The sequence below is a fragment of the Somniosus microcephalus genome, chromosome 4 (assembly GCF_052327205.1).
Source record: "Somniosus microcephalus isolate GS21.2 chromosome 4, FLI_Smic_1.0, whole genome shotgun sequence".
Taxonomy (NCBI): domain Eukaryota; kingdom Metazoa; phylum Chordata; class Chondrichthyes; order Squaliformes; family Somniosidae; genus Somniosus; species Somniosus microcephalus.
In genome coordinates this window covers 148,896,009-148,968,097 of record NC_140990.1, presented here as the reverse complement: position 1 = coordinate 148,968,097, position 72,089 = coordinate 148,896,009, and the positions used below count along the sequence as shown (strand labels likewise).

Genomic DNA, 72,089 nt, shown 5'->3' with positions numbered 1-72,089 from the left:
ATTCAGTGGGCCTTGCGCCCACTTAGCACCTAAAGAGGTCTTCTGCGCCGGCGGGGTTGGTAGCGTGGAAATTGAGTGCAGCGTAAATGGCAGCGGTAGCCGTTAGCGCTGCGCCGGCACCGATGACGTCATCGGTGTGTGCGGTGCCCCGGTAACGCCCCGAAACCACGCCGATCCCCATATTTAGTTGCGGCCGCCTCCTCCGAAGCTGCCGCAAACAGCGACCAGAAAACGGGGCCATCCTGCAGCCTTATTGGGGCGCATTAAAGCGGAAGGTGCGGCCGGCCGCTTTTGCGGCGGCCGCCTGCCGGCACCTCCTTCCCTGGCCTCCTCCACCCACCCCCCGCGGCATTGCCAGCTGCTTTCCGCGAGCCCGGCACTTCTCCGTTGTGCCGGGCTCTTTTGCTGGCACTCGCGATCGGGGCTCCAGCTGTTGCAGGCACCTCCCCCTTAAGAGAGGGAGGAAGGCCTGCAGTACCGCAGCCTGCCGCTCCACTGCGGGTGGCGCTGCGGCAACTAGCGCGCCGATATTCATTAGCAGCGCCCCAAGCGGAGGCGGGCACAGCCTGGTATAGCGCCCGCTTCTGAATTGGGGCGCAGAAGACGAATATCTGGCGAGCGCTAATACCTCCCCGCCCAGCGCTAACTTTTGGGTGCGAGCGAGCTGGCCGCCCCAAAGTGAATTTCTAGGCCATTGACTATAATCCGAATGGGACACCAGCCCAGCGCTGTCACTCTGGCACCTATGTACCAAAAAAACAATCGGAGACCAGCCCAGTGCGCTCCACACTGGCACCTATGGACGATAATCCCAATGTGGAACCAGCCCAGCGCTATTACAACGTCACCTATGCACTATAAACTCAATGGGACACCAGCCCAGCGCTGTTAGACATGGCAACTATGGACGATTAAACCAATGGGACACCAGGACAGCGATGTTACACCCGGCTCCTATGGACCATAAACACAATGGGACACCATCCCAGTGCTGTCCACACCCGGCACCTATGGACAAGTAAACCAAAGGGACACCAGGACAGCGATGTTACACCGGGCACCTATGGACCATAAACCCAATGGAACATCAGCCCAGCGCTGTTATACCCGGCAGCTATGGAGTATGAATCCAATGAGACACCAGCCCAGCGCTGTCCACACCCAGCACCTATGGACCATAGACCAAATGGGACAACAGCCCAGTGCTTTCCACAGCCGGCATATATGAATCATAATCCCAATGTGACACCAGCCAACAGCTGTTACACCCGTCACCTACGGACCATAAACCCAATGGGACACCAGGCAAGTGCTGATACACCCGGCACCTATGAAACATAAAACCAATGGGACACCAGCCTAGGGCTGTCCACACTGGGTACCGATGGAGCATAAACCTAATGGGAAGTCATCTAAGCTCTGGTACACCCGGCACCTATGGACCATAAACTCAATGATACACCAGCCTAACGCTGTCCACATCCAGCAAATATGGATCATAAACCCAATGCGACCACAGCCCAGTTGTTTCCTCCCCCCCACAACTATGGACCAAAAACCCAATGGGACACCAGCTGTTACACCCGGCACCTACGGACCATAAACCCAATGGGCAACCAGCCCAGCACTTTTATACTCGGCACCTATGGATGATAAATCCAATGGGACACCAGCCCAGCGCTCTCCACACCCGGCACCTATGGACTATAAAACAAATGGGACACCAGCCCAGCGCTGTCCAGGCCTGGCAAATATGGCTCATAAGTCCAATGCAACACCAGCCCAGCGGTTTGGACTACCTGCACCTATGGACCATAAACCCAATGGGGCACCAGCCCAGCACTCCCCACACCTGGCACATATGGACTATAAAACCAATGGGACACCAGCCCAGCGCTGTCCACATCCAGAATCTATGGAACATAACCCAATGGGACACCAGCCCAGCACTGCCCACAACCAGCAGCTATGGATCATAAATGATTGGGACACCAGCCCAACGCAGTTACACCCGGCACCTATGGACCATAAATCCAATCGGACATCAGCCCAGCGCACTTACACCCAGCACCAATGGACCATAAACCAAATGGGACACCAGCCCAGCACTGCCCACACCCGGTACCTATGGACCGTATACCCAGTGGGATACCAGCCCAGCGCCATCCACACCGGCATCTATGGACCATAAAACTAATTGGGGCACCAGCCCAGCGCTGTCCAAACAGGGAAGCTATGCACTATAAGGCGAATGGGGCACCAGCCCAGCGCTGTCACTCCGGCACCTCTGTACCATAAATCCAATCGTAGACCAGCCCAGTGCGCTCCACACTGGCACCTATGGACGATAATCCCAATGTGGAAGCAGCCCAGCGCTATTACACCAGCATCTATGCACTTTAAGTCCAAATAGACACAAGCCCAGCACTGTTAGACCTGGCACCTATGGTCAATTAAACCAATGGAACACCAGGATAGCGATGTTACATCCGGCACCTATGGACCATAAACCCAATGGGACATTTCCCACTGCTTTCTACACCCGGCACCTATGGACAGTTAAACAAATGGGACACCAGGACAGCGATGTTACACCCGGCACCTGTGCAACATAAAACCAATGGAACACCAGCCCAGCGCTGTTATACCCGGCAGCAATGGAGTATAAATCCAATGAGACACCAGCCCAGCGCTGTCCACACCCAGCACCTTTGCATCATAAACCCAATGGGACAGCTGCCCAGCGCTGTCCACACCCAGCACCTATGGAGCATAAAACCAATGGCACACCAGCCCAGGGCTCTCCACACCAGGCACGTATTCAGCATAAACTCAATGGGACATCAGCCTAGCGCTTTTACACCTGGCACCCATGGACCATAAACCCAATGGGACACCAGCCCAGCGCTGTCCACACGGGGCACCTAAGGACCATAAACCCAATGGGACATGAGCCCAGCGCTGTTACTTACGGCACCCATGGACCATAAACCCAGTCAGACACCAGCCCAGTGCTGTCCACACTGGCACCTAAGCACAATAAACCCAATGTTGAACCAGCCCAGCGCTGTTAGACCCGGCACCTATGGACAATAAAACCGATGGGACACCAGGATAGTGCTGTTATGCCCGGCACCTCTGGACCATAAACCCAAAGGGACACCAACCCAGCGCTGTCCACATGGGGCACCTATGGACCATAAACCCAATAGGACACCAGCCTAGCGCTGTTAGACCCGGCATCTATGGACTTTATACCCAATGGGACACCAGCTCAGCGCTGTTACATATGGCATCTATGGACTAAGATCCCAATGGGACACCAGCCCAGCAATGGCACTCCCGGCACCTAAGCACAATAAATACAATGTGCAACCAGCCCAGCACTGTTACGCCAGGCATCTATGCACCATAAAACCAATGGGAAAGCAGCCCAGCACGTTTAGACCCGGCAACTATGGACCATGAACCCAATGGGACACCAGCCCAGCGCTGTTGTACGCAGCAGCTATGGACTATAAATCCAATTGAACAACAGCCCAGCGCACTCCACACTAAGTACCTACAGACCATATATCCAATGGGACACTAGCCCAGCGCTGCCCACACCCGGCACCTATGGAGCATAAACCAATTGGGACATCAGCACAGCGCTGTTACACACAGCACCTATGAAGCATAAACCCAATGGGACATCAGCCCAGCGCTGTTACATGCGGCAACTATGGACCAGAAAACCAATGGGACACCAGCCCAGTGCAATTACACCCGGCAACTACGGACCATAAACCAAATGGGACACCAGCCCAGCGCTGCCCACACCCAGCACCTATAGAACATAAACCCAATGGGACACCAGCCCAGCGCACTTACACCCAACACCTATGGACCATAAACCAATGGGACACCAGCCCAGCACTGCCCGCACCCTGCACCTATAGACCTCAAAGCCACTGGGACACCAGCCCAGCACCGTCCACATTCGGCACCTATGGACCGTAAATCCAATGGACACCGGCCAGTGCTGTCCAAACATGGCACCAATGAACTATATACGCAATGGTACATCAGCCCAGCGCTGTTACATCCGGCAAATAAGCACCATAAAACCAATGGGAAACCAGCCCAGCGCTTTTACCCTCAGCGCATATTGACCATGAACCCAATGGGACACCAGCCCGGCTCTGTGCACACCCAGCAACTTTGGATAATAAACACAATGGGACACCAGCCCAGTGCTATTATACCCGGCACCAATGGACCATAAACCCAATGGTACACCAGCCCAGCGCTGTAAAACATGGCACCTATACATTTTTTACCCATTGAGACACCAGCTCAGCGCTGTTACACATGGCACCTATGGACTATAATTCCAATGGGCACCAGCCCAGCGCTGTCACTCCCAGCACCTACGTACCATAAACCCAATGGGACAACAGCCCAGTGCTGTCCACACTGGCACCTATGGACCATAAACCCAATGTGAAACCAGCTCTCCGCTGTTACACTGGCATCTATGGACCACAAACCCATTGGGACACAAGTCCTGTGCCATCCACATCCGGCACTTATGGAACATAAACCCAACGAGACATCAGCCCAGCGTAGTTACACCCGGCACCTATGGACGTCAAAACTACTGGGACACCAACCCAGCACCGTCCACATCCATCACCTATGGAACATAAAGCCAATGGGACACCGGCCCAGTGGTGTCCACACCTGGCACCTCTGGACAATACACCCAATGGGACACCAGCCCAGCGCTGTTACACCAATCACCTATGGATTATAATTCCGATGGAACACCAGCCCAGCGCCCTCCGCACCAAGCACCTACAGACAATAACCCAAATGAGACAACAGCCCAGCGTTGTTATACCCAGCATCTATGGACCATAAACCCAATGGGACACCAGCCCAGCACAGTTAAACCCGGCACCTATGGACCATAAACCCAATGGGACACCGGCCCAGCACTTTTACACCCGGCACCCATGGACCATAAACTCAATGTGACACCAGCCCAGCGCAGTTACACCCGGCACCTATGGACCATAAACTCAATGGCACACCAGCCGAGTGCTGTTCACATGGAACCTATGGACCATAAACTTAATGGGACAGCAGCCCAGCCCTGCTACACCCGGCACCTATGGACTATAAACCCAATGGGACTCCAGCCTAGCACTGTTACACCCGGCAACTATGGACCAAAAACTCAATGGGACTCCAGCCCAGTGCTGTTACACTTTGAACCTATGGACCATAAACCCAATGGGACACCAGTCCAGCGCTGCTCCACCAGGCATATATGCAACATAAGACCAATGGGAAACCAGACAAGCGCTGTTACTCCCGGCACATATGGACCACAAACCCAATGGGACACCAGCCCAGCGCTATAACACCAGGCACCTATGGATTATAATTCCGATGGAACACCAGCCCAGAGCCCTCCACAACAAGCACCTACAGACAATAACCCCAATGGGACACCAGCCCAGCGTTGTTATACCCGGCACCTATGGACCATAAACCCAATGGGACACCAGCCCAGCACTGCTACACCCGGCAGCTATGGACCATAAACTCAATGGGACATCAACTCAGTGCTGTTACACCCGGCACCTATGCACCATAAAACCAATTGGACACCAGCCCAGCTCTGTTACACCCGGCACCTAGGCACTGTAAACCCAATGTGACACCAGTCCAGCGCTGTTACACCAGGCACCTATGCACTGTAATCCCAATGGGACACCAGTCCAGCGCTGTTACACCAGGCACCTATTCACCATAAAACCAACGGGAAACCAGCCCAGCGCTGTTACACCAGGCACCTATTCACCATAAAACCAATGGGAAACCAGCCCAGTGCATTTACCCCTGGCTCCTCTGGATCATAAACCCAATGGGACACCAGCCCAGCGCTGAGCAAGCCCAACACTTTTGGACTATAAACCCAAAGGGACACCAGCCCAGCGCCATCCACACCTGGCACCTATGGATGATAAAGACAGTGGGATGCCAGCCCAGTGCTGTCCAGCGCCAACATCTTTGAAACATAAACCAATGGGACACCAGCCCACCGCTGTTCTACCTGGCACATACGCACTAAAAATCCAAAGGAAGCCCAGCCCAGCGCACTCCGCACCAAGCATCTACAGACCATAAACCCAATGGGACAACAGCCCAGCGCTGTCCACTCACGGCACGTATGGACCATAAGCCCAATGGGACACCAGCCCAGCGCTGCCCACACCCGGCACATATGGACCATAAACACAATGGGACACCAGCCCAGCGCAGTTACACCCAGCACCTATGGACCATAAACCCAAAGGGACACCAGCCCAGCATTGTTACACCCGGCAACTATGCACCATAAATCCAATGGGACAGCAGCCCAGCGCTGACCACACCCGGCACCTATGCAGCATAAACCCATTGGGACACCAGCACAGCGCTGACCACATCCGGCACCCATGGACCATAAGCCCAATGGGACACCAGTCCAGTGCTGTTAGCCCCACCACATATGGACCATAATCCAAATGGGACACCAGCCCAGACCTGTTCTACCCAGCACCTATGGAGCATAAACCCAATTGGACAACAGCCCAGCGCTTTCCAAACCCGGCACCTATAGACCATAAACAAAATGGGACACCAGCCCAGCATTGCCCAAACTGGCAACTGTGGACCATAAACCCCATGGGACACCAGCCCAGCGCAGTTACACCCGGCACCTATGGACCATAAATCCAATCGGACATCAGCCCAGCGCACTTACACCCAGCACCAATGGACCATAAATCAAATGGGACACCAGCCCAGCACTGCCCACACCCGGCAGCTATGGACCATAAACCCAATGGGACACCAGCCCAGTGCCGTCCACACCGGCACCTATGGACCATAAACGCAATGGGACACCAGCCCAGCGCTGTCCAAACTGGGAACCTATTGACTGTAATCCGAATGGGACACCAGCCCAGCGCTGTCACTCTGGCACTTATGTACCAAAAAAACAATCGGAGACCAGCCCAGTGCTGTCCACACTGGGACCTATGGACGATAATCCCAATGTGGAACCAGCCCAGCGCTATTACAACGTCACCTATGCACTATAAACCCAATGGGACACCAGCCCAGCGCTGTTAGACCTGGCAACTATGGACGATTAAACCAATGGGACACAAGGACAGCGATGTTACACCCGGCTCCTATGGACCATAAACCCAATGGGACACCATCCTAGTGCTGTCCACACCCAGCACCTATGGACAATTAAACCAAAGGGACAACAGGACAGCGATGTTACACCCGGCACCTATGGACCATAAACCCAATGGAACATCAGCCCAGCGCTGTTATACCCGGCAGCTATGGAGTATGAATCCAATGAGGCACCAGCCCTGCGCTGTCCACACCCGGCACCTATGGACCATAAACCAAATGGGACACCAGCCCAGTGCTTTCCACAGCTGGCATATATGAATCATAATCCCAATGTGACACCAGCCAACAGCTGTTACACCCGTCACCTACGGACCATATAGCCAATGGGACACCAGGCAAGCGCAGATACACCTGGCACCTATGAAACATAAACCCAATGGGACACCAGCCCAGCGCTGTCCACATCCAGCATCTTTGGATCATAAATCCTATGGGACACCAGCCCAGTGCTTTCCAGAGCTGGCATATATAAATCATAATCCCAATGTGACACCTGCCAAGCACTGTTACACCCATCACCTACGGACCATAAACCCAATGTGACACATGCCCAACGCTGTTAAACCTGGCAGCTGTGGACCATAAACCAAATGGGACACCAGCCCAGCGCTGTTACACCCGGCACCTATGGACCATAAAACCAATGGGCCACCATCCAGCGCTGTCACACCAGTCACCAATGCACCATAAAACCAAAGGGAATCCTGCCCAGTGCTGTTAAACATGGCACAAATGGACCATGAACCCAATGGGACACCAGCACCTTTGGATCATAAACCCAATGGGACACCAGCCCACCACTGTCAACACCCAGCACCTATGGACCATAAACCCAATGGAACACTTTCCCAGCGCTTTCCACACCCACCACCGATGCATCATAAACCCAATGGGACACCAGACCAGTGCTGTACACACCCAGCATCTATGCATCATAAACCAATCGGGACATGTAGGGGGGGCATCCTTTACCTGGTTTACGGTAATTTACCTGGTCAGGCAGCCTTTTGCCACTGCACTGTGACCAATTCCAATCAGCAGTTTCAAATCGCTAAATCCCTCCTTCCAGTTCTGACTGGAGGAACTTATAATTAATGATATATTAAAAACGGACAAATGGTCTGGATGCGAGAAGGTCAAACCTTATTGGCCCAGAACTTGCTGTCGGGGGCTCGCCGCACGTGCAAGCCCCCGATGTGCACTTACCCGGTGCATCGACATCTGAAACCTGGCCCACAAGATTTCCTGTCAGTGGCCCGGTTCTGATGTCGGCACGCTCTGCTAACTTGACACAGCGACGTAGTTAGTGCGATGAGCCGGCTGGGATCAGGTGAGCACTGTTCAGCCAATCATGGGAGGGGGAACTTCATTCATAAGTTTGAGAGTAAGAACTGTCAAACTCATGAAAAGTACTGCACCCCAAAACACTACTTAAACTTTTAATAAAATTTAAAAAAAATCCCAATCATTAAATAAGTTAAAAAAAATAATTTAAACAATAATTTTTTTTTTTGAAAAAAATAATTTTTTAATAAAAAGGGTCTAAAACTAAACTTACCTTATTGTAGATTCTTTAAAATAATAAACCTGTGGAAAAAGAAATTCTAAATTGCACTAAAACACAGCTTATCTGTAAAAATAAATATTACGCGTGCTTTTTACAAGCATAAAGACCGGAGGCATTTACACATGCGCAAATCCCCCAAAACTGAGGAAATCCAAGATGCACGCACTGCCCCCTACAGCGCACGTGCTAGCCTCTTCACCTCTTGGGTTACAGGAGAATTACTGCCCCATTAATACTAAAGAAACTACACCACACGATCAAAGTAATCACGGTAAAATTGCTTCAATAGGGGAAGAAAAACGGACACAATGAGGGAAAACGACTAAAATCACAATTTCTAACGAAATTCCCACTTTACTCCCACGCTTATGCCTATCCTAAGTTGCCTTGTGGAAGGCCAGAAAAATATATGCTCACCACTGCATTGCCAGCTCCGTGCCCTGCGAAACTTAGATCTTCACTGCCCCGAAGTAATGAAACACCCCAGTGTTTTAAACGTAAACTGCTGGTGTTCTTACTTCATCAGACAGACTGCCACGCTGTAGAGGCACATGGAGGCAGGCCAGAGAGAGAGAGATGCTTCTGAGAAGCTATCTCTTATACCCAATTTTGGGGCCGAAATATTCCCGCCCATATCCAGAGGTTTCTGGGCTAAAACAAAAGGGATCCAACTGCCCCATTGAACAGTAATGGGTGATTCAAACCCAGTCATTTTAAACTGTTCCTTTTCTCACTTTAAGTGTCTCTTTTCAAATGTCTGTGCTGAGCTTTGAATGTAAAACTGCAGTTTAAACAGCTTGGGAGGCGTGTAAACAGAAACCCATTGTTCTGTGGTCACTGAAACCGCAGTCTGAAGTGGATAATCCTTTGTGTACACAAAGTAGCAGTTTCTGTAAACAAACATCGATTTCCTCTGCAGAGAGGGAACTCCTGAGCTGCCTTTGATTGGCAGTTCAGTCAGCAATCTTTGATCCTTCCCTTTTCACAGACACACACGAGCTGCTTCCAAGTCCTTTGTCCTTGGCCATGCGGTAGGACGGCCATTTTTATTCCTGGGCAATTTAAACCATTCAAAACACAAGAGTACATCCTTTAATAAAATGTACAATCTTAAAGTGTGCGATTTTCACAAAGTTCTTTGATTCCAGTGTCCAAGCGTTGCCCAGCCCATGAGCTTTTTTTTCTAACTCAGCCTTTTTTTCCGGTTCTGTGTATGTTTTAAAACATTGTCCAACCCAGATACAATGGGCCAGAAATTCGCGGCCAAAGGCGTGAGTGCGCTCGGGGTACTCACGCATCTGGCCATTGGAAATGCCAGCGTTCAGCATGAACAGCGCATGTGGGGAACGCCGGCATTTCCAGACCTCGAGCGCGTGCGACTGTGCAGGCAGCACTTGCGCAGTGAACTTCGTAGATTTCATTCATGAAATCTGTGAGGGTATGTCCTCAGAATTTACACTTGAAAAAAGCAAGTGTAAAGTGGTTCATTGGCTGCGGAGGAAGAAACATTTTATCGTGGAGCTTCTGAAATGCAATATTTTTGTTTGGGAAAGGGAGGGAAGTTATTTTAAGAAATTTTAAGTAAGTTATAAAGTTAAAAAAAAAATTTTTTAAAGGGTTTTCAGAACGGTAGGTAGAAGGAGCAATTGTGGCTGTGTGAATGGAATGTGAGAATGAGTTATGTATGTATGTCCACATATATTCCTTTACATATATGTATGTATGTTTTATATTCCTTTACTAATGTGTATGAATGTATATCTTTAATTATGATTTTCCAATAAGTTTCTTTCACTGAAAGTCATAATTAAATAATACATTCATACACATAAGTTAAGTAATATATACATAACACGCAAAGGAATATATACAGACATACATACTTTCAGAAGCTCCACGATAATAAATATCTTCCTCCGCAGCCTCTGGAGCAACTGTACCCATGCTTTTTTCATGCGTAAGTTGTAATGACTTGACCTCACTGAAAGCATTAATGAAAGCGGCGAATTATACTGCGCACGCGCTGCCTGTGCAGTCGCACGCGTTCTGCCTCTGAACCCCTTCGTTCAGAGGACAGGAAATGCCGGTTTTCCCCACATGCACTGTGCATGCTGAAAACCGGCATTTCATCCAGCCAGATGCGTAAGTACTCCAACCGTACTCGCGCATTTGGAAAGGAATTACTGGGCCAACATTTTACATGTCAATAAAATGAAAAATTTAACAATTGCACGACTTGCCCCCTCGCATCTACGACTGAGGGTCCAAGGAGGTGCATTGCACAAGAGGTCATCATCGTACGTATCCTCACACTGTTCCCTTTGGGGAACTGTATGAAGTGGTGGAAGGATTTATGGCCGTGATTAACGCTCATTCCGTGACCGTAAACATCTTTGAACCAGCCATTAGGGTGGTTAGTCCTATGGCGGGAGGGTTTTACGGGCTCCCACAACCCATCTGAGGGGGGGGGCCACCAACACCCACGGACGCAAGTATCCCGCTGGATGTCCACCCAGAATTTAAAGTTGGAGCTCCGACTCCACTTACCGGGACTGTCTGGAGTGGGGTTCAAAACCCCACTCCTTCTGGCCCAGCGGCGGGGATGCTTACTGCTACGCAAAAGGCCCACACCGCACAAAAGGTGACACCCATACGTTTCCTGCGCCTTTTCCCTCCCCGTGACTGGAGCCCTATGCTGCCATTTCACGTTGCTAATCGGATTGGGCCTTTGTCATAGCGGTAGGATCCCCGCTGCTGGGCCAGATCAGGGTAGGGTTTCGAACCCTGCTCCAGACAGTCCCGGCAAGTGGAGTCGGAGCTCCAGCTCTAAATTCTGGGTTGACATCCAGTGGGATATTTGCGTCCGTGGGTGTGGGTGGCCCCCCCTCCTTGTATAGCTTGTGGGAGCCCTTAAAACCCTCCTGCCATAGGACTAACCGCCCTAATGGCTGGTTCAAAGATGGTTACGGTCACGGAATGAGCGTTAATCACGGCCATAAATCCTTCCACCACTTCATACAGTTCCCCAAAGGGAACAGTGTGAAGACATGTATGACGACGACATTGCTAAATAAATAAATGGAATTTCAAAAATTCTTTTAGGGCTTTTAAAAGTCTTTAAATTGCTTTAATTCTCTTTAAAACTACTTCAGATTACTCAAAATAATGTAAACATTTTAAAAAGTTTATAAAAGTTACCAAAATCTTCAAAAAACTTCCAAAAACCTATTTAAACTGCTGCTTTGCATGTAAACATTGGGGGCGTGTCCAGTGAAACTGAGACCTCAAGGGGCGTGTCTCACTTGCACTGCACGCTCCTGGCTTCACGCTGGCTGCACTCCTGGGCGGCGTGACGTCATACGCTGCCCAAGATTCTTCTTCTGGAAACACCAATTCCAGGCGTCCCTGGAGCTGGTAGGCAGTAGCGCGGGGTAAGTGTAAATACGGGGCTTGCACGCGCTGCAAGCCCCGTTCTGGAATTTCTGGGACAAAATCAATCCCACAAGTCTTCGTCCACGATGTTGATTGATATTTCCCGATCTTCGGGGGCTGAGGGGATTTTGCGACCCCTACATTCCCCCCTTGGATACTTCCAACTTGATTGTAGTATCCTCTTGAAGAAGTGAGCAAAGTTTTCTGACTCCCGACAAACAACCATCCCCTGTATTTACCTATAGCTACCTCTCACTGATTCTCTGACCAATCTATTCCCCTCAAATCCGAGAAAAACCGTGGTACAGTAGGCATCTACAGATACATCAATTACATAATGTTACAATAAGGGACTCATACCCTTGCACCACTTGTTACATTATAACATATTACAAAATGTTGCAATCTTGGTTATACAATGTAATCAAAATGATCCCAAGCATGTAGAGGGTCCTACACCTCTGCACTGCTTGGAACTGTAAAACAAAATACAAAAATCTTCATTAAACATTTGAAACAAAATGCTGAAACATTTGAAACAGAATGCTGAGATAAACCCCGACCATCACGTGCCAATGATGGGTCGCGAAATTCGAGTGCGTATTGTTCCTCCCACCTGGGCAGTAAATGTTCCTTCCAGCCCCCCTATAGTGGTCTTAAACTTTTAAAACATACAGAATGGATTTTACACAACAATCTGATCCACCAGCCCTGAGCCGTTCCCTTGTCCCATTGTGGATGCGGGGTACCTCTCATGTTTCACAGATCCAGACCGGGGAGTGTGGGATTGCGACTTCCAGTCCCTCCCCCTCCCGTCTTCCCTCGACTGGTTGCAGAAAATGATGGGTGCCTGTGTGGCGGACCTCACTGGCCCCACACTCAAACTTGGATCCCAGATCCGGCCACCCACTCATCCGTCCCAGCCACACTTAAACTCTAAATTTGCCCGTGGGCCCTGGGTGAGTTCCTCCCTTCCCTGAATGCACCCACATGACTCTTGGGTCTCCCCCTCCCCTTTATAAACTTTCCCGGGCCAACACCACCCACTCCCGGGGAACGCGTCCCTATCTGACAAGGTGCCCACGCTTCCCCACCATGACTCCTCAATAGCGAGGTCTCCCGCAAGTGAAATTCAGTAAGGATAGTGCTGGGTTGGGGCCATGCCCCACCCAGCTGGGGCCATCTCTTCTGCGTAGGATGTGTAGGCAGGTTCCTCTGGTCCCTGTCTGGTTTCTCCCAAAGGTCGCTGCGACGTCTCCTCCTGGATTTGTCCAGTGGCGAGATGATCCCCAACATTCTGTTTCCATATCTTCATGCGATTCCCATCTCAGGCTGGGTGAACAGGGCTGCTCCTTTGTCCACTCTCCTGCAAAAGAACTTAAAAGGACATGCAGCCAGGTCTCTCACTGACCTGCTGCCTTAGGTGGAGACATGGTCAGGTCGCTCGACCTCGGACCAAAATACAAGCATTTGGCACACTTATAAACTTAAACTTTGAACTTAAACTCAAAACTATTAGTTACATCCTAAACTTCAAATTTAAACACCTTAAAAGCAAACTACATACAATGTAACTTAGCACAAAACTATAATACAAATGTCGCCCATCTCTGGACGGCCAGGCTAATCTCTGGTGTCACTGTCACAGATTACTGCTGCCTGCAGCGAAGCTGGACTTCCTCCTGCTTCAATCCCTGGCAGCTTACGGCTGCTAGTTGGGGACATCTGTGACCAGTTTCCTCCCGGGCTCGGGAGATAGCTCTTTGTGGCAGATACCCCGGTGATCATCTTATCTTGGGCTTGCGGACCCGCTGAGACCTTCTGAGGGGCATCTCTGTGGGGGAAGTTTTGGCTGACGGACCCTGAGCCTAGGTCACAGCCCTAGCTGGCTGGGAACCTTCTCCCCCTAATGCCAACAGCCCGCACTGTTTAATATATCTGGCAGCCTGCCAATAATCTGGGTTTGTCTCCTTTTCCCTACTCACTCCTGTACTGGGGGCAGGCATCCCCTCACCACCCGCTGCTGGTGGCTGAAAATCTTCCTCTCCAGGTCCAAAACCTGGCACCGGCTCCTTCCATATGTCCCCTGCAAGAGGAATTGCTATCCCTTCCTCCCCAGAGTCCCACTATATAGGGGGAACCACTCTAGAAGCGGGCTGGGTAGCTTGTCCCTTTAAGCAGGCGACTGCGCCTGCGTGATCCTCCTCCCTGGAGTCCCAAGGCAGAGGCTGTGAAACCTCAGTAATCAAACAGACGACAGTGCCTGTGCGGGAAAACTGAAGAGGAGCTACTGGGGTCATGGGCTGAGGAAGTGCGCCTGCGTGAACCCAGTGTTGGTAAACCTCTCCCCTCAGGCGCGCGACTGCGCCTGCGCAGGCAGTCTCTTCAAAAGGCGTCTCCTCCCTGGAGTCCCCCAAGCAATTTTCTGTGAATGAACTCGCAGCAGCCTGCAGATTTCTACTCTCAGGCTGCTGCCTCTCTGTTTCTGAACTAAATAACTGGTTCAAATTTAAACTTTGGCCAAAGCTTAGGTCCCACTGGGGCGTGGAAGTGTCCCAATTGGTGGGCCGGACAACTTTTCCCTTGAAACAAGCCACAGTGCCTGTCTTTACAGCCTGTGAACTTCAACTTGTATGGTCGGATTTATACAATTTACATTGGTTGGCGTGGAACCACTTTGTGCACCGGGGTAGTGTTACCGCATAGGCCATGGGGCTGGCCCTATCAACTATACTATAGGGTCCCATGTAGATTGGCTCTAAACTTCCCACCCGGGCATAGTTTCTTACCATCACTAGGTCTCCTATCTCCCACTGGTGGCCCTTGCTAGGTTCGAGCAGTAGCCGGTTATTCCGATGCTGCTTCCCCATGCTGTCTGCTGCCTGCCCATAAAGAGGTCTGGAGTATACCCCCGCCTGCTCCTGAACGGTGAATCCTGATAGTATGTATGGAACCCCGTTAGACAGAGGTGAGGTGGTGGGATTATCTGTATGGATCATGGTGCATGATGCCCCCGTATCCAAGAGATAAGTCCCTGTAACCTTCTCTACCTCCATCTGTACGAGTGGTCTCTTCCATTCATCATACCGGAGATTACACAGACGGACAGGCTGCATGGGCTCCAGTCATAGTGGGGCGGCAGAGGTGGGCGAGGGGGCTGCAGCACCACTGATGGCTGCTACCTTTCCCTGATTGGCCCTGAGGAAAGATTTTATCGACTCCATGACAGACTCGACTGTATCGGGAGGAGTATCTGTCTCTGCCTTCTGAGTTGGGGCTGCGGGTGTCCAGGCTTTATCATCTCTCCCAGGTTTTTTACAATCCCTGCACCAGTGGCCATCCTCCCCGCACCTGTACCAAGTGACCTTTTTCTGGGATGGACGGCTCCCCTCCTGGCGCCACTATTTCTTGTATTGAGCCCCATCTTTAACCTCGTGGACCTTACTCTTTTGCTGGGGGGTCGCACTATTCCTACCGTTCCTATATGTTACGATGAGCTGCCGGATTACAGTCTCTTCGGTTGCTGGGGGGTCTCGGTGGTCAAACCAAGTATCAGCCTTTGCTTTTATCTGGGGCATGCAATTGGACGCCAGGCAACGAAGCCATTTTGTCCGCTGCCGCTGGTTCAGGTGTGCCCTATCTTGTCCCCCTGCACATGCGCTGTTGTAGACTGGCCACAGCCTGTCTGCAAATGCCTGTGGGGTCTCCCCTTCCATCTGCAGTGTTTTCCCAATGCGATCGAATGGACTGCTGTCGTTCGCACCCATGGCTTCCATTATTTCCTCCTTTCGGTCCTCCAAACCCTTCTGCCCTCTCTGAGCCTCATCTGAAAGGGTATGATAGAGCTTACTATCTACAGAGCAAAGCTACATTTTGACTTTCTCTTCACCTTCACAGCCGTTAACACAGGCTGCCTGTTCTATCCCTTGGAAGTGCATTGAGGGTTCTCCCTTTTCGGAGTGCAGGGGAACATGTTTCACCAGGCCTCTGAGCTGTTGGGTATCATAGGGTACCAGATAGGTATGCTGAACAGCCCCTGGGTCATTATCGTTCACGGGCGGACTGTACCTCCGTTGTCGGAGGGGGTACACTGGTCCTGGTCCCCGCCTGCCTAGCGGGACCTGCTGGGGTTCACCTACCACCGCATTGTCCACCCCTTCTTGCTGCCAGAGCTCCTCAAAACTCTTAGCTGTGGGCTGCGGTCTTGGGATCTCTAATTCGCTAGCCAGCTCTGTTCTGGGTGCTGCCTGTGGGGTGGTGTGATTTGGGCTGCTGGTGCTGTCCGACGGACTTCCCTTCGGACTTATGAGACATACCTTCCCTTTAGTCCTTTCTAACTCCATACCCAGACTCTATCTTTCTGTTACATGGGATATGATCTGCTCCACGAAACCTTTGGTCGCAGGCCAGCTTATAAGCTGCCTTTACCTCCCTAACCATTTCCTCCTGCTCTGTTACTTCTGAGGTGAGGCGGGCATTCTCTTCCCGAAGTTTCATCTCGTTACTCTTTGCTTCTGTGATTTGGCACTTTAGGAACTCTATCTTGTGCCTCGCGTGGCTTTTGCCCTCACTAGCTTCTTGGGTGTGGTGTGCATTTTCCTCCTGTAGCCTCATCTCACTGTCCCTAGCCTCTGTGTCTTCCTGCACAAGGCGCTCTATCTCTGCCTGGCATTTCATGCCCTCTAGTGTGAGGCGTGCATTTTCTTCCCGCACCCTCATCCGACTATCTCTGGCCTCATTCACCTCTCTTATGAGGCGTTCTACCTCCGCCTGGCATTTTTCAAACTCTGACTCCCGATTCTTGGCCTCTGTAACCTCCTTCTGCAACCTCATCTCACCCTTTTTAACCCAGCCACCTCTACCATAATATGTCAGCTTACACACGGCCGCTAACTTCTGCAGGACTACCCATAGACTGAAAGCAAGAAAAGCAAGAGCTGATGCTTTCTTCGGATCCAGACCACTTATCATATCAAAAACTGACTCCAGTCCTGCCACAGTCGCCAATTTGTAGGGGGGCATCCTTTACTTGGTTTACGGTAATTTACCTGGTCAGGCAGCCTTTTTGCCACTGCACTGTGATCAATTCCAATCAGCGGTTTCGAATTGCTAAACCCCTCCTTCCAGTTCTGACTGGAGGAACTTATAATTAATGATATATTAAAAAAGAACAAATGGTCTGGATGCGAGAAAGTGAAATTTTATTAAAACTAAAGAAACTACACCACACGATCAAAGTAATCATGGTAAAATTGCTTGAATAGTGGAGGAAAAACAGGCACAATGAGGGAAAACGACTAAAATCACAATTTCTAACGAAATTCCCACTTTACTCCCAACCTTATGCCTATCCTAAGTTGCCTTGTGGAAGGCCAGAAAAATATATGCTCACCACTGCAACGCCAGCTCCGTGCCCTGCGAAACTTAGACCTTCACTGCCCCGAAATAAAGAAAGACCCCAGTGCTTTAAAAGTAAACTGCTGCTGCTCTTACTTCTTCAGACAGACTCCCACACTGTAGAGGCACATGGAGGCAGGCCAGAGAGAGAGAGAGATGCTTCTGAGAAGCTGTAGTGTCCGTGTGTTGATAAAGACACTGAAGACAGGAGTTGGTTCATAGGTATTTACTAAGCAAAGTCTGGGGGGGGTGGGTCCTAACGGATATACACAGTATACAGGCTTATACGGCCCGAGTGGCAATTACCGGCATTACAGCACACCTGGGGCTCTTAAAGGCACATACACTACAATTCCTCCCCTTTTAGCTAACCAGTACATTATATTTTAAGTAATTATTAATTACATGTTATAAGCAAAATAATATACATTGCTGTAGTTAATTAATTATAAGTCAGTCTCTCAGGAGGCTTCCTGACTCGGTCCGGATAATGCCTCGTGGGTGTAGCAGTTTCTGGTGGTGTAGTAGGTTCTTCTGGCAAGGCTGTTTCGGCTTGAATGCCAGTGTCGGGTTCATCGGGTTCCAGTATCACCGGATCGGAGGTAGATATGGGTATCTCTACATCATTGTTAGATGTATAGAGTTGTGGTGTAGTTTTTCCTTTTCTGATGACTTTATGATTTTGTCAGCATGGCGCCTTATTATGCTTTCTCCGAAGTCCACGGTATACATCAGTGGTCCTAGTCGTGTGCAGATAGTTCCAGGCTGCCATTTCTCGGTACTGTAGTCCCAGGCCAAAATTTGTTGACCTATCTGGAAGGTTCTAGTTGGCCTTTCATTCATGCCTTGAAACTGCCGGTTCTCCACCTCCCTTCTGATGTTGGGCTTGACCAAATCCAGCCGGCATCTTAGGTTTCCATTGAAGAACATCATGGTGGGAGTTTGGTTGGTAACCATATGTGTTGCATTCCTGTATGCGAATAAGAAGTTATCCACCTTGTGCTGAGGTTTTATGATTTCATTACCCATGGCCTTTATGGCCTTCTTGAAGGTCTGGACAAACCTTTCAGCCAACCCATTGGTGGCGGGATGGTATGGGGCAGATGTGTAGTGCTTAACTCCATTGTTTTTAAGAACTTTCTGAATTCTTCGGACACAAATTGCGGTCCATTATCAGAGCATATCTGTTCCGGCAGCCCATTCCTGGCAAATATGGTCCTTAATACTGTGATGGTTTTTTCCGTGGTGTTGGAGGACATCTTTATTACCTCCGGCCACTTGGAGTGTGCATCAACCGCGATTAAGAACATTGAGTCCATAAATGGACCAGCAAAGTCGATGTGCACCCTTTGACAGGGAGATGAGGGCCACTCCCATGGATGTAGAGGGGCTTGTGGTGGAGCGTTTTGGACCTTCTGGCATCCTAGGCAGCTCTTCGTCATTTCTTCGATGTCTCCATCGATACCTGACCACCATACAAACGCCCTAGCTAGGTTCTTCATTTTCACTCAATCCAAATGCCCCTCATGAAGCTCCTTTAGCACTTTATCCTGGAGTTTGGTTGGAATTACCACTCTGGATCCACACATCAAGGTTCCTCGGCACACTGACAACTGTTCTCTTCTTTGCGAGAATGCTGGCAACAGTCGCTCGCCATGTGCTGGCCATCCCTTCACTGTTAAATCGTAGACCCGTGAGTGAGTCGGGTCATTTCTCGTCTCACTTTCAATGGCAGAATTTGTTACTGGTAGACATTCCACTATGGTAGAGTGGAACATCTCTACTGGGTCTACTGTAGGTGCCTCTTCTACCGTTGGCAAAGGTAGGCGCGATAAACCGTCAGCATTCCTATGCTGTTTTGATCCTTTGTATTCTATGTTGTATTGGTGTGCCCCTAGAAAAAGGGACCACCTCTGTAGCCTTTGCGCTGTCATAATGGGAACATCTTTTTTAGGGTTGAATATGGAGATGAGGGGTTGATGGTCAGTCAACAAGTTAAATTTTTGTCCGTGTAGGTAATGGTTGAATTTTGTCACACCCCATACCAGGCTGAATGCTTCCCTGTCGATTTGGGCATAGTTACGCTCAGCTGAGTTTAATGAGCGTGACGCAAAAGCGATCATAATATGATCGAGCTCTCAGTCGAGATGGAGAGTGAGGAAATTGAATCAGAGACTAAGGTCCAGAACTTAAATAAAGGGAATTACGAGGGTATGAGACGGGAATTGGGTAAGATTGATTGGGTGGTGTTTCTGGGGGGATTGACAGTGGATAGACAATGGCAAGCATTCAAAGATAGAATGGAAGAATTCCAGAACATGTTTATACCGGTTTGGCATAAAAATAAACCTAAAAAGGTGACTCAACCGTGGATAACGAGGGAAATTAGGGACAGCATAAAATCAAAAAAAAGGGCATATCAACTGGCAAAAAAAAGCACCAGACCGGAAGATTGGGGGCAGTACAGGATACAGCAAAAGAGGACAAAGGGATTAATCAGGAAGGGGAAAATAGAATACGAAAGTAAACTTGCAGCAAACATAAAGACAGACTGCAAAAGCTTTTATCGGTATATCAGGAGGAAAAGACTGGTAAAATCCCAAGTCGGTCCCTTGCAGTCCGATTCGGGAGAATATATAATGGAGAATAAGGAAATGGCAGACCAATTAAACTCATACTTTGGTTCTGTATTCACAAAGGAGGACACAAATAACCTCCCAGGAATATCGGCAAACATAGGGACTAATGAGAGGGAGGAGCTGACAGAAATTAGTATCTCTAGGGATATGGTGTTGGGTAAGTTGAGGGGACTGAAGGCCGACAAATCCCCAGGGCCTGATAAACTACATCCTAGGGTACTTAAGGAGGTGGCCCTGGAGATAGCAGATGCTCTAAGGATCATCTTCCGGAACTCCATTGACTCGGGAACAGTACCCGTGGATTGGAGGGTAGCTAATGTTACCCCAATATTTAAAAAGGGGGGTAGAGAGAAAGCAGGGAATTATAGACCAGTAAGCCTTACATCGGTTGTGGGCAAAATGCTAGAGTCCATTATTAAGGATAAAATAGCGGAGCACTTGACAAATGGGGAAAGGATCGGACAGAGTCAACATGGATTTACAAAGGGTAAATCGTGTTTGACTAATCTGCTGGAATTTTTTGAGGAGGTAACTGGTAGAATAGATGGGGGAGAGCCAGTGGATGTGGTGTACCTTGACTTCCAGAAAGCCTTCGATAAGGTTCCACACAAAAGATTATCATGCAAAATTAAGGCTCATGGGATTGGGGGCAAAGTATTAACGTGGATAGAGAACTGGCTGGTGGATAGAAAACAGAGAGTTGGAATAAACGGCTCGTTTTCGGAGTGGCAGGCAGTGACCAGCGGGGTGCCGCAAGGATCTGTCCTGGGACCCCAGCTGTTCACAATATATATAAATGATCTGGATCAGGGAATTGGATGCAATATTTCCAAATTCGCTGACGACACTAAACTAGGAGGAGGGGTGGGCTCTGATGAGGATGTCAGGAGGCTACAGTGTGATTTGGACAGGTTGGGGGAATGGGCGGATATGTGGCAGATGCACTATAATGTGGATAAATGCGAGGTTATCCACTTTGGGGGTAAAAACAGGAGGGTAGATTATTATCTAAATGGCAATAGATTGGGAGATGGGGAAGTGCAGAGGGACCTGGGTGTTCTTGTGCACCAGTCACTGAAGGAGAGCATGCAGGTGCAACAGGCGATTAAGAAGGCAAATGGTATGTTGGCCTTCATATCAAGGGGGTTCGAGTATAGGAATAGGGATACCTTACTACAGCTGTACAAGGTGCTGGTGAGACCGCATCTGGAGTATTGTGTACAGTTTTGGTCGCCCCATCTGCGGAAGGATGTTCTTGCCATGGAAAGAGTGCAACGGCGATTCACCAGGCTGATACCTGGAATGGCGGGAATGACCTACGAAGAGAGATTAAATAGTTTGGGCTTGTACTCACTGGAGTTTAGAAGATTGAGAGGGGATCTCATCGAAACATATAAAATTATGGCAGGCCTGGACAGGCTGAATTCAGAGAGAATGTTTCCAATGGCCGGGGAGCACAGAACCAGGGGCCACAGTCTAAAAATAGCGGGCAAATCATTTAAAACAGAGATGAGGAAGAATTTCTTCACTCAAAGAGTGGTGAGCCTGTGGAATTCCCTGCCACAGAGGGCTGTGAAGGCTAATTCAATAAATATTTTCAAGAGAGAATTGGATATATTTCTGAAGGCTAAGGGGATTAAGGGTTACGGAGAAAAGGCGGGGACGGGGTACTGAACTGGTAAGATCAGCTATGATCTCAGACGAAGATCAGCCATGATCTCATTGAATGGCGGAGCAGACTCGAAGGGCCGAATGGCCTACTCCTGTTCCTATCTCTATGTATCTATGTATCTATCGGCCGCTCTGAGCCATCAGAGAATTTTTTGGGATAATACTGCTCCTATGCCATAAGGGGATGCATCGCACGCCAGTCTGATTGGCAGTGATGGGTTGTAATGCACCAAAACTTCTTCGGAAGTGATTAAGTCTTTGCATTTATGGAAGGCACGTTTACAGTCTTCGTTCCATTTCCAAATCACTCCTGTTTGTAGAAGTTCATTAAGAGGGTGTAGAAGAGTTGATAAGTTCGGTAAAAATTTATGATAGTAATTTATTAATCCCAGGAACAACCTTAATTGTGAAGCATTTTCAGGTGCTGGGGCTTTTATGACCGCTTCAATTTTTCAGGTGACTTATGCAACCCTTCATTATTAATTATGTGGCCACAATATGATATCTGATTTTGGAAAATTCGCACTTGTGGCGATTCGCTCGTAGGCCCCGTTCTTTCAGCCTAGTGAGCACCTGCTCCAAATTGGCAAGGTGCTCGTTGTCGTTTTCTCCTGTTACAAGGATGTCGTCTAGGTAGCATTGAGTCCCCGGAATCCCTTGCAGGACTTGCTCCATAGCTCTTTGCCAGATAGCTGGAGCTGATGCTACTCCAAAAACCAGTCAATTGTACTGGTACAGGCCTTTGTGTGTGTTTATCGTGAGATACCTTTTAGAGGCCTCCTCAACCTCCATCTGTAGATATGCCTGTGCCAAGTCAATTTTGGTGAAACATTTCCCTCCGGATGGAAGAGGATACTGTACTGTGTGAAGGACCGGGTTTACAGTCGCCTTGAAGTCTCCACAGATGCGAATTTTTCTCTGTTCTTCAGATTTATCTTTATTCAATGCTTTTTTCATGACTGGAAAGATGGGTGTTGCCCACTTGCTCCAATCTATTTTGGATAATACGCCTGCTTTTTCTGAATTTTCCAGCTCTGCCTCGACTGCTGGACGTATTGCGTATGGCACCGGTCTTGCCTTAAAAAATTTGGGAATTGCTGCATCTTCCACTTTTATTGAGGCGGTGATGCCTTTCAAGGTTCCTAGTTTCTCTTGAAACACTTTTTTGGCGTTGGCCAAGATGTCTTCTAATCGTTGAGGTATGATGTCATCGTTGTTTTTTTCCTTACTGGTCACCGTCAGTGCCTGAATGGAGTGCCAGTCTAAACGTATCTTTCTGATCCATTCACGTCCCAACAACGGTGGACCACCATCTTGTAGAATGTATAAATACAACTTTTGTATTTCTTTGCCGTTGTTTACAACAGGCACCCTTATTTTTCCTTTGGGGTATACTTTCTGCCCCGTCTATGTTTTTAAGATAATGGATGTGTCTTTTAGAGGTATATGCGAAAATAGCCTCTCGTTATCCCGTCGATTTATTACGGTTAGAGCTGATCCTGTATCTAGCTCCATTTTAACTGGGGACCCTGCTATCGTGAGGGTAACCCAAATGGTTTGGTAATCATCTTTGGCAAGCACATTATGTAATTTGAGACAGCTTAGTCTCTTGTTTTCGAAGTCGCTGTCGCTCTTCTGTTCTTCGGAGTTACTGTCCGTCATCATTTGTACCTTCCTGTACTTTTCTTTATTTTATTTTTCTGTCTGTGGATTGATTTTGTCCAGATCGGCATACCCGTGCAATGTATCCAATCTTTCCGCATTGCCTGCATGATTTGTTCTTGAACCAGCAGTCCCTCTGGTTATGGGTGGATCTGCCGCAGCGATAACATCTTTCAAAACCCTGTGTCATTTCATGAGTGCCGAAGTCCTGTGTCTTTTGTTGTATCTCTGCAGCTCCTCTTGCTGCTGCTTCGTATGATACAGCCATACTGAAAGCTTTGTCCAATGTTAAATCTTGTTCAGAAAGCAGCCTTTTTTGTGTTCCTTCACTTAAGAGACCACAAATGAATTTGTCTCGAAGATAATCTGATAGTCCTGCCCCGAATTGGCAGTACTTTGATAGCTTTCTTAATTCAGTTAGGTAATCAGCGTTTCTTTCATTCTTGTGTTGATTTCTCTTGAAGAACTTGAATCGTTCCACTATCAGCAGTGGTGTTGGGTTTAAGTGCTCCTGCAGGGTATCAACAATTTCTTTAAAATTCTTGTCCTTTGGTTTGGCTGGTGTGATTAAATTTCGTAACAGCCCGCATGCCTTTGCGCCCATTAAGTTCAGAAGTACTGAAGCTATTTTTTCATCTTCTATTCCATTTGCAGTGCAATATACCTCTACTCTTTCCACGTATGTGGTCCAATCCTTTATTTCGCTATCAAAAGCATCAATATTGCCAGACTTAGGCATTTCAGAAAAGATATGGCGCTTCCCGCACTTTTTTTTCTTTTCTGCAGCAAAGATATGCTGCTTCCTGCGCTTTCCCATCGCTGCTGCCGATGACAATGCTGTTTACTGCGGTTTCCGTTCTTTTTTTTTATTTACTGTTGGAGACTCGTTCCCGCCGGAGTTTCTTTCCAGGTCTGAACGCTGACCTGCTTGCCGCGCCGGCCGTCTCCCGAGTGCTCCCTCCCAGTCCGTTATTGCTTGCCTCTGATTTTGCTGCCTGTCTCAGCTGTAGAGCCAGCCGCTGGAGCCCCAGCCTGATGCCCAGGAAGGATTAGCGCAGTACCTGCCACCAGCTTGGCCAGCTGGTGAAACCACAGCTTCTCTCACTTCCTTGAGTCTTCTAGACGCCCGAGGAATTGATGTCCTTGAGTTGCTGCCGAATTGCAGGTAAGTCCATTTCCACTTCATCGCCACTGTAGTGTCCGTGTGTTGATAAAGACACTGAAGACAGGAGTTGGTTCATAGGTATTTACTAAGCAAAGTCTGGGGGGGGGTTCTAATGGATATACAAAATATGCAGGCTTATATAGCCCGAGTGGCAATTACCGGCATTACAGCACTCCTGGGGCTCTTAAAGGCACATACACTACAGAAGCTATCTCTTATACCCCAATTTGGAGGCCAAAATGTACCCGCCCAGATCTGGAGGTTTCTGGGCTAAAGCAAAATGGATCCAGCTGTCCCCATTGACCAGTAATGGGTGATTCAAACCCATTCATTTTAAACTGTTCCTTTTCTCAGTTTACGTGTCTCTTTTCAAATGCCTGTGCTGAGCTTTGAATGTAAAACTGCCGTTTAAACAGCTTGGGAGGAGTGTAAACAGAAACCCATTGTTCTGTGGTCACTGAAACCGCAGTCTGAAGTGAATAATCCTTTGTGTACACAAATTAGCAGTTTCTGTAAACAAACATCGATTTCCTTTGCAGGGACGGAACTCCTGAACTGCCATTGATTGGCAGTTTAGACAGCCATTTTTGATCCTCCCCTTTTCACAGACACACACGAGCTGCTTCCCAGTCCTTTGTCCTTGGCCATGCGGTAGGACGGCCATTTTTATTCCTTGGCAAGTTAAACCGTTCAAAACTCAAGAATACATCCTTTAATAAAATGTACTATTTTAAAGTGTGCGATTTTCACAAAGTTCTTTGATTCCAGTGTCCAAGCGCTGCCCAGCTAACGAGCTTTTTTCTTCTAATGCAGCCTTTTTTTTCTGGTCCTGCGTATGTTTTAAAACATTGTCCAACCCAGAGACAATTTAAATCCCACAAGTCTTCGTCCACAATGTGAATTGCTATTTCCCGATCTTCGGTGGCTGAGGGGATTTTGCGAACCCTACAGAAACCAGACCAGAGCTGTCCTCACCCGGCACCTATGGACCATAACCCCAATGGGACACCAGCCCAGCACTGTTACAACCCAATGGGTCACCAGCCCAACGCTGTTACACCTGGCACCTATGGACCATAAACCCAATGGAACACCAGCCCAGCGCTGTTACACCTGGCAGCTATGCACTATAAATCCAAAGGAACACCAGCCAAGTGCACTCCAAACCAAGCACCTGCAGACCATAAAACCAATGGGACACCAGGGCAGCACTGTCCACACCCGGCACTTATGCACCATAAACCAAATGGGAACCAGCCCAGCGCACTTAGACCCAGCTCCTATGGACCATAAACCAATTGGGACACGAGCCCAGCACTGCCCACACCCGGCACCTATGGATGATAAACAAAATGGGACACCAGCTCAGCGCTGCCCACACCCGGCACCTATGGATCATAAACCCAATGGGACATCAGCCCTGTGCTGCTCACCCGGCACCTATGGACAATAAACCCAATGGGACACCAGGCCAGCGCTGTCCACACCCGGCACCTATGGACCATAACCCCAATGGGAAACCAGCCCAAAGCTGTTACACCTGGCACCTATTGACCATAAACCCAATGGAACACCAGCCCAACGCTGTTACACCTGGCACCTATGCACTATAAATCCAATGGAACACCAGCCAAGCATGCTCCAAACCAAGCACCTACAGACCATAAAACCAATGGGACACCAGGCCAGCGCTGTCCACACCCGGCACTTATGCACCATAAACCGAATGGGAACCAGCCCAGCGCACTTAGACCCAGCACCTTTGGACCATAAACCAACTGGGACACCAGCCCAGCACTGCCCACACCTGGCACCTATGGATCATAAACCCAATGGGACACCAGCTCAGCGCTGCCCACACCCGGCACCTATGGAGCATAAACCCAATGGGACATCAGCCCTGTGCTGCTCACCCAGCACCTATGGACAATAAACTCAATGGGACACCAGGCCAGCGCTGTCCACACCCGGCACCTTTGCATCATAAACCCAATGGGACAGCAGCCCAGTGCTGTTGTGCCCGGCACCTATGGATTATAAATCTAATGGAACACCAGCCCAGCGCTCTCCACCCAAAGCACTTATGGACCATAAAACCAATGCGACAGCGGCCCAGCGCTCTTACACCCGGCACCTACAGACCATAAACCCAATGGGACACCAGTCCAGCGCTGTCCACATCCGGCACCTGTGGACCATAAATCCAATGGGACTCATGCCCAACGCTGTTACACCCGGCACCTATCGACCATAATCCCAATGGGACAGCAGCCAAGCGCTGTTACACCCAGCACCTATGAACCATTAACCCAATGGGACACCCGCCCAGCGCTGATACACCCAGCACCTATGGACTGTGAGAGTGAGCTGAGACAGAGAAACTCAGCAGGGTATATTTTGGTTGTTATGGTTTCAGTGGTTAGATTTTGCAGTCGGGATTCGGGGATGGTGAGGGGCATGTTATGGAGGTAGACCACATCCCTGAAAACATGCAATTTTCCCTGGACATCTTTCCGATCTCCACCCGCTGGAGCAGCGCTGGGAATTTCCGAGCGGGTGGGCGGTCCCTGTATCTACACTCATTCATTGTGACGTCAGGAAAGGTGTGACTGGCCGGATGACGTCACCCACGTGAATTTCCGCCAGTTCTGCCCCGGTTCATTGTAAACCTGCACGAATCAGGTGGACCGGTTTTAAAGAATGTGGAAGTGGGGCCCACCAGATTGTGAAGGCTGGTTTCCTTACAGCAGCCGGCCACTGTGGAGAGAGGGGCGCCACTGGAAGAGAGGCCTAATAAGTCTGGGAACACCTTACTGGAGCCCGCCCTGCAGGATCTGCTCTCCAACAACTGGACAATCAGCAGTCCCGCTCTCCCACCCCAGCTACCCTGCTCCTGTATCGGGTCCCCCTTTCCCACCCCAGCTACCCTGCTCCCGTCCTGGTGCCCCCTTTCCCTCCCCAGCCACTCTGCTGCCATCCCGGTGTCCCCATTTTCCAGCTCAGCCACCCGGCTGCCATCCCGGAGACACCTCTCCTACTCCAGCTACTCAACTCCAATCCAGTGGTCCCTCTCTCCCTCCCCTATCTGTAACACCTCCAACCCCAGCAATCTGCTACCGCCCCAGATTGCCATCCCCTACCCCAGCTAACCAGCTCTGGTTGCGGGGTCCTTTCTCCCACCCAACTAACTGGATCCAGTCCCCGGGACCCATCTCAGCTACTCTGCTGCTGTCCAGGGTCAGCTAAGTTGTTGTAATGTAGGGATATTTTAATGTAGGATTGAATATCAACACATGTCAGACTTGCTCAACACTTTGCCCTATATAGAAGACCAAAGAGTGTTAGAGATGATCAACGTCTTTATATACAGTGTTGGTGCTCTAGAACTCCCTGACTTGTCCAGAGTCTTCAAGGTGGTTGCTGATTTGTGCAGCACTTGTTCATCTACCAGCGGAGCACCAGGTCCGATCTCCTCTCATCACATCTCATTCCGACAGTTTCACTGATAGGAGCACAAACTACCCAAACTTACAAAACATGAACAGAAACTACTCAGAGAGAGTAAACCCGCCGCCCAGTCACTACCCTCCAGGAGGATGGGAATTCCCCCAAAACATGTTGCCTCTGGCTTGTGATCCTCAAGATCAAAACCCATCAAAGATCCACTGGGACAGTCCCGACAGACAACGGTGTGTGGATCACATCAATTAGACTGGATCAATTCCTGTTCATGACGAATGGAAAGACAGACTGTTTTATTAAATGGCCTGTAAACTACTTTACATCTTTTAACTAAACTTGGTTCTAAACTCATGAGTCTCCCCGACACAAACTTGCGTTTCGAAAGAGATACTGGGTCAGAAATTAGGTTTGGGGGCTTGCCGCGCATGCAAGCCCCCGATGTGCACTTACCCGGCGCGCCGGCCGTTCTGGTCCCGGGACGCGTGGAATTCCTTTCTTCATATGATGACTCCAAGGCAGCGTCTGACGTCACACCGCCCAGGAGTGCAGCCAGCGCGAAGCCTGGAGTGCGGAGTGTAAGTGAGAAACGCCCCTTGTGGTCTCATTTTAATAGGACATGCCCCCAATCTTTCTAAACAGCTGCAGAGGCTTCGTACTTACAGAACAGCAGTGCAAATTGGTAATTTTATTTTTATGAATGTTTTGGTAACTTTTTTGAACTTTTAAGTACGTTTACATGATTTTGATGACTCTGAGATAGTTTTGAAGAGATTTGAAGCTATTTAAACAGTTTTGAAAGCCTTGAAAACATTACTTTCATTAATTTCATGTAATTAGCAAAGTGAAATGGCTGGAATGAGCACAATTCACGTGATTAAAAGAACTCAAAACTTCACTGAAGGTGACCTCAGCAATCTTCTCAACGAAGTGGAGGCAAAGCGCCTGCGCATCATTGGGAATGAGCAGTCGAGGGCACCGCGAAAAGGTCAGATGTTAGCTTGGTTGGAAGTTGCCCAGGCTATCAGCGCGACCTCCACCATTCCACGTACAGCGGAACAATGCCGCAAGAAATTCAGTGACTTGTTGCGATCTGTCAAGGTTTGTACAGTTATTGCAAAAGAGTACTTCAACATTGCTTTGAGTTTAAGTTAACTACATTTCAAAAGGCTTGCAATGCATGTTCTTTAGTCAAGTGACTTCTTGGTCAAGTCACCTGAGGTAGCAATAAAACTTTATGGCTTTGGGGCCAGATCAGGGTTATCTACTGTTCTCTTATCTTGATTCCAGTGCTTTGAGCTGTAAAAATTTTCACTCAGAGATTTAAAGAAACACCCAACCCGGTCTTCCAAGCCTTTGCTGTCCATGTCAGAAATGCAGCTGTGTGATTCTCTTTCTTCTGTTGCCATTTCAGTGTAAAAGTGCTCACAACTCCAGGGAACTTACACTCACAGGTGGTGGTGTCGCCACGCTGAGGCTTTTGACCGAACATGAGGTCCAGCAGATGTTCGGATTTACTAGCAATCAGCCCGCGGATGAATCTCAATCAGACATTGTTGAACCTGACCGTGAGTTTGCCTGGCCAGCTATATGTTAAAGAAGGTTAGGTGTGTGCTGAATATCTGTGATGTGGCACATCCTGCTTTACCTTTGCAAATGTTTTCTGCTTCCTTCCCACAGCTGGACAGAATACCTCTCACACACGGGATGAGCAGTGCGTGGAGTCAGCGGCCGCAGAGGGCATTGGGGAAGGTGTTTCTGATGCAGTGGCAGCAGTTGCTGAGGTGGTTGAGGAACAGGAAGAACTTGTCCTATGTCAGCAAGTGCAGCAGGAGTGCATGGACCCTGTGTCGCTGCCCAGTATCTCACCATCTCCTGGCCCCTGTGGCTCTGTGCGAGTCACTGCTGACTGTAGCTCCACAGACAGACACCATATTGACACTTCAGCGCAGGTGGGAGGAGCAGAAAGACATTCAGTACATTAGCACCTACAAGATGAGGAGCAACATATTGCAGGTTTCAGTCAATTGCTGAGATCTCTTACTGAGAAGGATGTTGACTCTAGAGACTCTATCAGGCAGGGAATCGATAATCTTGGCATTACACTAAATCAGATAGCATCTCAGTTGGTGGTGCTTAATGAGAATTCACTTAGTCAGGAGACATTGCAGTTGGCGGCACTTAATGGAAATATGGTTGCACTAGTTCATTCGCATGAACCTATAACGACTGCCATTACTCTGACTCCAGCAGAAGGGCCCTTCCCAGCTCACAGTGCAGAGCCACTTTGGTCACAGGAGCCATCAGCTGCACCAGTAATGATGCGGGGAAACGTAGACTTGCATCAGCAACAACCTTTTCATGAGGCAACTGCTGAAGAGCAGGAAACGTCACAGAGGGGACTTGCAAATAGCTACGGAGGGCTCCAGTCACGGGGAGTCAAAAGCCACAGGACACGTTAGGGTGGCACCTTCAGCTTACTGCCCCTCCTTCAACCCTCAGTCACAGAAGCGAGTGGCCAAATCGTTCAATTGTTTAATTTTCATTTTGTTTAAATGTTAAATGTTTTCTTACATATTTAAATTTAAATGCTTATTTTTGAATGAAAGGATATGTTACCTTTTCCTTTAAGCAGTACACCCAGCAGTCAATGTGAATAGATTTTCAACCTTTATTCCAGTGTAAAAATTTTGACAACAACTGTTACAAAAGTAAAAAATAGCTAGTTTCCACCTTTAATGTCTGTATTGCAGTAAGAAAGTAAAAATAATTACTGTAAAATGTTTACAAATTTTTTTCTAACATTTATCAGTTTGCACATGTTTGAAAACTGAAAAATAGTTGGTTATAATCTTCAATTTTGTAATTGCACTAAGAAACCAAAAAAAAAGAGTTAAACCTGTTTACAAAGTGTTACCAATCCTTTAACGTTTTCATATTTTTCAACTGCAGAAAAGAGGTAGTTAACATCCTCAATATCTTAATTGCACGAAGAAAAAAAGACAAGTAAACACGAACTGTTTACAAATGTTTTTCTTAACTGTTCTGTTCACAAATGTTTTAAAAGTACAGATGCGCTACTTAAAATTTACAAGTTATTAACTTTATACAACGAAACTGAAGCTGAAAACTTTTTGATGATGCAATAAAAGGTCACTGTTTCACTTCAATATGTGTCTGCTCCTGTCTTTGCCTTGCAGGGGGAGGGGTAGGTACAAGGCGACAATACCTCGTGAAGTTGTTGGCTACCAGCAGTTCCCGAGCAGCCTTATTTTCGGTGGCACTTGGCTCCTCCCCATGAGGCCTGGCAACATGCACATTGCCATCGCATTCATCCTCCACTTCAACAGGCAGCTGTTCTTCAGTGTTATGGGTCAGTCCTTCCTGCAGGGCAAGGTTGTGCAAAGCACAACAGGCCAGTGTTGTGTCCGTGTGTTAATAGATACACTGAAGGCAGGAGTTGGTTTCACAGGTGTTTACTGAACAAAGTCTGGAGGTGAACTAACTGATACAACACAATATACAGGCTTATATAGCCCGAGTGGCCATTACCGGCATTACAGTACACAGGGGGCTCTTAAAGGCACATACACTACAATTCCTCCCCTTTTAGCCAGCCCGTACATAATATTTTAAGTAATCATTAATTACATGTTACAAGAACAATAATCTACACATTGTTGCAGTTAATCAATTATAAGTCAGTCTTTCTGGAGGCTTCCTGACTCAGTCCGGATAACGCCTCTGTGGTGTAGTAGTTTCTGGTGGTGTAGTAGGTTCTTTTGGCAAGGCTGATTCGGCTTCAATGCCAGTGTCGGGTTCATCTGGTTCCAGTGTCACCGGATCGGAGGTAGATACTATGGGTATCTCTACGTCATCATTAGGGGTATAGACTTGTGGTGTAGGTTGTCCCTTTTCGGATGACTCTATGATTTGGTCAGCATGGTGCCTTATTATGCTTTCTCCAATGTCCACGGTATACATCAGTGGTCCTAGTCGTGTGCAGATAGTTCCAGGCTGCCATTTCTTGGTATGGTAGTCCCGGGCCAAAACTTGTTGACCTATCTGGAAGGTTCTAGTTGGCCTTTCATTCATGCCTTGAAATTGCCGGTTCTCCACGTCCCTTCTGATGTTTGGCTTGATCAAATCCAGCCGGCATCTTAGTCTTCTATTGAAGAACATCATGGCGGGAGTTTGGTTTGTAACCATGTGTGTTGCATTCCTGTATGCAAACAAGAAGTTATCCACCTTATGCTGAAGTTTTATGTCTTCATTACACATGGCCTTTATGGCCTTCTTGAAGGTCTGGACAAACCTTTCAACCAATCCATTGGTGGCAGGATGGTATGGGGCCGACGTGTAGTGCTTAACCCCATTGTTTTTTAAGAACTTCCTGAATTCTTCGGACACAAATTGCGGTCCATTATCAGAACAGATCTGTTCAGGCAGCCCATTCCTGGCAAATATGGTCCTTAATATTGTAATGGTTTTTTCCGTGGTGGGGGAGTGCATCTTTATTACCTCCAGCCACTTGGAGTGTGCATCAACTGCGATTAAGAAAATTGAGTCCATAAATGGACCAGCAAAGTCGATGTGTACCCTTTGCCATGGAGATGAGGGCCACTTCCATGGATGTAGAGGGGCTTGTGGTGGAGCGTTTTGGACCTTCTGGCATCCTAGGCAGCTCTTGGTCATTTCTTCGATGTCTCCATCGATACCTGGCCACCATACAAATGCCCTAGCTAGGTTCTTCATTTTCACTCCACCCAGATGCCCCTCGTGAAGCTCCTTTGGAACTTTATCCTGGAGTTTGGGTGGAATCACCACTCTGGATCCACACATCAATGTTCCTCGGCACACTGACAGCTGTTCTCTTCTTTGCGAGAATGCTGGCAACAGTGGTTCGCCATGTGCTGGCCATGCCTTCACTGTTAAATCGTAGACTCGTGGGAGAGTTGGGTCATTTCTTGTTTCCCTTTCAATGGCAGAATTTGTTACTGGTAGACATTCGACTATGGTGGAGTGGAACATCTCCACTGGGTCTACTGTAGGTGCCTCTTCTACCATTGGCAACGGTAGGTGCGATAAACCGTCAGCATTCCCATGCTGTTTTGATCCTTTGTATTCTATGTTATATTGGTGTGCCCCTAGAAAAAGGGACCACCTCTGTAGCCTTTGCGCTGTCATAATGGGAACACCCATTTTAGGGTTGAATATGGAGATGAGGGGTTGATGGTCAGTCAACAAGGTAAATTTTTGTCTGTGTAGGTAATGGTTGAATTTCTTCACTCCCCATACCAGGCTGAGTGCTTCCCTGTCGATTTAGGCATAGTTACGCTGAGCTGAGTTCAATGAGCGTGACGCAAAAGCTATCGGCCATTCCGAGCCATCAGGGAATCTAGGCGATAATACCACTCCTACGCCGTAAGGGGATGCATTGCACGCCAGTCTGATTGGCAGTGATGGGCTGTAATGAGCCATAACTTCCTTGGACGTGATTAAGTCTTTGCATTTATGGAAGGCACGTTTACAATCTTCGCTCCATTTCCAAATTACTCCTGTTTGTAGCAGTTCACTAAGAGGGTGCAGAAGAGTTGATAAGTTCGGTAAAAATTTATGATAGTAATTTATTAATCCCAAGAACGACCTTAATTGTGAAACATTTTCAGGTGCTGGAGCTTTTATGACCGCTTCAATTTTTTCAGGTGACTTATGCAACCCTTCCTTATTACTTATTTGGCCACAATATGATATTTGATTCTGGAAAAATTCACACTTGTGGCGTAAGCCCCATTCTCTCAGCCTAGTGAGCACCTGCTCCAAATTGGCAAGGTGCTCATTGTCGTTTTCTCCTGTTACAAGGATGTCGTCTAGGTAGCATTGAGTCCCCGGAATCCCTTGGAGGACTTGCTCCATAGCACTTTGCCAGATAGCTGGAGCTGATGCTACTCCGAAAACCAGTCGATTGTACTGCTACAGGCCTTTGTGTGTATTTATAGTGAGATACTTTTTAGAGGCCTCTTCAACCTCTATCTGTAAATATGCCTGTGCCAAGTCAATTTTGGTGAAACGTTTCCCTCCGGATAGTGAGGCGAAAATATCTTCTATCCTTGGAAGCGGATACTGTACCATGTGAAGAACCGGGTTTACAGTCACCTTGAACTCTCCAGAGATGTGACTTTTTCTCTGTTCTTCAGATTTATCATTATTCAACGTTTTCTTCATGACCGGGACGATGGGTGTTGCCCACTCGCTCCAATCCATCTTGGATAATACGACTGTCTTTTCTAAATTCTCCAGCTCTGCCTCGACTGCTGGACGAATTGCGTATGGCACCGGCCTTGCCTTTAAAAACTTGGGAATTGCCGCATCTTCCACTTTTATTGAAGCGGTGATGCCTTTCAAGGTTCCTAGTTTCTCTTCAAACACTGCCTTGGCGTTGGCCATGATGTCTTTTAATCATTCAGGTATGACCTCTTCGTCATTTTTTTTCTTACTGGTCACCGTTAGTGACTGAATGGAGTGCCAGTCTAAACATATCTTCCTGATCCATTCACGTCCCAACAGTGGTGGACCACCATCTTGTAGAACGTATAAATACAATTTCTGTATTTCCTTGCCGTTGTATACAAAAGGCACCCTTATTTTTCCTTTGGGGTATACTTTCTGCCCCGTATATGTTTTCAAGATAATGGATGTGTCTTTTAAATGTATATGCGGAAATAGCCGCTCGTAATCTCATCGATTTATGACGGTCAGAGCTGATCCTGTATCTAGCTCCATTTTAACTGGGGACCCTGCTATCGTGAGGGTAACCCAAATGGTCTGGTAATCTTCTTTGGCAATTACATTATGTAATTTGAGACAGCTTAGTCTCTTGTTTCTGGAGTCGCTATCGCTCTTTTCGTCTTCGGAGCTACTGTCCGTCATCATTTGTACCTTTCTGTACTTTTCTTTATTGATTTTTTTTTTCCTGTCCGTGGATTTTTTTTGTCCAGATTGGCATACCCGTGCAATGTGTCCAATCTTTCCGCATTGCCTGCATGCTTTGTCCTTGAACCAGCAGTCCCTCTGGTCATGGGCGGATCTGCTGCAGCGATAACATCTCTCGAAACCCTGTGTCATTTCATGGGTGCCGAAGTCCTATATATTTTGCTGTATCTCTGCAGCTCCTCTTGCGGCTGCTTCGTATGATACAGCCATACTGAAAGCCTTGTCCAGTGTCAAATCTTTCTCAGAAAGCAGCCTTTTCTGTGTTCCTTCACTTAGGAGACCGCAGACGAATTTGTCTCGAAGATAATCTGCCAGTCCTGCCCCGAACTGGCAGTGCTTTGATAGCTTTCTTAATTCAGTGAGGTAATCAGTGTTACTTTCATTCTTGTGTTGATTCCTCTTGAATAATTAGAATCGTTCCGCTATCAGCAGCGGTGTTGGGTTTAAGTGCTCCTGTAGGGTATCAACAATTTCCTTAAAATTCTTGTCCTTTGGTTTGGCTAGAGTGATTAAGTTTCGTAACAGCCCGTATGTCTTTGAGCCCATTAGATTTAGAAGTACTGACGCCTTTTTATCATTTTCTAAACCATTTGCGGTGCAATATACCTCCACTCTTTCCACATATGTGGTCCAATCCTCTATATTGTTATCAAAAGCATCAATATTGCCAGCCTTAGGCATCCTGGAAAAAAAATGGCGCTTCCAGCGCTTTTCTTTCTTTCCTGCAGAAAAGATATGGCGCTTCCTGCGCTTTCCCGCCGCTGCTGCCGATGACCATGCTGTTTTCCGCGTTTTTTTTTACATTTTTTATTTACAGGTGGAGGCTCGTTCCTGCCGGACTCTCTCTGCTAGGTCCGAACGCCGACCTGCTTGCAGCGCCGGCCGTCTCCCGAGTGCTCCCTCCCCCTGTCTGTTTCTGCTTGCCTCTGCCTTCACTGCTTGGCCTCACTGCAGAGCCAGCCGATGGAGCCCCAGCCCGCCACCCAGGAAGGATTATTGCAGTACCTGCCACCAGCTCAGCTAGCTGGTGAAACCACAGCTTTTTTTTTTCTTCTTGCTTTTCTTCGACTTTGGACGTCTGAGGAATCGATGTCCTTGAGGTGCTGCCGAATTGCAGGTAAATCCATTTCCAATTCGTCACCACTGTTGTGTCCGTGTGTTAATAGAGACACTGAAGGCAGGAGTTGGTTTCACAGGTGTTTACTGAACAAAGTCTGGGGATGAACTAACTGATACAACACAATATACAGGCTTATATAGCCCGAGTGGCCATTACCGGCATTACAGTACACAGGGGGCTCTTAAACTCTTAAAGGCACATACACTACAGCCAGCACAATCCTTGCCACTTTCTGGTGAGAGTACTGCAAGGTCCCCCCTGACCTATCCACGCACCGGAAGTGTGATTTCAGAAGTCCTATTGTCCTCTCCACCACTTGACATGTGGAAATGTATGCATGGTGGTATCTCTCCTGAGACTGATCATTGGTATTGCGGTAGGGGTTCATCAGCCATGGTCTTAGCGGGTATCCCTTGTCGCCCAATATCCATGCGGATCCTGTAGGCAATTTGCTGAGAGCATCATACATCTTAGAGTTACGGAGGACGAAGGAGTCATGATTACTTCCCCGGTGCCGTGCATTCACCTTTAGGATCCTGAGGTGCACATCACATAATATCATTACATTCAATGAATGATACCCCTTCCTGGTTATGTATGTCACAGGTGCATCCATTGGTACCTTCAATGCAATATGGGTCCCATCGACGGCCCCAATCACTTTGGGGAATCCAGCAATGCGATGAAATGCTAAGGCCATCTCCTTTTCATGTCGAGTGGACAAGTCATACTTAATGAAATCTGAAAGCCTACGGCAAATGGCTTCTGTGACCTGGTGAATGCAGACCCTCACAGCATTCTTGGAGATGTTGCTTATGTCAGCAGAAACTGCTTGAAATGACCCACTTGCAAAGAAGTTCAATGCTGTGGTTACCTTCATGTTCACTGACAAGGCAGTGCGGGTCTTCGAGAGTGGTTCCAGGTCCACCTTCAACATGTCACATAGTCGGCCAATTGCCTCTTTACTGAAGCGCAGCCTCCTGACACACAACTCCTCCGACAGCATCTCAAATGATCGCCTCTCCCTGTACACTCTGTGGGGTGGGTAGTTGTTCCTTCTGATCAGGAGACGGTTATGGTTCCTCACTCTTCTACGTTGTTCCCTGGTGTTCCGATTTCTTTGAAGCAAAACCACACAGAGCATCACGGCAACATTTCTATAAGAGGGCATGTTTCTCGCTGACAGGACTCCTCTTTACACGGATGTACCTTTAAGGAGGAAGTGGAAACATTTTTACAGTTATTTTACTAAAATGAGTGGCTATAAAATCAACTCGGTCTATGCCAGGAAACATGCGACAACAGCTTGCGAACACGTCTTACCTGCCTGATGAATATCACAGGCCGAGATCCTTTTCCAATAACTTACATTTTCAGAAAGTCATCATTACATACATACATTCATCCACGTACTGAACGGAATACATACATAAATGCACTTCCTCCAAGGAATATATACAGACATACATACATACTTACTGAAAATAAGATATATTACTGATGACAATTTCATTTTTTAAGCATTTTATTTATTTTTAAACAGTCATTTTCACATTTAATAAGCACATCAAATTCAATTAGGCCTTTCACTCAGCCACAATTGCTCCTTATACCTACATTACTCAAAACCCGTTTTAAAAAAAAGTTTCAAACTTACCTCAGACTTTCTTAAAATAAGTTTCCTCCCTTTCCCAACCAAAAATGTGCCGTTCAGAATCACAACTGATTAAATAGTTCTTCCTCCGCAGCTTCTCGGTGGCTTCACTCATCCTTTTTTCACGTGTAAAATTTGGGGACTTGCCCACACTCAATCCATTGATGAAAATGCCGAAGTTTAATGCGCACGCACTGCCTGAAAGGACGCACGCGTCCCGCCTCTTAACCCCTTAGTTACAAGCACAGGAAATGCCGGTTTTCAGCGCATGCGCTGTGCATCCTGAAAACCAGCAATTCCTTCGTACTCACGCGTTGGGACCCGAATTACTGGGCCACTAAATCTCCAGTTACTATATGAGCAGACTGTGCTTGACTGGAGAGTGTATGGACATCCTCGGCCTGTGGTTAGTGAATGGACAGAGGGGAATCGCCACACATTTAATACCAATGTACAGTAAATGACCCCGTGTACCTGTCTGGACACAGCTTTACTCCAGCTTTTTCACCTCCTCTCCAGCAGAAGGTGCTCCCGTGCTCGGGGCGGTTTCACAAATGCCAGATGACCTTCGGCTTTTCACTCTGATGATCTCTCCTCATCTGTGAGTTTCTCCACATTGTAGAACCTGGGGGGCAGGGGGAGGAATCATCTCAGTATAATTCTTTCTTCTGCCCAAACGCATACATGCCACGCCTAACAGCATAAAGTCACGATAGTGATAACAGGAGCCAGGACCTACTTATTTGCCGCAGCAGGAGGGATGCTCGGTCGAATTGTAGCGCCCCCTAGTGCCCACTGACTGATTGACCGCAGGACGAGAGACGCTCTGCACAACAGTAACACCCACGACTGCCCGCTGACGATCACGTCCTTCACAAATTCTCCTCCCATTTTGTCCACGGGCCTGATGTACCTCAAACTGATAATTTACTGCAACACAAATTACAACTCCGGCTCTCGGTCGCCATCTGAACCCTTAGGTACCCAAAGGTTCTGGGCCACTGGAACTAGATTAAGTCTGAATGAACATTTCACCGAAGGATCTGAGAACTGTAAATTCGGTTATTAACCACCCTCTCAAAGGTGACAAAATCGATTTTTATCAGTTTTCTGCCTGGTTCATGTTCGAGTAGGGTCTGTGAGGAAACACCAGCGCCTCTAAGGATCTGGGAGGGAGAGAGGACACCCGATTACACAGGGGAAGGAAATGCAGGATGGTCTGGGGCGTGGGGAGTAATAGTACAGGATGGGCCATGAACGGAACTGATTCAAAACATGAAAATCATTCATTTGTTTTCATGACTTTACTTTTTGAATGATCAGATTCAGCGGGTATTTCAAACCTTTTTGGAATTCCTCTCTGAATTTCCTCTGGGTCCCCGCATAAATACAAGTGTTAGTGCAACAGCTCAGGAGCTGCAGCATGTTTCTGCTTTCCTGCAAAATGAACCTTGAGTCATTGCGAATAGAGCCTGTCGAATAATTGTCTTTTGTAAATCGCACATGTAAGAAATTTGCAACATAGGTTGTCCATAACACGATGAAACTGCCCGAGATGGTGAAGAATAAAACGATGGACTTTCTCCGGCTCTCCATCTCTGGGTCGCTCTGATTCTCTCCAGTGCTGTGGGCCCGGAGCCTCCTGCGGGCTCTACTGGCCGCTAAAATGTGTCTGACGGTCAGAGCATTGAACAGTAACATCAGGAGGAACGGGGCACAGGGGTTTAAAATACGGTCAATCCAGTCAAACGCTGTTCATACAAGTTCAGTATAAAAACTTAGCTTAATGTTGCAGTACCACGGGACATCGTTAATTATATACAAAGGCTCATATACAAAGTACCAGGGGAAGTTTTTTACACAGCTCACGGCACAGACCGTTCCTATTACAATGGCAGCCGTTCTCTCTGTGCAATATTTTGTTTTCAACTTCTGGCAACAAATAGCTACAAATCGATCGAAGGTGAAAACGACCGTTAACCAGACCGCGCTGTCCCTGGCTGCATAGATTAGCGCGATTTTGAGGCTGCAGACTTGAGTGGTGGAGAGGAAAGAACCGGGAAGTAAATTACACTCAACCGGTTTAAAATCACTGCCGTGATGAGGACCAGGAGATCCGTCACCGCCATCCCCACCAGGTAGCGAGTGATACATCTGGAGAGACGACACCTTCCTCGGGACAGGATCACAATCGTCACCAAATTACCTGATAAAAACAGAATCAAACAACCACTTTAATCATTGAGCAGACGGCGCACAAAAGCAGAAGATTTACAGGATATTCAATCGCTGATCCTTGTCCAAATATGGTCCAGTTCCCTTGGATTTTTAAGGGACACCTGAGCCAACAGGGTAGGGACACAAGGTTTACGTTTAACATCTCATCTGGTAATGCCGCTCTCCCTCAGTACCGCACTGAAGAGTCGGTCAAGGTTGGCAACTCAAATTCCAAAGATCCAGACTGAGAATCTTCCCTCTGAGTGCACAGATTACAATCCTGGAAGCGTGCCACGAACATTCACTCTATCTAGAATTAAACAAAATATACATGGAAACACACATTGATAACCTTATCACAGAATCACAGAAACCCCACAGTGCAGATAGAGGCCATTTCGTCCCATCGAGCCTGCACCGACACATATCCCACCCAATCCCCATAACCCCTACACCAACACCAACACATATCCCACCCTATCCCTGTAACCCCACGTATTTAATCCCCCTAACACTAAGGGTCAATTTATCATAGCCAATCAACCTAACCCGCACATCTTTGGACTGTGGGAGGAAACCGGAGCACCCGGAGAAAACCCACGCAAACACGGGGAGAATGTGCAAACTCCACACAGACAGTCGAGGCGGGATTTGAGCCCAGGTCCCTGGTGCTGTGAGGCAACAGTGCTAACCACTATGCCACCAATGCTGCCACCACAGCATTGGGTCTGTATGTAGAATCGACGGTTCAAATCACTGGTGAATGATAAGAAATCCATTGTAGTTTTTCTGTTCGCTTCTTTAATTCTTGTGAACTATCGCACTAAACAAACAGGAAAGGCAACAAACAGTGTGGATTCAACCGATAGCATCGACGTGGTGACTGCAGGGAATGGGTGTTCTATGGCCAATTACAGAGGCAGAGCACCGAGGCAGATCACACTGATCTGTGCAACGAATAACTTATCGTGGGGCCTTACCTGGAACACCAATAATTGCCAGAACAGGATAGTAAATGGCATAGCCTAGGCCTGTCACTTGTCCATGCATTTTCTATCAGAAGCTTGGGTCCCTCTTCGAGCTGCAGACAGTTCTCTGACACTGTGCAATATGCAAAGGATCCCTTATTATAATGTTTGGAAACCCCCCAGTGAGACAATTAGGCCTCATCACCCGTGGATCAAACAGATTAGGTTACCTAACCATTAATGGCAAACACAGCCATTAAACAAACAGATTACGTCGCTCGGTTTTACTCTCCTGTTTTTCCACAGTACATATGAAATTTATGTCATTAGTTTTAAAATGAAACAGCCCAAGACCACAATATTCGATTAATACACTGATTCACAATATAGACGCAAACTGGTAGTTTTCCTTGTTCTCATTCCTTTTTAATTCTCAGGTTATATTTTATATTTGTTTCCGGGCTGTGTGAAGCGCTGACAAGGCAGAATTTGCTGCCCACCCCTAGTTGACTTGAACTGCTGCATTCAGTGATGGGGCAGTTACTCATCACCATCGTTGTCAATGATCCAGATGAACATCGGGGGAGCTACCCACAAGCTCCAAAATGGTACTAGGGATTGTGTGGATGTTCGGACTTCAGATGAGAATACTAAATTACAGGCAGATCTAGATGCGGTGGGGGAATGGGCCCACATCTGGCAGATGTAATTTAATATCGATACATGTAGAGTGAATCACGTGGGTGGTCCCAACGCCAGTCACGTGTACACCAGACTGGGTTCTGTGCTGCAGGATATTGGCCTGGGTGTTATAGGACCAACGCCAGTCCCGTGTACACCAGGCTGGGTTCTGTGCTGCAGGATATTGGCCTGGGTGTTATAGGACCAACGCCAGTCCCGTGTACACCAGGCTGGGTTCTGTGCTGCAGGATATTGGCCTGGGTGTTATAGGACCAATGCCAGTCCCGTGTACACCAGGCTGGGTTCTGTGCTGCAGGATATTGGCCTGGGTGTTATAGGACCAACGCCAGTCCCGTGTACACCAGACTGGGTTCTGTGCTGCAGGATATTGGCCTGGGTGTTATAGGACCAACGCCAGTCCCGTGTACACCAGACTGGGTTCTGTGCTGCAGGATATTGGCCTGGGTGTTATAGGACCAATGCCAGTCCCGTGTACACCAGGCTGGGTTCTGTGCTGCAGGATATTGGCCTGGGTGTTATAGGACCAACGCCAGTCCCGTGTACACCAGGCTGGGTTGCCTGGTCAAGGGGAAGAACCTGGGTATTATAGGAAATGGACCCAAATCTGGCAGGTGTAAATTAATATCGAGAAATGCAGTGTGAAGTACATGGTTTGGACCAATGCCAGTCACATGTACACCAAGCATAGTTGTGTGCTGAAGGTGAGAGCCTTGGGTATTATAGGGCCATTGCCAAACACCTGTAAAACAGGCAGGGTATTTCCTCAAGGTGGCTGAACGGGAGATGGCCCTGGGTATTATAGGGCCGGTGCCAGTCACGTGTACAACAAGCCAGGTTGCGTGTTCAAGGCTGCTGAAAGGGGAGGCCCTCTGTATTATAAGCCCAGTGCCAGTCACGTGTACACCAGGTTGATCCCTATTTTAGTCTCTCCCAGCAGATTGAATATCTCATTGATTGAGGTGCGTGGGTTAACGTCATCATTTGCAGAAGTTGCACCATTACAGAAAATGGGAACGTCGGTGGAGCAACTGTTTTTACTCCAATGCTTGCTTTCACTCTCTAACTCACAGGAATCAGAAAATGAAGTCTTCACATATCCGATAAAGCACAAGTTAGATAATTAGCTTCTTCTCCGTTCTTCAACATTCAACTCGTATTTTGACTTAATGAGTTAAATTATGCTGAGCTAACATGTTCGGCCTCTCTGAGCTTAGTAAGCTCACTGGCCTATAGAACACAAAACAAAATCCACAACAGGTGTGTAACAGCAGACTTTTATTTTCCCATCTCTCTGTCACACACGGAAACACACACACACATCAACGATAAAGCTCCATCAGGTGCCGGCACATGGTGCTCTACTATAACAGTGATCAACTTAACATGTGGGGCTGGATATTGCCAACTTCGGCGGGTCCATGGAGGGCGACATTGGTGGCGGGTCCCGGCGCCACTGCTGGCTCCATCCCGCTGTCCAAAATGATTTCCCCCTGATTGGGCTTGTTCAGCACGCCCAGCGTGTTTAAAAGGAAGCGGGTCTGATGACGTCATTTGATGACGCGTCCTTCAAGGGCCCATGGCCAACATTATTTTGACATTTGTGCCGTCAGCGTTCTACAACATGGAAGTGCTTTAAACACGGGCAAGCACTGTGCAGAGGTGCAGGGCTGCACACAGACTCTCCCATCACACCCTCCATAAGCATATGGAGGGTGTCACAGCGCGCAGGGAGGTTCTCTGCCCTTTCAATGGGCGTAAGAGACCTCCCTAGGAGAACTACGCAGCCTAGTTACACATTGCACACGTGGGCGCAAGCAGGGCTGTCGTCAGGAGGACCAGGCTGCAGTGGCACAAATCTTTCAATGATCTCAGCAGATCACGAAACGTTACTGCAAAGCCACGCTCAACCTCATCATGCTGTGCCACTCATCACATCCACATCACTCTGCCTTCCCTACCATCCTGCTGCACATCCTTACTCACACCTTACCTTGCACCTCCACCCATCCCTCTCTCTCTACATTATCACTCCCCTATCTCCCCAGACACCCCTCATACTCACCCTCATCCAAGTGCAATTACACCAACTAACAACACACAAAGGTAGACAATGTACATGTAAAGTTTCTGTTAATGTGTTGTCAAACATTGAAACCTTTATTTTGAACACTTTTCCTTCTTGGACAGATGTGTGTGCACCTTTGGGAGTGGCTTAGTGAGTTGCAGTGAATGGTGAGACATAACGGTACCCCCGCAATGGTGCTGAGTGTGAAAGGAATGACTTGGGCATTGCAGGGATGCTTTTTGGTGCTGGTGTGGGGTGGTCCCAACGTGACGCATCAAGTGGCAGCCAGTGTGTACAGGGTCAAGTGAAGTAAATTTTGCCATGGTGAAGAAATCCCTGGCCTTCCGGGCAGCAATGTGGTCGGGTGCTGATGCCCTGTGTCCTGTGCAGCATCAGTTGATTGCAGAGAAGTTTGGTGTTGTTGTTGTTGCTGCTGGTGTGCCTGGTGCTGCTGGTGTTGGGGTTGATCGTGCTGGGATTCTGAGGACCAAGGTGATATAGTTTTAAGGGTAACGATGCTGATGGAATAGATGGCAGGTGAACTTCAGATGACAGAAACGATCTGTCAATGGTGAGAGAGGTTATTCCAATGAGTTGACACTGGACAGTGAGTTTGCTCCAAACACTTGCAAACTGCATGAATGTCAGTCAATCCACCAAATGCAGCAAGCAACAGCTTTTGAGCTTGAAAAGTGAACAGCTATGAGATGGAAGCTTTTATAACACATTTGCAGCTGTCGAGTAAAGTGATGAATTCATGGTAACACAACTCCTGACCTTCTTACCTGACGTGATCCCCAAGCAGCGTGGACACCGTGGACGACCTAATAAAATTTAAAGGTGAGCTCAAAATACTTTTCAAGTGGCTCTTAACAAGATTATAATGGCCTAAATTGCCTCCCCCGCCGCTGCGTGCCGAATCTGTTCAGCATTGATAGACCCAACATCTGGGAAAGTCGCGTGGCTGCGGGTTGACAGTGCTCACTGACCCCCCGAAAAATTCCTCGCTAAATGTTCAATTGATCTAGCCTCAACAACTTTTTGGGCAGCGAGTTTCAGATTTACACTGCCCTTTGTGTGAATAAGTGTTTCACGTTCTTGTTTCACCTGGGCTTGCTGGCCGACATCCTACGGCTTTAAAAGAGGTGGCTGCAGAGATAGTGAATGCATTGGTTTTAATCTTACAGAATTCCATAGATTCTACAACGGTTCCCGGGGTTTGGAAGGTAGCAAATGCAACGCTGCTACTCAAGAAAGGAAGGAGAGAGAAAACTAGGAAACATAGGCCAGTTAGCCTGGCATCGGTAGTGGGGAAAATGGTAGAATTTATCATTCAGGACGTGGTAACAGGGCACTTGGAAAATCGCAATATGATTAGGCAGAGTCAACATGGATTTATGAAAGGGAAATCGTGTTTGCCAAATCTATTACATGTCTGTGAGGGTGTAACTATCCGGGTAGATAAGGGGGAACCAGTGTATGTAGTATATTTGGATTTTCAGACGACATTTGATAAGGTGCCACACAAGAGGCTGTTACAGAAGGTTAGGGCTCATTGGTTGGAGGTAATATATTAGCCTGGATTGATGATTGGTTCACGGACAGAAAACACGCAGTAAGAATAAACAAGTCATTTTTAGGATTGCAGGGGTCTACTGGTGGAGTGCCATAACGATTAGTGCTTGGGCCTCAGCTATTTCCAATCTATATCAATGAATTAGATGAGGGTACCGAGTGTAATATATCCAAATTTGCTGATGATACAAAGCTAGGTGGGGAAGTAAGCTGTGAGAAGGATACAAAGAGGCTGCAAATTCATATAGGCAGGTTAAGTGATTGGGGAAGCAGGTGGCTGATGGAATATAATGTATACATAGATCCACTTTGGTAGGAAGAATGGAAACGCAGAATATTTTTTAAAAGGTGAGAGACTGGTAAATGTTGATATTCAGAGGGATTTTGGTGTCCTTGTACACGAATCACAGAAAGTTAATATGCAAGTAAAGCAAGCAATTAGGAAGGCAAACGTTATGTTCGCCTTGATTGCAAAGGGGTTGAGTAAGGAGTTCTTGCTGCAATTATACAGGGCTTTTGTGAGACCGTACTTAGCATATCGTACACAGTTCTGGTCTCTGCCTAAGGAAGGAAATGCTTGGTTTAGCATGAGTGCAACTAAGCTTTACCAGACTGATTCCTGGGGTGAGAAAGATGTCTTATGAGGAGAGATTGAGTACTATGGGACTACATCCTCAGGAGTTTAGAATAATGAGACGTGATCTCTTTGAAATGTATAAAATTCTTATAGGGCTTCACAGGGTAGATGTTGAGAGGCTGTTTTCCCTCATTGGGGAATCGAGAACCAGGGACCATATTCTCAGGATAAAGGGTCGGCCATTTTGGACTGAGATAAGGAGGAATCTCTTCACTCAGAAGATTGTGAATCTTTCGAATTCTGTACATGAGAGGGTGTGGATGCTCAGTCGATGAGTATATTCAAGGCTGAGATCGATAGATTTTTGGACTCATGGGGAATCAAGGGACATGGGGATAGGGCGGAAAAGCGGAGTTCAGGTCGCTGATCAACCATGAACTTATGAATGGTGGAGCCGACTCCTGCTCTTAGTTCTTTTGTTCTTACAAGAGGAAATAGTGTCTCTCTATCTGCCCTTTCGATATCTTTTAACATTTTAAACACCTCGATCAAATAAAACCTAATCTCCCATACCCATGGGAATAGAACACAATTTGATGTAACCTGTTCTCATAATTGAACCCACTAAATTCCGGTATCATTCTGGTGAATCCACGATGCACCTTCTCCAAGGCCAATATATCATTCCGGAGGGGCGTTGCCCAAATCTGACGGCAGTTCTCCATTTCGCGTCTGACCAAGGCTCTAAATAGGCTGAGAAAGATCCAGGGAGAGATCTGGAGATGGTGCCAATGATACAGAGATTGTGGCGGGGGATGAAGACGATAGTTTAATTCTTCCCCACTTTAAACCAGAGTAAATTGCGGCTCATCCAAGACTGGGTATCAGCCAAACAGACTGACAACACACAGGCAGTGGAGGCACAGATAAAGCAGCGGGCTCGACTGAAGTGGGCGAGTTCTGTGTTGACTCTAATTGTGCTAAACTTAACCAGTCCATACTGAATGTAACCGTGCTGAACTGGAAATATCCACAGTGAATGTAACCGCACTGTACTGAACAAGTGCACACTGAATGTAACCGTGCTGAACTGGACCTGTCCACACTGAATGCAACTGTGTTGAATTGGACTTGTCCACACTGAATATAACTGTGCTGAACTTGACCTGTCCAAATTACAAGCAATTATATTGAGCTGTAACTGTCCACACTGAATGCAACTGTGCTGAATTGGACTTGTCCACACTAAATATAACTGTGCTGAACTTGACCTGTCCAAATTACAAGCAACTGTATTGAGCTGTACCTGTCCACACTGAATGCAAATGTGCTGAACTGGACCTGCCCACACTGAATGTAACCGCACTGTACTGAACCAGTCCACACTCAATGTAACCGTGCTCAACTGGACCTGTCCAAACTAAATGTAATTGTGCTGAACTGCAATAACAGAAAATGCTGGAAGCATTCAATAGGCCAGTCAACATCCGTGGAGAGAGAAACAGAGTGACCATTCCTCAGAACTGGAAAACGCTAGAGATGTAACAGGTTTTAAGCAGGTGCAGAGACAGGGAAAGAGGGTGGGGGGAGGAAGGGATTGAAGGAAAAGTCTGTGCTAGAGTAGGAGGCAGTAGTGTCTAAATGTTGCAAATGGGGATGGCAGAATCTTCAACAGCCACCTGAAAAATGGGGGCAGGGATTATAGTCTGAAAATGTTGAACTCGATGTTGAGTCCAGAAGGCTGTAAAGTGCTTACGTTGAGCTTCATTGGAACAATGTAAGAGACCGAGGACAGAGAGGTCAGAGTGCAAGTGGAATGGAAAATTATAGTGACAGGCGACTGGAAGATTGCGTCACGCTTTGGACTGAATGGATATGTTTCGCAAAGCGGTCACCCAATCTGTGTTTGGTCTCCCCAATGTTAAGGATACCACATTGTGAGCAGCGAATATAGGTATACAAAATTGCAAGATATACAAGTAAATCGCTGTTTCACCGAGAATGGATGTTTGGTGCCCTGGACAGTGGGAAGGGAGGAGGTAAAAGGGCCGGTGCTGCATCTCCCGCGCTTGCATGGGAAGGTGTCAGGCAAAGGGGAAGGGCTGTTGGGGGTGATTGAGGAGTGGACCAGGGTGCTGCGGTCCCTTCAGAATGCTGAAAGGGGAGGTAAGAGGAAGATGCGTTTGGTGGTGGGATCACATTGCAGGAGGCGGAAATGGTGGAGGATGATCCGTTGAATGTGGAGGCTGGTGGGGTGAAAGGTGAGGACAAGGGGAACCATATTGTGGTTCTGGGAGCGAGGGGAAGGGGTGAGAGCAGAAATGTGGGAAATGGAACGGACACTGTCAAGGGACGTGTCAAGCATGTTAGAGGGGAATCCTCGGTTGAGGAAAAAGGAAGACATATGGAAGGTGGTATCGTCGGAGCAGAGGTGGTGGAGATGGAGAAACTGGGAGAATGGAATAGAGCCCTCACAGGAAGCGGGGTGGGAGGAAGTGTAGTCAAGGTAGCTGTTGGAGTCAGTGGGCTTGTAGAGAATGTTTGTCAATAGCCTATCCCCAAAGATGGAGACGGAGAAGTCGAGGAATGAAGGAAAGTGTTGCAGATTGACCATGTGAGGGAAGGGTGGAAATTGGATGCAAAGTGAATGAAATTTTCTAGTTCAGGGCGAGAGCAGGAAATGGCACCGATACAGTCATCGATGTACCAGAAGAAGAGGTGAGGGAGGGGACCTGAGTAGGACTGGAACAAAGAATGTTCCACATATCCCACAAAAAGGCAGGCATAGCTGGGCCCATGTGAGTTCCCATAGCAAAACCTTTAATTTGGAGGAAGTGAGTGGATTCAGAGGAGAAGTTGTTCAATGTGAGAACAAGTTCAGCCAGGTGGAGGAGGGTGGTGGTGGATGCGGACTGGTTGGGCCTATGTTCAAGGAAGAAGTGGAGTGCCCTCAGGCCATCCTGGTGGGGGAATGGAGGTGTAGAGGCATTGGACGTCCATAGTGAAGAGGAAACTGTAGTGTATGTAACCGTTCTACCTTTAAGAGAACTATTTAATGTAACCGTCCACCTTTAAGAGAACTATTTTAGGTGTTGCACTACTTTATCTTGGCTGCGGTACACTGTAATACCGGTGGTGACCACACCGGTATATAAGTGCTGTGTAATGAGTGATTGGGCAGATTCGCCCTGACCTTCGAATAGTAAAGTCCTGTTAAAGTTTATTCTTGTAGTCTGTGTAATAATTTGCAATATAACACACAGATTTTACAGAAACGGTTGGGGCCAGGAAACCGGAAACTGTTAAAGTGATGGAGGGCATCGGAAGTGTTACGAATGTAGTTAGGATGTGACTGGATAAGGGGAGAAAAAATAGAGTTGAGATAGGAAGAGATAAGTTCTGTGAGGCATGAACAGGCTGAAACGATGGGTCTACCAGGGCAGCTCGGTTTGTGGATCTTGTGAAGGCTGTGCGGGGTTGGGGGACTATAAGTTTGGCGGCCATGGAGGGAAGACCTGCAGAGGCAATGAGGTCAGTGACAGTCTTGGAAACAATGGCTTGACGTTCAGTAGTGGGGTCATGGTCCAGGCGGAGGTAGGAGGAGGTGTCGGAGAGTTGGCGTTCAGCCTCCGCATGGTAGAGGTCAGATCGCCAAACAACAACAGCACTACCCTTATCAGCAGGTTTAATGATAATGTTAGGGTTGCATCAGAGAGAATGGAGTGCTGCAAGTTCAGAGGGAGGTAGGTTGGACTGAGGGAGGGGAGCAGAGAAATTGAGATGGCTGATGTCACGCCGGCAGTTAGCTATGAAAAGATCTAGAGAGGGTAAGAGGCCAGAGGGAGGGGTCCAGGTCGAGCAAGAATTCAGAAAGTGGGAGAAAGGTTCAACCATGTGGGGGGAAGACTCCTGACTAAAGAAGTGGGCATGGAGATGAAGGCGATGGAATAAGAGCTCAGTATCATGCCGAGCTCGGAATTCATTGAGATGTGGGTGTAAGGGGATGAAGCTCAGGCCTTTGCTGAGGACTGATCGTTCGGGGTCAGAGAGGGGAAGGTCAGAGCAGATAGTGAAAACACAGCAGGGGGTGAAATTGAAAGAAGCGATTGGGTCAGAGAAAAGTAAAAGGAAAGCTTCCGGAGGGGCATTGGTGTCCAAGAGATGATGAAGCTTGCGATCCTTGACATCAGAAAGGAAGAAAAAAGTGTTTTGTTGAAGTGCTGGATGAATCAAAGAATGAAATAGAACTATGGACCTGGACTGCTTTGAGAAAGAGTGTGTCGCTGCTGCTGAAGAGAGAGGTCGAGACTGTGGTGGCGCATGGCGTTTACTGTGGATCTTAGGATACAGCGAGAGCAGTGGTTCGAGGAACGCTGAATATCTTGGAGATATTTGTAATCCTGGGTGGATCCGAAACACGAAGGGTGGAATTTCATTTGGAATCCACGTGGAGTAAGTCGGAAGCGGAGACAGTTGCTGAGGAAAGAGATGTGGCTGTGAAAACGAGTCTAGACAGATACCTGATCAAACAGTTCCATTTCACGCACTTCTGCTCTTACCCCTTCCACTCCCTCCCAGAACCACGATAGGGTTATCCTTGTCCTCACCTTTCTCCCCACCAGCCTCTGCCATTTCCTCCACCTCCAATGTGATCCCACCATCAAATGCATCTTCACCTCACCTCCCCTTTCAGCATTCCGAAGGGACTGCTCACTCCGCAACACCCTGGTCGACTCTTCAATCACCTGCAACAGCCCTTCCCCTTCGCCCGGCACCTTCCCATGCAAGCACAGGAAAAGTAACACCTGCCATTTTACCTCCACCCTTCTCACTGTCCTGGGCCCCAAACACCGCTTCCAGATGAAAAGCCATAGAGCTGTATAGAGCTGTATATTTAGTTGTATGTGTTTAAGACTACACTACCCAAGATGCACTAGGCTACCCAGAAGGCAGCAGTCAAGATGGAAGCCTGCACACAGAAGCACACATGCGGAATCTCTACAGATGCTGTACATAGAGAACGTGTACTGAATAAATGTCTAGCTAGAAGCTAGCTCTTCATAATAAGAATGCCTAGTTATTAATGAACATAACATGGAACGAGGAGTGGTGAAGATCTGCTGAAAATTGTGAAAAGCGACATGGAGAATTTGAGGCCACCGGAGTTTTTGAATTTCACGGGAAATGTCGACTAAATTGGAGGACTTTCAATCTACAATTCGAACTCTACATTGCTGCCATCGGATTCGGTACAAAGCCAGACACAAGAAAAATAGTGTTGCTGCTCACAGTTGCAGGCCCACAGGCGATAGAGGTATTTAATACATTTGTATTTAATCCCGAGGAGAACAGAGAAAATGTAGACGATGTGCTAAAGAAATTTGATACACATTGTTCTCCCGAAAAGAATGAAACCTATGAAAGATACGTGTTCCGTTCGAGGACACAGCAGCAAAATGAGACTTTTGATAGCTTTGTGACTGATCTGAAACTGAAAGCACAGACATGTAATTTCTCTGAGCTGAAAGCATCCATGATTCGTGCCAGATTGTGTTTGGTATTCATGATAAAAATGTCAGGGAACGTCTGTTGAGAGAAACCGAACTAACATTGGAAAATGCTGTGAGTATATGCCAAGCCAGTGAGCTAGCTCGACAGCGCGCGAAAACCTTCTGTGAAATCAATAATGATGCAATTGTAGTAAGTGCTGCTGTCGGTGCTCTGTTCTACAAGGGGAAGCAACATGGGCAGAACAGAAAAGAAAAGCAATCGGAGGAAGGAATTTTTAATTGTAAACGCCGTGGTTACAAACACCAGTTAAAACAATGCCCAGCGTTTGGAAAAATGTGCACAACATGTCATGGAAAGAATCACTTTGCCAAACAATGCTTTTCAAAAGTAAAAACAAAGAAAGGGCAACAAGCCCGAGTTAATGTGATTGAGGACACTGATTTAAGTGAGACATTTTTTGTAGGAATGGTGACATGTGACAATATAGAAAAGGATACAGAAAATGTGCAGCCCTCAGGAATAAACAATGGTGAACATAACGTCAATGCAGTAAAAGAGGACAAATGGATGATCCCACTGGAGATAAATGGAGCATTAGTTATATTGAAACTGGACACTGGGGCAAAAGCAAACTTAATCAGTATGAGTGACATTAAAAACATGAAAGAAAAGCCCAAAATACAGAAAAAGTCAGTACTACTGAAGAGCTATAATGGACAGAAAATAGATAACTTAGATGTATGCAGACATAAAGTGACAGTCAAAGACAAAGTGCATCATCTCATGTTTTCTGTTGAGGCTGAAGGACTTGATTCACTACTGGGTGAGAAAGCTTGTGAAGACTTTGAACTGATCTACACACCAGGCAAATACATAGTGTTAGCAGATGCACTATCCCGAGCGCCCACAATGAGTCATGTGAGCTCTACTGAAGAAGACGTGGAAGTTCATGTGAGTATGGTCACTGCTGCGCTGCCTGTGTCAGACACAAAATCAAAGTAAATAGCAGAAGAAACAGTAAAAGATACAGTGTTACAAACAGTAATAGAGAACATTCATCATGGTTGGCCAAAAGTTCCTGTCCAAAATACTATCACATAAGGTCAGAGTTGAGTGTCGCAAGTGGACAGAACAGCTTGTGACTTCAAATAAAGCTGTTGGACTGTTGCACTCCCTCCATGGTGAGAATAACCTTCCTCAGATAAGGTGACCAAAACTGCACACAATACTCAAGGTGGTTTCACCAAAGCCCTGTACAACTGCAGCAAGACATCCTTACTCCTGTACTCGAATCCTCTCGCTATGAAGGCCAACATACCATTTGCCTTCTTAACCGCCTGCTGCACCTGCATGCTTACCTTACCTAGAACATTTCATTGCTAACTGCCGGCATGACATCCTCCATCTCAATTTATCTGCTCCCCTCTCTCATTCCAACCTACCTCCCCCTGAACTTGCAGCATTCTGGTCTCTTCGATCCAACCCTAACATTAACATTAAATCTGCTGACAAGGGTGGTGCTATTGTTGTTTGGCGAACCGACCTCTGCCATGCAGAGGCTGACTGGCAACTCTCCGACACCTCCTCCTAACTCTTCCTTGACCATGACCCCACTACCAAACATCAAACCATTGTTTCCAAGGCTGTCACTGAGCTCATCTCCTCTGGCGATCTTACCTCCATGGCTGCCAACCTCATAGTCCCCCAACCCCGCACAGCCAGCTTCTACCTCCTTTTCAAGATCCACAAACAGGACTGCCCTGGTAGACCCATCGTTTCTGCCTGTTCATGCCCCACAGAACGGATTTCTTCCTATATCGACTCTATTTTTTCTTCCTTTGTCCAGTCTCTTCCCATTTGCATTCTCAACTCTTACGATGCCCTCCACCACTTTAACAGTTTCCAGTTTCCTTGCTTCTTCACTTTGGACGTCCAATCACTATACACCTCCGTTCCCCACCAGGCTGGCCTGATGGTGCACTGCTTCTTCCTTGATCAGAGATCCAAACAGTCCCCATCAACCACTAACCTCCTCCACCTGCCTGAGCTTGTTCTCACATTGAACATCTTCTCCTTTGATTCCGCTCACTTCCTCCAAATTTAAGGTGTTGCTGTGGGAACCCGCATAGGCCCTAGCTATGCCTGTCTTTTCGTGGGATATAGAGTAATAGAGAGTCATAGAGTAATACAGCACGGATAGAGGCCCTTCGGCCCATCGTGCCCGTGCCGGCCATCAAGCCCTGTCTAATCTAATCCCATATTCCAGCATTTGGCCCGTAGCCTTGTATGCTATGTGGAACATTGTTTATTCCAGCCCTAATCAGGTCCCCTCCCTCACCTCTTTTTCCAGTACACTGATGACTGTATCGGTGCCGTTTCCTGCTCTCGCCCCAAACGAGAAAATTTCATTCACTTTGCTTCCATTTTCAACCCTTCCCTCACCTTCATATGGTCCATCTCCGACTCTTCCCTTCCCTTCCTTGACTTCTCTGTTTGCATTTATGGCGATAGTCTATCGACAAACACTCACTACAAGCCCGCTGCCTCCCACAGCTACCTGGACTACACTTCCTCCCACCCCGCTTCGTGTAAGGACTCTATTCCATTCTCCCAGTTACTCCATCTCCGCTGCATCTGTTCTTCCATACTAGTGCTTCCGACATATCTTCCTTTTTCCTCAACCGAGGATTCCCCTCTACCATTGTTGGCACAGCCCTTGACCGTGTCCATTCTATTTCCTGCACTTCTGCTCTCACCCCTTCCACTCCCTCCCAGAACCATGATAGGGTTACCCTTGTCCTCGCCTTTCACCCCACCAGCCTCCACATTCAATGGATCATAATCCGCCATTTCTGCCACCTCCAACGTGATCCCACCACCAAATGCATCTTCCCCTCACCTCCCCTTTCAGCATTCCAAAGGGACTGCTCCCTCCGCGACACCCTAGTCCGCTCCTCAATCACCCCCAGCACCCTTTCCCCTTCGCCTGGCACCTTCAAGTGCAAGAGCAGCAGATGCAGCACATGACCTTTTACCTCCTCCCTTCCCACTGTCCAGGGCCCCAAACACACCTTCCAGGTGAAAGAGCGATTTACTTGTACTTCTTGCAATCTAGTATACTGTATTCGCTGCTTACGATGCAACCTCCTCTACATTGGGGAGACCAAACGCAGATTGGGCGACCGCTTTGCGGAACACCTCTGCTCAGTCCGTAAGGATGACCCAGAGCTTCCGGTTGCCTGTCACTTTAATTCTCCACTCCATTCCCATTCTGACCTCTCTGTCTTCGGCCTCTTACACTTTTCCAATGAAGCTCAACGTAAGCTCGAGGAACATCACCTCATCATTCGATTAGGCACTTTGCAGCATTCTGGACTCAACATTGAGTTCAACAATTTCAGACTGTAACCTCTGCCCCCATTTTTCAGGCGGCTGATGATGTTTCTGCCATCCCCATTTCCAACATTTAAACACACCTCCCTCCTACTCCAGCACAGAGTGCTCCTTCCATTCTTTCCTTCCCCCACTTACCCTGTCTCTGCACCAGCTAAAAATATGTTACATCTTAAACCTTTTCCAGTTCTGATAAAGGGTGACAGACCTGAAAAATTAACTCTGTTCCTCTCTCCGCGGATGCTGCCTGGCCTGCTGAGTGCTTCCAGCATTTCCTGTTGTTATTTCATATTTACATCATCCACAGTATTTTGCTATTGTGTTGAATTCGAACTGACAACACCGAATTCAACTGTGCTGAACTGGAGCTGTCCACATTGAAAGTAACTGTGCTGAACTGGACCTGTCCACACTGAACATAACTGTGCTCAACTGGACCTGTCCACACTGAATGTAACTGTGCTGAACTGGACATGCCCACACTGAACATAACTGTGCTCAACTGGACCTGTCCACACTGAATGTAACTGTGCTGAACTGGACCAGTTTGCACAAAATGTAACTGTACTAAACTGAACCTGTCCACATTTAATGTAACTGTGCTGAACTGGATCTGTCCACACTGAATGTAACTCTGCTGAAATGGACCTGCCCACACTGAATGTAACTGTGCTGAACTGGACCTGTCCACACGTAATATACAGACAGGTGGTTAAAGTGTGTGTGCACTCTCGGGGGGATTTGGGCCCAAGTGCCTGTTACCCGTGCTTACCCGGACTGGAGCTGCATAATGACCAAGAGCGTGAAGCTGGCTGCAGGACCAGACATTCTCTGCTGAGTTAGACTTTGTGCTGAGACTTATTCACTCAGCATTAATGGGTTTAAACCCACGAATTCCTCATGTACATGTCTCACTTTCAACATGGCATGCACTTATTCAGCATTTTATTATCTTTCATGAAGAAATGTAATCTGGATCATACTGTAATATCTGGCCGGGTGAGAGTTGTTTAAAGAAATTCAATTCCATCAAAACATAAACAGCATCCTGGCAGCGGCTGCACTAACCTGTTTTTTTTTCAATTAGTATAATTAATATAAAAGATCAAGCCATCTGATTATCTCCCTGGAGCCTGACATCAGTTATAAATGTGAGAATCTGTGAGTGTAGTGCAGAGCGCATTCAGAGCTTCTGCTAGAAATGCACGGGGAACCAAAAGTTCTGGTGTTTGCCATTTACTATCCTACCATTGCAGCTATCGGGGTTCCAGGTAAAGCTAGCTACTAGTTATGGGAATGATTGGTTAACTATACCACTGCTCCTATTTACCGGGAACACTTCTCCCCTTTCACTGTTTAGAAGAATGAGAGGGGATCTCATTGAAACTTATAAAATTCTAACAGGAGTAGACTAGAAGCAGGAAGAATGTTCCCGATGGCGGTTGAGTCCAGGACCAGGGGTCACAGTCTAAAGATAAGGGGTAAGCCATTTAGGACAGAGATGAGGAGGAATTTCTTCACCCAGAGAGTGGTGAACCTGTGGAATTCTCTACCACAGAAGGCAGTTGAGGTCAATTAATTAAATATATTCAAGAAGGAGTTAGATATATTTCTTAAGGCTAAAGGTATCAAGGGATATGGGGAGAAAGCAGGGGCAGGGTACTGAATTTGGATGATCAGCCATCATCTCATTAAATGGTGGAGCAGGCTCGAGGGGTCGAATGGCCTACTCCTGCTCCTATCTTCTATGTTTCTATGTTTCTATGTGTCATTTTCGCCATTTCATGTTACATTTTATCCCTTTAACGGTATAATTTCTCCCCTTTGATGGTGTAATTCCTCCCCCTTTACCGCGATCATTTCTTCTTTCCTCAGCATCATTTCTGCCTTGTAATGGAATCACTAACCTAATCTGAGTGCCTGGTTATCTAATATTTGTTTTAATGTTTTTTCCACAGAGCCACATCTTCCGCGTTACCAGTCCATTTGCTCAAAGTGATGTTTTACTGAAATTCAGCAATATATATCGCTGCACTAAGAGTGGTATAATCGCACTAATATAACTGTGTGCAAATATTTCCTATTGTGTTATTGGTATTTCACTGTGAGTGGTATTATCACACGATTATAACTGTGTACATATATTTCCTATTGTGTTATTGATATTTCACTGGGAGTGGCATTATCACAGTATTATAACTGTGTACATATATTTCCTATTGTGTTTTGGGATTTCACTGTGAGTGGTATTATCACACGATTATAACTGTGTACATGTATTTCCTATTGTGATATTGGTATTTCATTGGAAGTGGCATTATCACACTATTATAATTGTGTACATATATTTCCGATTGTGTTATTGGTATTTCACTGTGAGTGGTATTTTCACACTATTATAACTGTATATATATATTTCTGATTGTGTTATTGCTGCTGTACTGTTTGTCAACCACAACAACCTGCATTTATATAGCGCTTTTAATGTAGTATAATGCTTCACAGGAGCGTTATCTAACAAAATTTATCACCGAGCAACATAAGAAGATATTAGCCCAACAATATTTTGGTTAAATAGGTAAATTTTAAGGAGAGTCTTAAAGGATGAGATAGTCAAAGCTCTCGGAGAGATGTAGCATTGGGGAGGTTACAGAGCTAGGGAGGAGCAACGCTCTGGAGAGATTTGCAAACCAGGATGAGAATTTTAAAGTTGAGGCTTTGCTGGACCAGGAGCCAATGTAGCTCAGCGAGCACAGAGGTAATGGGTGAACGGGACTTAGGGTGAGTTAGGAGAAAGAGGCAGCTTATGGGAAGTGTTGAAATTTATGGAGCTTATAATATGGGAGACTGGCCAGGACAGCATTGTAATAGTCACGTCCAGAGGGAATAGCTGAAGGTTTCAACAACGTATGAGCTGAGGCAGGAGTGGAGACAAGCGATGTTACAGAGGTGGAAGTAGGCAGTCTTTGTGATGGAGCAATTATGTGGTTGGAAGCTCAATTCAGGGTCAAGTAAGGCGCCAAATTTACGAAATGTCTCGTTCAGCGTCAGACAGTTGCCAGGTCTGTAACCTGGAGGCAGTGGCTAGGGAATAGAGTTTGTGTCAAGGACCAAGACAATGGGCTGGATTTTGTCAGTGTGGGCAGTCTGGGGCGTGTCAGGTGGAAATCGTGTCAGGACCCCGACTCCTAAGAGAAGTGTTGAAAACGTGCGATTTTCCCCTATTTGGCCAATTGATTTCCTGCATGTGGGAACCTCTGGCCCAATTAGTCTTTTCATACAGAAAGTCGCCTCCGATTACATCATCAATGCAGTTGGAGTTAAGGCCTGCAAGCAGCCTTGATTCTTCTGGAGACTGCAAAGTCTCTGCAATTTATATAAAGGAGTTGAATTGTGGAAAATGTCAACGATCAAGCAAAAGTGTGCACCTCGGATTGATGAGCCCTCCCTCCAAGCTCTGGTGTACGGAGCCATCTGTAATAAGGAGGTGCTGTTCCCTTCCTCAGGGAGAAAAAAGCCACCCAGCAGACAAAGGCTACATGTCGCCCAGGTTGTCAACTCCATTTCAATGAGCCACAGAACCTGGCTGCAATGCAGGAAGAGGTTTCATGACCTTCTCTGCACCAGAAAAGTGAGCATGACTTTCCCATCACCCTCAATCTGATCTCCTCTCCTCACCAGCTCTCTGCTTTGCCAACCTCTTCCTCCACATTCCACTTGACACTTACATCCCGGCACCCTTACCCATTCCCTCTCTCTCTATGGTCACATTCACTTAACTGTTCGACCATGCAGCCCTCACACTTCCTATCACTGTGATGCCATGAAAACAACTACTTACAACACACAGGGCAGGTCCTTTGTATCCTTCTAAGCACCTATGCTGTGCATTCACTACACTCACTCCTTCCATGTTCCATGGAGGAGCTCAGTCACAAGGGTATTGAAAACATGGTCATTGTTCAGAATAGAATGACATCTCTTGAGGAGCAATGTTCAGCTATTGGGCAAAAAAAGCAGACCTTCATGCAAGTCCTCTGGAGTAGGACTTCCAGTGCAGAAATGTGTCCTCATGGCCCCCCTGCAGTGCAGCAAGGTGCTGTCAAGCTACTTGCTACCTCTGAAGTGGGGCTGAACCATGAGAGGGATGGGGGTGGCAGACAACAATGAAGTGGGGGCTCCTCTCCAAGTGCTCACACGACCATGCCACAACAAAGCCCTCGGTCAGAGCCTCACCAGAGTGCTCACCCAAATGATATGGGAGTCTCAGCCCCTGCACAGCCGTAGGAGCAGCAGACTGTTGGCGAGCCCGCACAGGTTCGCCACCCCAGATGATGCCCACCAAAGGCGTCGAGACAGGAGCAGCAAGAGAGCGAGCAAGGCGCCTCCACATCTGCTGAAGCCACAGGGGAAACACCACATAGGAGCACGCATAAGAGGAAGATAAAGCTCAAGTAGTCACATGGGTAGTCACTTGGGTGCTGTGTTGTTTTGTTTTTGGGCCAGCCATCATTGTGATTGTATTATTAAGTGTTTTGATGGCAAATTGTTGCAGTTGTGTCCTGTGTCACGTCGCAAATGGGACTTTCGCATTGATGGCTTAGGGCGCCTTGTGATCATCAGAATGGTGGTCCATAGGTTCTTCTCCATTGTCTATGATCTGGTAAGAAGGAGCGAGACTAAAGTGTTTCATTTTGCAGGCTAATCAAACTGGCCAGGATGACTGCATCCCTTGCATCCCGGGCAGCAATATGGTGGTGCTCTGGTGCCTTCTGGCCTGTGCATCTTCAGGTGGGTGACTAGCAGCTTGGCGCTCCTGTTGATGTTCCTGCTGTTGGTGCTGCTGTTGCTCATGGCTCTGCTGCTGCTGTGGCTGGTCTTCATCCGAATCTGATGTCCAGGAGGAAAGTAATTAAATGGTCGCCATGCTTCTGGTATATGCCTCAGTTGAGGAAGTGCTTAGTCAAGGTGGGGAGAAAGGTTTCCAAGTAGGTCACCTGGAGATGGGTGTTAGGCTCCAAACTTCCACAACACTGAGGTTCCCCCAGACCTGAAACAACAAAGCTCTGCCACCTGCAAAAGTATATCGGTGAAAACTCTTTTTTAATGGTGGTACTGCAGCTGTTCGTAAGCAATCCACCAGTGAGGCAATCAGGATTACCTGGCATGTTCCAGAGGAGCCGTGTAGAATGGGGGAAATGTGTCAAAATCGGAAAGGCCTCTCAAAATGGGATTATGGAGACAATTAAGTGGTTGTTAAGAGCCTTAAGGGCGGGAACGGGCCCGTCCGCCAGTTTTGTTGATTTTAACAGCTCACACGCCTCCAAACCCGCCTCCTCGGGGCTGGGAAATCGAGCCCAATGGCTTCGATCTAAACAATATTTAATTGGAGGACATTTTTGCTCATCCAGTGCTGGATGTCAGACAACCAGCATTACCAATCAGGGACAGTGGAGAGATCGAGAGGTACTGAGGTAGAGTTGATTGTCTTCAGCATAAATGTGGAATCCAATGCTTTGTTTTTGGATGATATTGCAGAGGGCAGCATGTAGATCAGAAATAGGAGCGGGTCAAGGATAGATCTATCAGGGATTCCAGAGGTAACAGTGCGGGAGCGGGAAGAGAAGTCATTGCAGGTGGCTTTCTGGCTCCGAGGGCAGCTCCACCCAGCTAGATAACAGATGAGAGGCGTTGGAGGAGGATGGTGTGGCAACCATGTAAAAGGCTGCAGACATTTCGAGAAGTATGCGGAAGGATCGTTTGCCACGTTCACAGTCACATAGGATGTCATTTGTGATTATGATATGAGCTGTTCCAGCGCTATTATAATGCTGCATAACGTTCCCATTGTATTACTGGTATTTTACTGTGGGTGAATTATCACACTGTTATCACGGTGTACATGGAGTTCTATTGTGTTAATGACACTTTCACTGTGGGTGAATTATCACACTGTTATCACTGTGTACATGGAGCTCTATTGTGTTACTGACACTGTCACTGTGGGTGAATTATCACACTGTTATCACTGTGTACATGGAGTTCTATTGTGTTAATGACACTTTCACTGTGGGTGAATTATCACACTGTTATCACTGTGTACATGGAGTTCTATTGTGTTACTGACACTGTCACTGTGGGTGAATTATCACACTGTTATCACGGTGTACATGGAGTTCTATTGTGTTAATGACACTTTCACTGTGGGTGAATTATCACACTGTTATCACTGTGTACATGGAGTTCTATTGTGTTACTGACACTGTCACTGTGGGTGAATTATCACACTGTTATCACTGTGTACATGGAGCTCTATTGTGTTACTGACACTGTCACTGTGGGTGAATTATCACACTGTTATCACTATGTACATGGAGTTCTATTGTGTTAATGACACTTTCACTGTGGGTGAATTATCACACTGTTATCACTGTGTACATGGAGTTCTATTGTGTTAATGACACTTTCACTGTGGGTGAATTATCACACTGTTATCACTGTGTACATGAAGTTCTATTGTGTTAATGACACTTTCACTGTGGGTGAATTATCACACTGTTATCACTGTGTACATGGAGTTCTATTGTGTTAATGACACTTTCACTGTGGGTGAATTATCACACTGTTATCACTGTGTACATGAAGTTCTATTGTGTTAATGACACTTTCACTGTGGGTGAATTATCACACTGTTATCACTGTGTACATGAAGTTCTATTGTGTTACTGACACTGTCACGGTGGATGAATGATCACTGATTGAGATTGTTCACCAATTATATAATTCCCAAATGAATTTCATTAATAACTTTATTGTAATGACATTATTAAGTGGTGAGTTTTTGTCAGAAATGTAAGTAATTCAACAAGTTGCTGTTTTATGAATGAATCCGTATTTACCCCAAACTCACACAGCGCAGTGTTTCTGCTCTCAGACTCTGAATCTCATTGGTTCAGCCCGGCTCCCTCTTCCACATTTGTTGCTGCTGACAGTTCTACAGTGACCGCTGCTGAGCCCGGGATTTCTTCTGCTCCTGACACCTATGTCCTGGACTGTCCCCGTCTTCACTCTTTTCTCCACATTGACTGAGGCTGCATAACTGGTGGCATGTCTCGTATCTGAGTCACAAAGTTTTAAGTTCAATATCCACTCTAAGACTAAACCAATAATTTGTCCCGGCAGTGCTGTGCAGTGCTGAGCAAGTGTTGCATTTTAGGAGGTGCCTTTCACCGACTGAGGCCTCATCCTATGCCAGTTCTGCTGGTTCCAATGGACACAGAAGATACCAGAAGAAGAGCTCAGAGTTTTCACTGTGTCCTCGTAACATCCCCTCAGCAAAGGCAGAAATGTTAATTGTCCCTCCGCCCTTCGCTGTTTCCGAATCTTTTGGCGCAAGTTGACAGCTGAATTCTCCAAAAGTAAATAATTTTACAGTAAATCATCGGATGAGGGTGTATTGGGTTCTCCAGAGTACCTAATCAGTTTTAAATGCATTTTTTCCGAATTTCTTGTTACTTTCTACTTTCATTGTCAGTTTCATATTTACCCTCTTAAATATCTTCGATACTGCATTACTGATATTTTATTTTTTTGCTTTCTTGATGTCCCCGTGTTGGTTTGGAGGTGTTTCCAATTCTCTTTTGTTCTCCGTTAGGATTCATTACATTATTTTACATTCCGATGTTATTGGTCTGTTTTATTTTTAACCTGGAGGATTCTTTTAAACACAGAAGCAGGTGCCCATAGCGTAAGCAATCTGTTTCCAACGCAGGATCACTTGTCAAAGCTAAAAAATTCACACTGAATCCTGTCAAACAGATGGTTTTGTTGGTAGTCGGACCAGTAATTTTCCTGTTCTCGCGCTCACACACATTCAATCTCTCTCTGTCTCTCTCACACACATTCACTCTCTCTCCCTCTCTCCCACACTCATTCACTCTCTCCCTCTCTCACACACTCATTCACTCTCTCTCCCTCTCTCTCACACATTCACTCTCTCTCCCTCTCTCTCACACACATTCAATCTCTCTCCGTCTCTCTCACACACATTCACTCTCTCTCCCTCTCTCCCACACTCATTCACTCTCTCTCCCTCTCTCCCACACTCATTCACTCTCTCTCCCTCTCTCTCACACAGATTCACTCTCTCTCCCTTTCTCCCACACATTCACTCTCTCTCCCTCCCTCCCACACTCATTCACTCTCTCTCCCTCTCTCACACACACATTCTCTCTCTCTCCCTCCCATACTCATTCACTCTCTCCCTCTCTCACACACATTCACTCTCTCTCCCTCTCTCTCACACACATTCACACTCTCCCTCTCTCACACACACATTCTCTCTCTCTCCCTCTCTCTCACACACATTCACTCTCTGTCCATTTCTCACACACATTCACTCTCTCCCTCTCTCTCACACACACATTCACTCTCTCGCCCTCTCTCTCAAACACATTCACTCTCTCTCCCTCACTCTCACACACGTTAACTCTCTCTCCCTCTCTCTCACACACATTCAATCTCTCGCCCTCTCTCTCACACACATTCACTCTCTCTCCCTCTCTCCCACACTCATTCACTCTCGCTCCCTCTCCCACACACATTCACTCTCTCTCCCTCACTCTCACACACATTCACTCTCTCGCCCTCTCTCTCACACACATTCACTCTCTCTCCCTCTCTCCCACACACATTCACTCTCTTTCCCTCACTCTCACACACGTTAACGCTCTCGCCCTCTCTCTCATACACATTTACTCTCTCTCCCTCTCTCTCACACACTTCAATATCTCTCCCTCTCTCTCACACACATTCACTCTCTCTCCCACTCTCACACACTCATTCACTCTCTCTCCCTCTCTCTCACACACATTCACTCTCTCTCCCTCTCTCTCACACATTCACTCTCCCTCTCTCTCGTACACATTCACTCTCTCTCCCGCTCTCACACACATTCACTCTCTTTCCGCTTCTCACACACATTCACTCTCTCCCTCGCTCTCACACACACATTCACTCTACCTCCCTCTCTCTCTCACACATTCACTCTCTCTCCCTCTCTCTCACACACATTCACTCTCTCCCTCTTTCTCACACACATTCACTCTCTCACCCTCTCTCCCACAAACATTCACTCTCTCGCCCTCTCTCTCACACACATTCACTCTCTCTCCCTCACTCTCACACACGTTAACTCTCTCTCCCTCGCTCTCATACACATTCACTCTCTCTCCCTCTCTCTCACACACATTCACTCTCTCGCCCTCTCTCTCACACGCATTCACTCTCTCTCCCTCTCTCCCACACTCATTCACTCTCTCTCCCACTCTCCCACACACATTCACTCTCTCTCCCTCACTCTCACACACATTCACTCTCTCGCCCTCTCTCTCACACATTCACTCTCTCTCCCTCTCTCCCACACATTCACTCTCTCTCCCTCACTCTCACACACGTTAACTCTCTCTCCCTCTCTCTCATACACATTCACTCTATCTCCCTCTCTCTCACACACTTCAATATCTCTCCCTATCTCTCACACACATTCACTCTCTCTCCCACTCTCACACACTCATTCACTCTCTCTCCCTCTCTCTCACACACATTCACTCTCTCTCCCTCTCTCTCACACATTCACTCTCTCTCCCTCTCTCTCGCACACATTCACTCTCTCTCCCTCTCTCACACTCATTCACTCTCTCTCCGTTTCTCACACACATTCACTCTCTCCCTCGCTCTCACACACACATTCACTCTACCTCCCTCTCTCTCTCACACATTCACTCTCTCTCCCTCTCTCTCACACACATTCACTCTCTCCATCTTTCTCACACAGATTCTCTCTCTCGCCCTCTCTCACACACACATTCACCCTATCTCCCTCTCTCTCTCACACATTCACTCTCTCTCACACACATTCACTCTATCCCTCTTTCTCACACACATTCACTCTCTCGCCCTCTCTCCCACACACATTCACTCTCTCTCATACACATTCACTCTCTCTCCCTCTCTCTCACACACATTCGCTCTCTCGCCCTCTCTCTCACACACGTTCACTCTCTCTCCCTCTCTCTAACACACATTCACTCTCTCCGTTTCTCACACACACTCACTCTCCCTCCCTCTTTCTCAGACACATTCACTCTCTCTGACACACATTATCTCTCTCCCTCTCTCACACACATTCTATCTCTCTCCCTCTCACTCATACACTTTCACTCTCTCTCCCTCTTTCTCACACACATTCACTCTACCTCCCTCTCTCTCTCACACATTCACTCTCTCTCCCTCTCTCTCACACACATTCACTCTCTCTCCCTCTCTCCCACACTCATTCACTCTCTCCCTCTCTCACACACTTCAATATCTCTCCCTCTCTCTCACACATTCACTCTCTCTCCCACTCACACACATTCCTTCACTCTCTCTCCCTCTCTCTCGCGCACAATCACGCTCTCTCCCTCTCTCACACACATTCACTCTCTCTCCTTTTCTCACACACATTCACTCTCTCCCTCTCTCTCACACACATTTACTCTCTCTCCCTCTCTCTCACACACATTCACTCTCTCACCCAATCTCTCCCACATTCACTCTCTCTCCGTTTCTCACACACATTCACCCTCTCCCTCTCTCTCACACACACATTCACTCTATCTCCCTCTCTCTCTCACACATTCACTCTCTCTCTCACACACATTCACTCTCTTCCTCTTTCTCACACACATTCACTCTCTCGCCCTCTCTCCCACATATATTCACCCTCACTCCCTCTCTCTCACACACATTCACTCTCTCTCCCTCTCTCTCACACACATTCACTCTCTCGCCCTCTCTCTCACACACATTCACTCTCTCTCCCTCTCGCTAACACACATTCACTCTCTCCATTTCTCACACACACTCACTCTCTCTCCCTCTTTCTCAGACACATTCACTCTCTCTCCCTCTCTCTGACACACATTATCTCTCTCTCCCTCTCTCACACACATTCTATCACTCTCCCTCTCACTCATAAACTTTCACTCTCTCTCCCTCTTTCTCATACACATTCACTCTCTCGCCCTCTCTCCCACACACATTCACTCTCTCTCTCACAAACATTCATTCCCTCTCTCTCTCTCTCACACACATTCTCTCTCTCCCTCTCATGCACATTCACTCTCTCTCCCTCTCACTCATACACTTTCACTCTCTCTCCCTCTCTCTCACACGCATTCACTCTCTCCCTCCCTCTCTCTCACACACATTCACTCTTTCTTTCTCTGTCACGCTCTCTCTCTCTCAGTTACAGCTAACTTGACAGTGATTGTGATCCTGTCCCGAGGAAGGTGCGGTCTTTCCAGATGTGTCACTCGGTACCTGGTGTCCATGGCAGTGATGGATATCCTGGTCATTATCATCGCTGTGATATTAAACTGGATTGCTGTTATTTATTTCAAATACAGTTTCCTGTCCCTCACTCAGGTCTGAACTCTTCGTGTTGCTCTAGTGTTTGCAGTCATAGAAGGTTCTGTCTGGTTCATGGTCGCTTGCACCTTTGATCGATTTGTGGCCATTTGTTGCCAGAAGCTGAAAACAAACTATTGCACCGAGAAAATGGTGGCGGTGGATATAGGAACGGTCTGTGCCTTGAGCTGCATCAAAAATACCTTCTTGTATTTTGTATATGAGCCTTTGTACACAATTAACAACATACCCTGGATCTGCAGCATAATATTAATTTATTATATCTCAGCTGCATGGATCGCATTTGACTGGATTCACCACATTTTAACCCCGTGTCTCTCCCATTTATTCTGATTATGCTGCTCAATGCCTTGACCATAAGTCACATTCTAGTGGCAAATAGAGCCCGCAGGAGACTCCGGGCCCACAGCAATGGAGAGAATCAGAGTGACCCAGAGATGGAGAGCCGGAGTAAGTCCATTGTCTTACTCTTCACCATCTCGGGCAATTTCATCCTGTTACATGTGTTATTACTGAGAACTTTCCTCGCTGTCCAGATTGTGAATGTTACTTATAATAACTCAGGTTCCAATTTCAATGAATCAACTTCTCTTCTGAGGAAATCGGAATTATGCTTCAGTTTTTGAGTTCCTGCATCAACACATTCATTTATGCAGGGATGCAGAGTAAATTCAGGGAGGAGTTAAAGAATGGGGTGAAATATCCACTGAGTCTGAATGTGGGAACTGGGCCAGAAGTGAGTTGGAATAGTCAAGTCCAGAGGCACAGATGAGGGTTTCAGAAGTGGATGAGCTGAGGCGTTTTTACGGAGGTGGAATAAGGCAGATTAGTGATGGTGCAGCTTTGTGGCTGGAAGCTCATCTTGGGGTTACATATTACACATGTTTGCGAACAGTCTGGTTCAGCCTCAGACATTTGCCAGGGAGAGGAATGGAGTCATTGACTAGGGAACGGAGTTTGCGGCGGAGACCAAAGGCAATGGTTATGGTCTTCTCAATATTTAGTTGGAAGAAATTTCTGCTCATGCAGTACTGGATGTCAGACAAGCAGTCTGACAACTTAGTGACAGTGGAGGGTCGAGAGATGTGGTGGTGAGGTATAGCTGGGTGTCATTAGCGTATATGTGGAATCTGACACTGTGTTTTCAGATGATGTTGCCGAGGGCCAGCATGTGGATAAGCAATGGCAGGGGTACCAAGGATAGATCCTTGGGGGACACCAGATGTAATGGTGTGGGAGTGGGAAGAGAAGGCAGTACAGGCGATGCTCCAGGTACGACTGGATAGAGAAGAATGAAACCTGGCGAGTGCAGTCCCGCCCAGCTGGAGAGGTGTTGGAGGAGGATGGCGTTATCAACAGTTTTAAAGTCTGCAGACAGGCCGAGAAGAATGTCACAGTCACATAGGATGCAAGTTGTGACTTTGCTAAGGGCCTTTCCAGTACTGTGGTAGGGGCAGAAGCCTGACTTGAGGGATTCAAACATGGAATTGTGGGAAATAAGTTGACAGATTTGGGAGGCGACAACACGTTCAAGGTATGTGGAGAGGCAAGTGAGGTTGGAGATGGGGCAGTAGATTACAAGGCTGGAGGGGTCAAGGGTTGTTCTTGAGGAGAGGGGTGATGATGGCCGATTTGAAGGAGAGGGGGCCAATACCCGAGAAAAGTCCATTATTAACAGCATCAGCTTATGTGGGATTGAGGAAGGGAAGTTTCAGCCTGCGAATCAAGAACACTTTCGCTGGCGCCCACGAAACCCTTACACCAGCGTAAGGGTTAATATAAATGTTAAATTAAAATTTAGAAAATAAAAAAAAGTACACAAACACTTACAATTAGTTTAGTTAAATTTTGACTCGGATTTTTAGTTTATATTCTTCATTAATGGGCTTTTAATTAATTTTGTAAATGGGAACATTTATTTTTATTTCAGTTGTGTAATTCAATTATTTATTTGGGGATCCCTCATGTGCTTACGGGGATTCCGTTCGTGAATGGAATCGCCATCAGCATAATAGGAATCCTCCTGTCTGGTTGGAGGACCTGGCCCACGTGACCTGAGAGATGTTCCGACCTGCCTGTGTTCATGGGATCCCTGGGCCTTTAGCAGGTATACCTCCGCAGGCCCAGGACCTGAAGACTCTGCAGCTAAGGAGCCAGCAGGTAGGTTCAGATTTTTTTCGGGTCAGAGACCTACTCTGAAGGTTCGCCTCCCACCATAAATTTCGGCCCAAAGAAGTCCATGAGCTCCACGCAATTGTTGTTGGAGGTGAGGGTGGAGGAGACAGCTGAGAGGGGTTTAAGAAGATGGTTTGTAGTAGAGAAAATAAACCGGGGATTACTTTTGCATTTCAGGATGATCCCGGAATAGTGAGCAGTTTTGGCAGTGGAGAGCAGGACCCAATAATGGTTTATGTGGTCCAGCCAGTTCTGGTGGTGATTGGTTAAACCAGTTGTCCTCTATATCCTTTCAAGTCTGCATCCCTTGGTCTTAAGTGAGTGGAGTTGAGGGCCGTACCAGGGAAATGGTCAAGGTGAGAGAGAGTAATGGTTTTAATAGGGACTATGGCAATGAAGGTGGAGGTGAGGGTTTGATTGAGAAGATCAGCAGCTGCAGAAATGGTGAATGGAGGGCCAAATGCTGGACAGCTGGGATTATAAAAATGCAGTTCTAATTGAATTGGATCAGTTTTTTTACAGGGGCGGGCTCAGAATAAAATAGGTTTGGGAGGATGAAGGGGAATCTGGGTGGTGTAGGTTACTCACTGCCACTGAGCATTGATATGATAGTTTCAATTTATAATCAATAGCATCCTCTCTCTGATCTCATACACTTTCCATGGAAAGTCATTTATTTTCATTTAAGTGATTGTCCCTTCCTGGATTCCTTGTCTGCATGTGACGCATTTTGGATTTCTCTACATTGAAGGACATCTGGTCCCTGTGTGCCCAAATCCTAGGTATTTAAATCCTCCTGTAGCTTATCCTCTTCAGCTTTGCAGTCTGCCATCTTCATCAGCTTTGTTCCATGTGCAAATGCAGCCACTGTTCTTGTGACTCCTAGTTCCAGATGATTTATAAAGTTATTAAGCAAAAGAGGTCCAAACAGATCTCTGTGGGTCTCCACTGGTAACATTCTCCCAGTCCGATGACAATCCCTGCATCATCGCTTTCTGGGTTCTATAGTTGTACTGATTACACGTCCTTGTAATATATTTCTACTGATTCTCATGATAATTCTTTTCAATCACATCCTTTCCAGACGAAGTGTGTAAAAAGCCTGACTGAAGCCAAGTACACCTCACCCACTGCCATACCCCATCCAGCTCTTTTGTCACACCCACAAAGAGAACTAGTGAACGATATGGGCAAGTCCTCCCGTTCATGAACAGATACGGGATATATTTTAAGATGATATTTCTATCCAGATGCTCCATGGTCTTATCTTTAATCAGGGTGTCCATCATTTTACGCACAATGGACCTCTAGCTCACTGGTCTGTAGTCTACTGGCTCAATTTTGTTAACTTCATGTTAGATTTTAGGCTTATAATCTGCATTACTCCAGTCCCTGGCACCTCTGCCGTATTCAATCATTTCTCCAAGATTGATGCCCGAGGGGGTACAATTTTATTCATTATCTCCACAAGGATCCTCAGATGAATTTTCCCCGGCCCCTGAGATGGATTCGTCTTAAGATTGTAAAGCTGGTCGTCAACCATGCTGGTGGTAATGTGAAAAGAGTCACAACTTACCTCAGAAACGCCCTCTAGATCCATTTAAATAACACATAAATTACCAGACATCACTTTTGTAGAAACTGAGGGGGGAAACGTATTTAGAAACTTTCCAGCACGTGTAGAAGCAGTTATCATGGTATGTAGCATCAGTACTCATGTGTATGTAGAATCAGGAATCATGTGTATGTAGAATCAGGTATCATGTGTATGTAGAATCAGGTATCATGTGCATGTAGAATCAATTATCATGTGTATGTAGAATCAGTTATTTTGTGTATGTAGAATCAGTTATCATGTGTACGTAGAATCAGTTACCTTGTGTATGTAGAATCAGTTCTCCTGTGTATGTAGAATCAGTTACAATGTGTATGTAGAATCATCTTTCTTGTGTATGTAGAATCAGTAACCATGTCAATGTAGAGTCAGTTATCATGTGTATGTAGCATCAGTACTCATGTATATGTAGAATCAGTTATCTTGTGTATGTAGAAGCAGTTACCATGTGTATATAGAATCAGTTGTCATGTGTATGTAGCATCAGTTATCATGTGTATAATCATCAGTTATCATGTGTATGTAGCATCAGTTATCATGTGCATGTAACATAGTTATCAAGTGTATGTAGCATCAGTTAACATGTGTATGGAGCATTAAATATCATGCGTGGAGCATCAGTTATCATGTGTATGTAGAATCAGTTATCATGTGTAGGTAGAATCAGTTATCATGTGTATGATCATTAGTTATCATGTGTATGTAGTATCAGTTATCATGTGTATGTAGAATCAGTTATCATGTGTATGATCATCAGTTATCATGCGTATGTAGAATCAGTTATCATGTGTATGATCATCAGTTATCATGTGTATTTAGAATCTGTTATCATGTGTATGATCATCAATTATCAAGTGCATATAGAATCAGTTATCATGTGTATGTAGCATCAGTTACCATGTATATGTAGAATCAGTTACCATATGTATGTAACATCAGTTATCACATGTATGTAGCAGAAGTTATCATGTGTATGTAGCATCAGTTATCAGGTGTATAATCATCAGTTATCATGTGTATGTAACATCAGTTATCATGTGTATGTAACATCAGTTATCATGTGTATGTAACATCAGTTATCAAGTGTATGTAGCATTAGTAATCATGTGTATAGAGCATCAGTGATCATGTGTATGGAGCATCAGTTATCATGTGTATGTAGCATCAGTTATCGTGTGTATGTAGAATCAGTTATCATGAGTATGCAGCATAAGATTCATGTGTATGTAGAATCAGTTATCTTCTGTATGTAGAATCAGTAATCATGTGTATGTAGAATCAGTTACCATGTGCATGTAGAATCAGTTACCATGTGTATGTAGAATCAGTAATCATGTGTGTAATCACCAGTTATCAGGTGTATGTAACATCAGTTTTCACGTGAATGTAGCATCAGTCATCATGTGTATGTAACATCAGTTATCATGAGTATGTAGCATCAGTTATCATGTGTATGTAACATCAGTTATCAAGTGTATGTAGCATCAGTTAACATGTGTATGGAGCATCAAAATCATGCGTGGAGCATCAGTTATCATGTGAATGTAGCATGAGTTATCATGTGTATGTAGAATCAGTTATCATGTGTATGTAGAATCAGTAATCATCTGTATGATCATCAGTTATCATGTGTATGTAGCATCAGTTATCATGTGTATGATCATCAGTTATCATGTGTATGTAGAATCAGTTATCATGTGGTGTTAGTTACCATGTGCATGGAGAATCGGTTACCATGAGTATGTAACATCAGTTATCGTATGAATGTAGCAGCAGTTATCATGCGTATGTAGCATCAGTTATCATGTATAT

At 46.9% G+C, this 72,089-nt stretch overlaps 1 long non-coding RNA gene and 1 pseudogene across 1 annotated transcript; both read right to left on the bottom strand.

Moving 5' to 3' along the window:
- Positions 1-39,303: 39,303 nt before the first annotated feature.
- Positions 39,304-50,983, bottom strand: LOC147119908 (uncharacterized; annotated as a pseudogene).
- Positions 50,984-51,880: 897 nt separating this feature from the next.
- On the bottom strand, positions 51,881-67,712 carry LOC147119907 (uncharacterized). The gene is made up of 2 exons (XR_015078099.1): positions 61,915-67,712; positions 51,881-52,598 (listed from the first exon to the last, which is right to left on the bottom strand). It is a non-coding gene; the product is annotated as an uncharacterized LOC147119907 (long non-coding RNA).
- Between the last annotated feature and the right edge of the window lie 4,377 nt (positions 67,713-72,089).